Source organism: Eubalaena glacialis, unplaced genomic scaffold, assembly GCF_028564815.1.
Source record: "Eubalaena glacialis isolate mEubGla1 unplaced genomic scaffold, mEubGla1.1.hap2.+ XY scaffold_350, whole genome shotgun sequence".
In the NCBI taxonomy this organism is placed as follows: Eukaryota; Metazoa; Chordata; class Mammalia; order Artiodactyla; family Balaenidae; genus Eubalaena; species Eubalaena glacialis.
In genome coordinates this window covers 10,345-77,281 of record NW_026871305.1, presented here as the reverse complement: position 1 = coordinate 77,281, position 66,937 = coordinate 10,345, and the positions used below count along the sequence as shown (strand labels likewise).

Sequence of the window (66,937 nt, the reverse complement as noted above, 5' to 3'; positions counted from 1 at the left end):
AACGACCAAGAGCAGAAGAGCCACTTGACAGAGGAGAAACCTGGTGGGGAGGCACCGCAAAGGTCAATTCCATTCGCGGTACTGGAGGCCACATGAAACACACTTCAATGGACGTCCGCAGTAAATATCACGTTACGGATATATCAACCATGATGAAGTTCGGGAATTCAGGGGAAAAAAAAAACGCGTATGGAAAACTGATTAAGTGGCTCTTTCCGGAAATAAACCTACGGATAAAAAGAGATACAGCTGTCCGCCAAAGCCTAAAGGTTGTGAAAAACACTGCCACACAAAATGCAGTCTCATTCTTTGATGTTTAGGTGTGCAAAAAGGTGAGAGATAAGGTTCCTTGGATGAGAAATTCTCCAGGAGATCGGAGATCACGTGACCTTAAAGCCCTATAAAAGTCAGCGGGACGAGGAACTCCTTCTCCAGTCCCGTGGGTTCTGCACCGTGTCCAGTGGAGTTTGTCCAGCACTCACGTTTCTTCCCCTTGTTCCTGAGGGAAGTAGAACAATACTCAATGTACGGAGTGAGGTGTGAGGTGTGAGGTTGTCCTCAGGCAATGGAGTAAATGCCCTTTGATTTACAGAGGAATCGCTGGAATAGTAGTCTGGAAGTTTCATTTCTATAACAGCACTGTATTTGAATTTCTCTTTTTCGCACAAAGCCAAAATGAAAGCAAACAAAGAATCAAATGAACAAACTCACACCCAACAACGTTGCTTTGGGTATCATCCTGTCATCCTCCATTTCTCATGGGGCACTTCCTTTGAGAACACTCCCAGTAGGAATGCAGAATTCAGCCCTGTGACTCTTTAAAATTGTTTTTTGGTAATTTGAGTTCTTTCATGAAACGTTCAATCTACTTTTATTTTTTTCAATTTTTCTTGTTTTATGGGCCCCCTACCCTCTAAATAATAGAGATCTCTCTCCCTGCTTCCTGGCTTATCTTGTGAGCCAGAAACAAAGGTACTGAAGAATGGGAAATTTCAGTATACTTAGAAACTATGGAAAAGTAGGGGATGGCATTTGGACTAATGTCAAATTTATTTGATCTTATCGAAAGGGGAGTGAGCTAGAACCCATGAAGTGTAGGGGATGAAGAAAAAAGAAATTAGGGAGTTCGATAGATACATGTATATATACAAAGATAGATAAAGAGGTAAGACATCCATAACCACATACCTATTATATACACATACAAAGATGATGGCTATTATTAGATGGATATTTTAAAATCTGTTTTTTTACAGCAATTCTCCCCTGCCTGCCCCCCCCCCATTTTACAGCCAAGGTCGTGCTCATACAGGGTGCAAAGGCACTGAGCCCAAAGAGGAGTCTCTGCCTCCCGAAGCATGGGGAATAGAAATGAAAATTTACATGTGAGGACTTCCGTGGGGGAAACTGCCCCTTCTGCCTAGGCATTATCATCCATTCTTCATGACGCCCGGATCCACGGGTTGGGAAGGATAGGAAGCATTGTGTATATAGCCTGTCTTTTCCTCTAGAAATAGTACCATGTCTGACTCTGTGTTCCACTCCCGGAGTTTCTTGAGTTGAATTTGGGTGAGCATGCAAGATTGTGATGGGAGAGATCCTTTATATTTCAAGGGAATTCTGAAACAGAGAGGAATTAAGGTACATCTTTCTGCAGGCGATGTAGTTCACGAAGATGGCCGTGCAACTGGACAACGTGACATTGACATCACCACTGGGATTCATGATCAATCGCACACCCACATAAAAGATGAAATACATGAAAGAGTTCGAATACCCAGCCACGAAGCTTCTACCAGTCTAGTGGAGGAGGAATAGAACTCATCTCTTCTCACAGGGGAAAGCCTGTTTTTCAGAAGTGGCCATACGCTCTTTGAGGTTCCAATGCCTGTACGAAAAATATTACATAAAGGAATCCCGTCATCGTATTATGACCCCACCCCCACCCCTCCTTTTCCTTCCCAATTCTATTGCATTCTCTGCTCTCTGTGGAGAGTAGGTGTGGTGCGGACCTCGGTGATGTTGCTGTTTGCAGCAATATACGGAAAGAAGGGAGGCCCCAGGAAATACACCCCAAGGAATGTTTATTAAATAGTAAATATTACTACGTTCTGTATACTTTTCCATATTACGTTCTGTATGCTTTTCCAAGATAAACCTTGTGGAATTCAGAGGAAAAAAAAAATTAAGTTGCTCTTTCCGAAAATAAATATAGTGCTAAAAATATGTCCGCAGAAGGCTGAAATGCTTGAAAACACTACATCACAAGTTGCAGTCGCATCCTTTGATGTAAGGATGTAGGGAGGTGTGGCAAAAAAAGGTGAGAGATAAAATTCCCAGGGTGAGAAAGACTCAGGGAGATCACTTGACCTTAAAGCCCTTTAGAAGTCAGGGGAGTTTTCCAGCACCTGCCTTTTTTAGAACCCAGTAAGCGGTGGGAGAATCAGAGCTGAATTTCAGGTTGGATTCCTACACATTTGCTGTTCACCTTATCCCCTCAATTTATTTCCTGACCTGTGTAGGGTAGGGGGAACGGCCTACTGGATGTCTATACATGTTTGTATAGTCTCACGTAGGCGTACTATTAAAATAGAAGAATGGCTTCACACACACAACAGTCTACCTTTACCTCTCTCTTCCATACACACGCTCCACCCATAATTCGGCCATACCAGCTTGTCGGTGTCCAGGCCTCTTTCCCGGGACACTAGACGTGGTTGCCAAATCTTGACTATTGGCGATCAGTTGTGCTGTGTACATGGCAGAGCTGCAATCACTTCGAGGTGCTACCGCTTTTCAAGTCTTTGGGAGGAAACCCCTGACCTGTGCCCGAGCTGGGTGATCATGCAGTGCTTCCACTCTTCATTTGGTTGCAAAAATCGACCGATTGTTTTGCATTTTCGGTACCTTCCTCCCCTGTTTCAGAGCAGCATCCGCTCCACACCCACCCACCCACGCGCACACACACACACACACACACACACACACACAGCACTCTTCTCACCCCGTGAGCGCACCCCCCCCAATGAAACTTTCTCTCTAGGTTTTTTTCGGGTTTTTTCTTAAAACAAACACTAAAATGTCTATGGAGCCCTTTAACCTTACTAGTTAGCACAGTGGGCTGGGGTGGGCTGGGGGTAGGTTGCGGTGGGGTGAGGGGGTGGTGGTACTGAGATTGCTTTTCTTGATCCCCGCTCCACACAAGCCTACCCTGCCCCATTATCAACATCTCCCACTCCCATCCCCACCGGCTGAACCCACATGGCCACATCCGTAGCCAAAACCATTCTGCACCCTTTGCCTTCAAGGTGTGGACCATTTTAGCCCACTCTCTAATCAAGAGAGTCCTTTTCTCTGCGGCAGAGCGAGGCCCACACACCTGGGGCGGGCCGGTGGAAGGAGCGGTGAAGCTCCGCCCCTTCCCCTCTCAATCCCCGCCCACATCTCCAGCGAAGCTATTTAAAGCCTCACCCAGCAGGTCTCTGTGCACAGCGCCTCAGAGGAGGACAGATCCGTTGGTCTGAACTTCTGCGCGTGCCCGGTGCTGACAGCGTCCTGCGACCTGGAAGCCCAATCCCAAGACAGAAGGACTGAATGCTTTGGTACCTGAAATCTCTGTCTCCTTTGTTCATATCTGCGTCTCTGTGGAGGACGCATTCCCTCCCCACAAGACACCCCTCACCCCCACCCCCGCACACACACACCCCACCACCCAGTCCCCCATTCCTGTTTTCAGAAGAGGGGGCAGGGTGTCCTAAAAGCAGCAGGTTTCTTCACCATGTCTGCATCTGAGGAGACAGGGCCCATGTCCTTCTCGACCCCTGAGGGATCCCCCAGCCTTGATAGCCCAAACGATGGTCTGGAATCCTCCAGCCTCTCAGGCTCAGGAGGGGACTCCTCACTTGGGACTTTCCAGGTGGAATTTCCATCCTTCCCCAGGGCGACCACCCCGGCTTCACCTCTACCTCTACCGCACGACTTCGACTTCCCGTTTCCCCCTAAAGAGCACAGGGGACAGTCACGAGACTCCATGGACTCAACGCCAACTTCTTCCCTCGTGGTTTCCTCACTGTCACCCGGCTTCACAATAATGTACCACATGTTCGTACCGTCATCGCCTAGTCCTTCATGCCCAGCCCTCAGGGATTCCCCCCTGGCCCCAAGCTACTCGCCTCCCACCAACCCTCCGAGACCCCGGCGGGAAAAAGAGGCCAGCCCCCAGGGCAACACTGGTGCCTGCAACACCTCCCAGATCTCTTCGGCGGGGTCTCCCCTGGGCTCGCCCTCGGCCTTGAGCTACTCGCCCATCAGCATCTCTTCCGCGGGGTCTCCCCTGGGCTCTCAAGTGGCCCCCGGCTGCTCGCTCAACACTCCTCCGAGACCCCGGCGGGAGACCGAAGCCAGCCCACGGGGCCCCACTTGTGCCTGGCACACCGCCCTGATCTCTTCCGGGGGGTCTCCCCTAGGCTCGCCCTCGGCCCTGAGCTACTCGCCCATAAGCACCTCGTACGCGGGGTGGTCCCTGGGCTCGCCCTCGGCCCTGAGCTACTCCCCCATCAGTGTCTCTTCCGCGGGGTCTACCCTGGGTTCACACGTGGGCCCCGGTTGCTCGCCCAACACCCCTCCGAGACCACGGCGGGAGACTGAATCCAGCCCCCGGGGCCCCATTGGTGCCTGGCACACCTCCCTGATCTCTTCCGCGGGGTCACCCCTGGGCTCGCCCTCGGCCCTGAGCTACTCGCCCATAAGCATCTCTTCCGCGGGGTCTCCCCTGGGCTCGCCCTCGGCCCTGAGCTACTCCCCCATCAGTGTCTCTTCCGCGGGGTCTACCCTGGGTTCACACGTGGGCCCCGGTTGCTCGCCCAACACCCCTCCGAGGCCACGGCGGGAGACTGAAGCCAGCCCCCGGGGCCCCATTGGTGCCTGGCACACCTCCCTGATCTCTTCCGCGGGGTCTCCCCTGGGCTCGCCCTCGGCCCTGAGCTACTCGCCCATCAGCATCTCTTCCGCGGGGTCTCCCCTGGGCTCGCCCTCGGCCCTGAGCTACTCGCCCATCAGCATCTCTTCCGCGGGCTCTCCCCTGGGTTCACACGTGGGCCCCGGCTGCTCGCCCAACACCCCTCCGAGACCCCGGCGGGAGACCGAAGTCAGCCCCCGGGGCCCCACTGCTGCCTGGCACACTTCCCCGATCTCTTCCGCGGCGTCTCCCCTGGGCTCGGCCTCGGCCCTGAGCTACTCACCCATCAGCATCTCTTCCGCGGAGTCTCCACTGGCTTCCCCCGTGGCCCCCGGCTCCTCGCCCCCGTGGGGGACTGAATCGACCCCCCGGGGCACCACTAATCCTTGGCAGACCTCCCCCATCTCTTCCACTGAGTCTCCCCTGGGCTCACCCACAGCCCCCTGGGACTCTCTCGTGGCCCCCAGCTCTTCTCCCACCACCCACAAATTTCTGCCCGAGTCGGCTCGTCCCAGACCGGAAAGCCCTGTCAGCACACAGACCTCAGAGCTTTACTCCCCTTCGTTTCCCCTTTATCCAGCAGTGACTCCCGGATATTTTCGAGGGTTCCCATACTCACCTGGTTTCACACTGGGATACACCTATGGCCTCACTGACACTCTCCCTTGTGGTTTCTTGACCCCAGCCGTGGGCCAAAGGCCGAGCCCACAGGAGCCTGGGTCTTGCCTGTTTCTCCACGGCGCCAGTCACTGTCAAACACCTCCCCGTGGAAGAGACCTTCGTGCATCCCGAGGGCACACACACCTTTGCCCTTCACCTTGCTATTGTCACCCACTGGCTTTCAAGAGAGAACGGTCTCAAGGCCGTCCTCAGCACCCCTGCGCTTATCGGCGGGACCCTCTCACACTCCCACTCCCAGGCCCATTCGGCCGGCACCCCCAGCCTGCTGGTGTCCTTGTGGGCGACACTGCAGACGGCGGTGACCACGTCCCCAACCCCGCCACCCCACACGGCCACCCGCATGGGCTAGTTTCCTGGCGGGAATCATCTCCTGGCTTCTAGGGGATTTTGTAGGGGTGGGTTGTGTGGTGTGAGCAGAGGAGACAGGACGATTCTTTTTTTTCATAAACCTCTCCCCTGCCTCCCCGCTCCCTAGCCCGCCCTTCCTTCTCATGGTCTCTCATCACCCTTTCCAACCAGCATGAAGCTGTTTGGAGGAACTATGTCTGTCCGAGTGGGCAGCCTGCCCAAGGGGCCATCTTGCAGCCTACACCGCCAGAGACACACTTCTGGCAGCAGCAGGCAACCTCAAGTGAAGAGACATCTCCCCAGCTAGAGCAACAGCCCCAGCATTCAGACGTTGCAGGCTGCTCAAGCCTCCAAGATGAACCCTTGCCAGATGCGAACATTCTGGACAAGGCAGGCAATATTCTGAATGCAGATGCACAGGAAGAGGAACTTGCGGAAACCCTGGAAGCCCCCCTCAGCGAGGAAGAATTCCAGGCCTTGCTCGAAATGCTGCCAGGCTCCACAGTGACACAGGCTTAGGGGGAGGTAGGAAGACCTTCCCCCGAACCCCGTTTAAGCCACCTTTCCTGGGAGGCAGAGCCAAGGGTGAGAGAAAGGACAAGGAACAAGCAACGCTCATGATAGTGTCTGGCAGGGCGACCAAGGCAAGAAGACGGTCGACGGCAACTGCGTTGTGTCTACGAGCAATGCCATGCTCCACACGGACTGTCAGGAAGCATGGGCACCAGGAGGGACACCACCTCTGAAGCCTCAAGGAATTCTAGCTTTCCAATGACAACGAGGAGGACCCAAGGCTGAACTGGATTTCCCCGTTGTATGTGACATTCCATTGATCCAATCAATAAATCTTGGCACTCAGTTCAAGTTCTTGCTTGTGCTTTGGTCGCTTTGTATTCTCCCGCGTTTCCTCGGGGAGGTGAAATCCCTCCCTTGGCCTGGCACAGCATGGGAAGGTGGTCCAGACGCCCCTGTCTAGTCCCGTAGCTTGTAGCCACAAACACACCCTAGTGGAATCACAAAAACAGTCTCTCAGTGACAACCTGCACTTGGTTTCTGGGTGCATGGTGTGGAAGGGTTCCTCAAGGGCATCATCTTTGCACACAAGGACAGACCTATGCAAACACTTTCATTGCCAGAGTTCATAGGAACAACTGTGCCCGGTTTATTATGCAGGCAAATAATCTCTCTCCGTCCCTCTCTCTCTCTCCTTGTCTGTCTAGGGCCACACACTACACGCACACACCTCTCAAAAGATAAGCCGTGTTACAACTAAAGCGATGCACAAAGGAACTGAAAAACCAAATGCCTGTGGCATCTTAACGTCGTGGCAGGTGATCCCTTCCACTGTTTCTTTCAAAAACATTTTCCAACACATGTGCCTCGTACACTCTGTGCTGAGTGATTCTCGACTGGCTCAATCCGTGCTCCCCATGTCCAGCATGGGTGTGTCAGCGGCAGGAAGTAGGAAAATATTCTGAGAGTTGCCACTTGAATGTGTATACACCAATGTATCTGACTCTCTAGCTACAACTGCATCCGGGTCTCTAGCTCTATAGGGTGTATACCTCTGCAGACACATCTAGTCCTCAGCTCCCTCCCAGTCACTCCTCTGTCTTAGGCTCCCCTTTCTCCAGAGCTCTAGAGCAATACACAGCCCTCTCTCTCTGTCTCTCTGTCTCTCTGTCTCTCTGTCTCTCTCTCTCTTTCTCTCCCTATCTCTCTCCTTCTTTTCGTTGGGCAGAAAGGAAATGTCAGTTTCAAGGGCCACACAAGTGGCATAGGGCTTCTGGGAAAGGAATCTGGCCACGGTAGCCTCAGGACAAGTATGACTGGGGATGCGGTAAGAGACAGCTTATGGAAAAGATGGTGCTTTCAAGAGGGCGGGAGGAACACTGGGTCACAGTGTGCCGGGAAACACTGAGATCCTTGTGGGTGGCAGGACTTGCACAGACTCTAGCTAGAGCTAGGAGCTGTGGCTTTACCATCTTGGGGTTCAATGCTGGCTGCTCCAGCAAAACCTCGGAGCCCAGGGACGGGCAGCGGAACGTCCACAGGGAGGCCATTGGTGGACTGCGCATAAACACACCCGCAGGCTCTCAGGATGCCCTGGCTGCCATGCTGATCAAAGCTTCTACTCTCCCAAGCAAGCTTACCCCACCTGGATTGTCCAGGAGGGAGCCGGTCCAAGTCTGGAAGCCAGTGCCTTCTGGGACGAGCCAGCAAATCCCATGTTTCCGTGATTATCTCAGCCAAAACTTCCAGCTTCCCGGGAAAAACCACCCTGATCCAACAAGATGGTCACGCCACCCTCTGATCTCTGGCACTTGAGGACAAGGGACCAGGACGTGCACCTCCTCAGAACATCCTCCTGGGCCTCCTGGGACTTGCTGACACCTAATAGTCCCGGTGGCATCCGTCCACGGGTACCACCTGACAACCGCCATTAGTGGGTGCAGAAAATCAAACACACAGATCACACAAATACACACACCCCAGCCATATTTTCACGAATTGGTGGTGTAATAACTGCAATTCCCAACTGTTTCTAAATAAGCTCACTGTCCTCATGTTAATCCACGTGGTGGCAAAAGAACACATTAGAGATGGTTCTGTGTTTCTGTGTGGTTTTTTTGTTTGTTTGTTTTTAATTTTTCGATTCTCTGCAGCCCAAAGGCCCTGAAGATGTCGGGATGGTTGTATTTGGAATCCAAAGCATTCCTTTCAAACCCAGCTGTGTCATCATCCATCATATAACTTGCTTCATTTCCCTCCTCTTCTTCCTCCTCTTCTTCTTCTTCCTCCTGCTCTTCTTCTGCTTCTGCTTCTTGTTCTTGTTCTTGTTCTTGTTCTTGTTCTTCTTCTTGTTCTTCTTCTTCTTCTTCTTCTTCTTCTTCTTCTTCTTCTTCTTCTTTTTCGTCGTACAGATGCCTGTTGAACAGTGAATGTGAAACCGACTTCGTCTTGTGGACGCCAAGGACAAACACTGAAATTAAGTTCCTTGGCTTGTGAAACCTACAAGTGTGGCGTGCCCCTTTCTCTGGTCTCTCCATGGCATGTGAGCAAGGGGGTGGGTTTCAGGGTACCTCTGAAAAAGTCCCGAACTGTTGAGGACCATGGGTAGACCCGAGATAAGCAGTCAAGCTTAGTATGTGAATTATCGGGAACTCAAACCCCAGCCAAGGAAATGCTTTAAGAGTGGGAGGCAATGTCGTCCTGGTGGTGATGAGCGAAGTGGGAAACGTACTCGAGGAAAGCTAGGCTCCAGGTTCTCTCTCCATTTTGGAAAGTACCGTGACACACCTAAGCGTGAGGGACTCAGAGTTGGGGAATTCCACGGAGAGCAAAAGTATGTGTGGAATGTGAAAAGGTGTGAAAACGAGAGAGCACTGGACCCCAAGCATTCTGGGAAAGGATGACGAGGGCGGCAGCTTCAAAGGGACCTGGGAGCCTCCGAACAGGCCTTCCATTCCAACGCCCACTTGCCTCACGGGATTCCTTCCAGGTTCTCAATTTGCAAGGAAGGGTTCCCCACCATCTGCGGCTATTTACATAAATAGGGGCGGGGCATCCTCATCCATTATAAATCCTGAGCTTCTGAGCACTGAACAGTTGGCCAGCAGTTTCCGTGCCATCCGTGTGGGTCTCCCACCATGGATTCGTCCAGCTCGTCCGGCATACAGCCCCTCCAGAGGTACGTTGCCCTCAGCATCTGGGCTCTGGGGTTGGGTCCTCCAAATACACTCATGCACCTCCCCACCCCAAGGGTTGATCACCACGAAGGTTGAAGTTTCCCAGTGACCACCAATTGGCACGGACAGATATGCTGGGACATGTTTCTGGAATCAGTTGGGCAAAAGGATGCACCTTGGTTTGGGCATTTCATGTACACATTTCTGGTTTGCTGGTTCGTTTGTTTTCCTTCTTGAAATCGACATGGAAGTAGGTAGGCCTGTTGCCCGACAATGGCTTCTCTACCAAAATCCCAGCCTGTGGTTGCAGTGAACGGAACACGAGTGTTTGAAAACGTTCCCAACTAAACTGACACTCTTTTCCAGTTGACCGTGTTTGGGATTTTGAGTTGGTTACCCATGTTCTGTTCTTGCTGTTGTTATGGATTTGCTCTCTTTGGTTTCGTGGTCCATTTGAACTGGTTAACTTCTGTGGTGTCCATGGAAAGAATCCACATCCAGTATGTATTAAGAATAGAAGAAAAAGATAATTTTTCTTTGAGCACAACTGAAAGCTAGAGCCTGGGAAACAGAGATTCCAGGAGCACTCAAACTGTCTCTCATTGGACTCCAAGGTAGCCAGTGCAGGAGCCTCTGGAGAGGCAAAATCCGCAGTGTGACACGTTCGTTCCTTGAGTGCTTTCCAAAGATTTTCCTTGGAGCTGGCAGGAAGGAAGGGCACTTTTAAAGGAAGTCCCCGTTGGGGGTCCGAAACCCTTGCCTTGCCTTGCCTCCTTCCAGCGGGAGACCTGAAGACGACCCTACGTCACCAGCTGCCAGCTGCTAGAGCAGGTGGCCCTTGCAGAAGGGTTGGCGTTGTCCTAGAGCTGGAGAGAGTTCAGGAAACTCAAATGTCAGGGATGTGCCGGACGTGCCTGAAACCACACCCACCCTGGCCATCACACCCGGCTCCCGCCTTAGAAGGCAGGAAACAAACACCCATCTATTCCCTTGCCACCAGAAAGACGCAACCTCAAATAGGACAGGGGTGGGGGGCAGCCCTTCAAGGCTGCCCAACTGAAAGAATAGCACGCACACACGGCGAGTCAGCATGACCTTGGTGCCTGGAAAGGGAAACTCATCTTCCGAGGAGTACCGGGCTGTTGTGGGTGGGTGGGTGGGTGTGTGGGCGCCATCAGACGGGGCCCCACGTTGGTCCTTATCTCAAAAAAGTGGGTCTTCAAAACAATCTCCTAGTGCGTCCTGTGTTGGGGATTGGCTTGTGTGTTTGTCTGGCTTCGTTTGGCTTTCGTCTCGTTTCCTTTCAAATAGTGAAAGCGGATGTGCCCTGTGCGTATGACAGGCCAGAAGCCGGGCTCCTCTCGTTAGCATAGAGTTCGAGGTAAATCTGGTAGAAGCCATCAAGACTTTCTCAGGCCTCCACAGGTGGAAAATCCTTCCACCCATTTTGGTCAGGTTAGCCTGTTTTTCTAGGGCTTTCCCCTTCTGCTTGCATGGCGCCCTGTGGATCCTTGGCGAGTGGTGGGGGGATCCCCATAGCCTTGACCCTCAGCTTAGCTTGAGCCCACAGGGTCCCACTCAGCGTGGCTTTCAGGGTGTACCCACGGTTGTTCCAAATGCAGAGTCTTCCCCTGGCTTAGAGGTTTTTCACGTGGCACAAGGACCAGCGCTGGGCCGGTACCATTGGTTTGCACCTCCATGGATTCGCCCCTGACACATTCCCCCTTTTCTCTCCCACAGGCCGACTCTCAAGACCATCGCGAAGGAGGAGGCTGGTTCTGAGGCTGAGTCAGAAGGACACCCTGCAAGCACTCTTTCAACAGAACCCCTACCCCGGGATAACGACCAGAGAACGGCTGGCGCGAGAACTGGGCATTCCAGAAAGCAGAATTCAGGTACGTCCGAGTCTCTCGATCCATTCTCCCTCTCGGGGTCCATGTCCAGACGCAAGTCGCCCTACGCCAGCTGGAGTCCTTGCCCTTGGGGCTTCCTCTTCGGGGTGCTCCAGACAGCAGGGACTCGAATCTTGGCAAGGAAGGTGGCTCCCTTTGGAAAACGTGGCCAGACTGAGCTGTGTGGCGAGAGGTCCATTCAAATGGGTGGTCAAGCATAAAGGGCGAGGGGCCAAGGAAGCAGGAGGGCCTGGTGGTGCCAGGGAGGTGTTCCCTTGGTGGCTGGCCTCCGAGGAACTAGCCGTGCTGAAGACTTCCCTCTCTGGGCAGGTTGGAGAGGAGTCACCAAAGGTAGGAACACCTCGCCTGCGACCTTACAAAGCGTCGCCAAAGACTGATTGGCTTTCCCTACGAACACGTTTTCTCAGGGTGTCACATTTTCCACACACCACCGTCAGAAACGTCTAAAAACATGCGCACACACACGCACACAAGCACAGGTCCACACTGCAGTTCGGCCTCGGGGAATGAGGTAGCATGCACACTGCTTCACTGTTGAAGACAAGGACACATATTCTGAAGATGGGGAGCGGGTACATAAGAGTCTCCTGACCTAAGAGTGATGGAGGCATGTAGTCCCTGAGAAGTAACTGTCAATGAGTAGTTCCCAGGCAGCATGGGAAGTGTGGTTTTCATGCGGGCACTTGCTAATGGATATGATTGCGTGTTATGAGACAGTACTGCCTGTGGGGACATAAGAGAGGCAGGGAACCATGAATCGGGCATGGACCGTGCCAAAGGGGAGGCAAAGAGAGCAAATGAGGGAAAAGAGATTGAGCCTGAGAGCCTGGGACAGAGACAGAGAGAGGGGAAGGCAGGCAGGCAGTCAGGTGGGCAGGAGGGCGGGTGGCAACAGAGACAGACGTCAACAGGTAGATGCGGAGAATCGTAGACGGAGACCAAAAGACCCACAGAGAAACTGGTAGTTTTGATGAGAAGGGGTGGGGCGGGGGAGAGAGAGAGAGAGAGGTAGCTATCCATCCCATTCTGACTGTGGGAAAGCAAGCATTGTCTCCTCCTGTGTCACAAGTCATTACTCTGGACACCAGTAAGGTGACTCGAAGAGGAAGGATTATTTTCACGGACACAGATTGTGTATCCTGGAATCTGGTGCACTTCTTCAGAGGCGAAAGCGGGAGTCTACATTCTACCTGCTAGTGAGAGTTCAGTCCCTTTGAATCGTAAATATTTCCACTGGGGGCAGATGGGCCATACTGGGTCTCCATTAGTCGGCTTGTTGCTGGCTGGCTGGCTGGTTGGCTGGCTGGCGTGTTTGTGCGTTTGTTCTATGGTGCACCCCTGCAATAGATCTTGGAAGTACGTGCATAAGCATTGAATGACAAGGCTTTCTTTCTTTGTACCCAGGTTTGGTTTCAAAACCAACGAAGAAGACGCCTAAAGCAGAGCCGATTGCTGTCGGAGAATGCCTTCAAAGGAGGGCAGTCGCAGCCGCTGCGGCCACCACCACCTCAGACTTTGACTCGAGGTAAGTAGCCAGCAATCCAAAGGCATTTCCCCAGAGCATCCCCTTGAGACACAATCATCTCTGAACGTGGATGACCGTGGGAGGCCAAGAACGCTTCAGAGAGGAAACCATGATATCTTGGGTTCTTGCCCCATTCCTGTTCCACACAGGAGCATCATGCCCCTGTTGGAGGGTGGGGAGATGCATGGCCAGGAAGGCTTGGAATCTTCGGGTCCGGAACCTGCCCGGATGTGCAGAAATCCCTTCTTCCATCACATGGGGCATTTTCACATAGCACTCAATAAGATGTATCGATGTATCGATCTTGATCTATGACATACCACTTCCTACATACCACACACTGCATCTGCTGTGAATGTGCTGCAATTGGCCTGAATGTCCTCTCTTCTCTGTGTGTTCTTCTTCAGAAAGCTTGGGAAGAGAGGCCAGGCGAAAGAGGACTTTCATCTCTCCTTCTCAAACAAGGGTCCTTGTGCAAGCCTTTGAGAGGGATCGATTTCCATCTATTGCTGCCAGGGAAGAATTGGCTCACCAGACAGGAATTCCCGAACCTCGAATCCAGGTAAGTTCTCCACCAGTGGGTGGGACTTGGCTTCTCCCACGAGGAAGGAGTGTTAAACCTTGTGACGGGTTGCTGCTGGATATATGTAGGCTTGGCGAGGGGGGATTGGGAGGAGGTTCCCTTCGTCCTACGAATACGCTAAGGGGGCTGATCTGAAGGCATCCCTTTCCAGAAGAGGAGAGGGCAACGGAAGTCCTGGGCAGCCAGGGAGGGGCCTGAGGTTGTAGCCGGTCAATGACGGCTCTCCTCAAAGCCAGGGGTGGGGAGGGGTGGGGAGGGGTGGGGAGGAGTGGGGTGGGTCCTGTGTTGCCCTGACGTCCTCCCGCATTTTCAGGAGCCAAGGCGAAAGCTCTAGGTAAAATGGCCCTTAGATGAGGCCCACCAGTACTTGCCATGGACCTGACAGATTGGAGGGCAGGGCAGGGCAGGGCAGGGCAGGGCGGGCCGGGGCGGGGCCGGCCGGGGATGGGGCGGCGGCAAGTAGATCTGGACTGTCGCGCTGCTAATGTTCCTGTCTCCCCATATGGTTCCCTAGATATGGTTCCAGAACCGAAGAGCTCGGCACCCAAAGCAGAGCGCTAGTGGGCCTGTGAATGCCCTGGCTGAAGGCCCAGATGCCACATCAGCCGTGACTGCCCTGTCGGACCAAAGCCCCCCGCCCACTGTCCTTAGCAGCTCTCATCGTTATGCTCCCTCTCATGCACCTGAGAGCACGCAATCCTTTGCTGCGGCCACTCCTGTTTTCTCCCCCACCTTTCTTGTGCCAGGGGCTGCCTCTGGGTGCTGTGTGGGCCACCTGTTGATGTTCATCGTGGTCCAGCCCAGCCTGGCAGCACTTCAGGGATGCCAGAACCCACAGCCTCTTCCGGCCACAGTTCCGTGGGGCGAAGGGACACATGCTGTCATCGCCAGTGGGCAGCCTGCCCAGGGGGCCATCTTGACGCCTGCACCGCCAGAGACACACTTCTGGCAGCAGCAGGCAACCTCAAGTGAAGAGACATCTCCCCAGCTGGAGCAACAGACCCAGCACTCAGCCCTTCTAGGCTCCTCAAGCCTCCTGGACGAACTCTTGTCAGACGCGGACATTCTGGACGAGGCAGGCCCTTTGCCGAATGCGGACGCAGAGGAAGAGGAACTTGCGGCAACCCTGGAAGCCCCCCTCAGCGAGGAAGAATTCCAGGCCTTGCTCGACATGCTGCCAGGCTCCCCAGTGCCACAGGCTTAGGGGGAGGTAGGAAGACCTTCCCCCGAGCCCCGTTCAAGCCTCCTTTCCTGGGAGGCAGAGCCACGGGCGAGAGAAAGGACAAGGAACAAGCAACACTCATGATAGTGTCTGGCAGGGCGGCCAAGGCAAGAAGACTGTCGACGGCAACTGCGTTGTGTCTACGAGCAATGCCATGCTCCACACGGACTGTCAGGAAGCATGGGCACCAGGAGGGACACCACCTCTGAAGCCTCAAGGAATTCTAGCCTTCCAATGACAACGAGGAGGACCCAAGGCTGAACTGGATTTCCCCGTTGTATGTGACATTCCATTGATCCAATCAATAAATCTTGGCACTCAGTTCAAGTTCTTGCTTGTGCTTTGGTCGCTTTGTATTCTCCCGCGTTTCCTCGGGGAGGTGAAATCCCTCCCTTGGCCTGGCACAGCATGGGAAGGTGGTCCAGACGCCCCTGTCTAGTCCCGTAGCTTGTAGCCACAAACACACCCTAGTGGAATCACAAAAACAGTCTCTCAGTGACAACCTGCACTTGGTTTCTGGGTGCATGGTGTGGAAGGGTTCCTCAAGGGCATCGTCTTTGCACACAAGGACAGACCTATGCAAACACTTTCATTGCCAGAGTTCATAGGAACAACTGTGCCCGGTTTATTATGCAGGCAAATAATCTCTCTCCGTCCCTCTCTCTCTCTCCTTGTCTGTCTAGGGCCACACACTACACGCACACACCTCTCAAAAGATAAGCCGTGTTACAACTAAAGCGATGCACAAAGGAACTGAAAAACCAAATGCCTGTGGCATCTTAACGTCGTGGCAGGTGATCCCTTCCACTGTTTCTTTCAAAAACATTTTCCAACACATGTGCCTCGTACACTCTGTGCTGAGTGATTCTCGACTGGCTCAATCCGTGCTCCCCATGTCCAGCATGGGTGTGTCAGCGGCAGGAAGTAGGAAAATATTCTGAGAGTTGCCACTTGAATGTGTATGCACCAATGTATCTGACTCTCTAGCTACAACTGCATCCGGGTCTCTAGCTCTATAGGGTGTATACCTCTGCAGACACATCTAGTCCTCAGCTCCCTCCCAGTCACTCCTCTGTCTTAGGCTCCCCTTTCTCCAGAGCTCTAGAGCAATACACAGCCCTCTCTCTCTGTCTCTCTGTCTCTCTGTCTCTCTGTCTCTCTCTCTCTTTCTCTCCCTATCTCTCTCCTTCTTTTCGTTGGGCAGAAAGGAAATGTCAGTTTCAAGGGCCACACAAGTGGCATAGGGCTTCTGGGAAAGGAATCTGGCCACGGTAGCCTCAGGACAAGTATGACTGGGGATGCGGTAAGAGACAGCTTATGGAAAAGATGGTGCTTTCAAGAGGGCGGGAGGAACACTGGGTCACAGTGTGCCGGGAAACACTGAGATCCTTGTGGGTGGCAGGACTTGCACAGACTCTAGCTAGAGCTAGGAGCTGTGGCTTTACCATCTTGGGGTTCAATGCTGGCTGCTCCAGCGAAACCTCGGAGCCCAGGGACGGGCAGCGGAACGTCCACAGGGAGGCCACTGGTGGACTGTGCATAAACACACCTGCGGGCTCTCAGGATGCCCTGGCTGCCATGCTGATCAAAGCTTCTACTCTCCCAAGCAAGCTTACCCCACCTGGATTGTCCAGGAGGGAGCCGGTCCAAGTCTGGAAGCCAGTGCCTTCTGGGACGAGCCAGCAAATCCCATGATTCCGTGATTATCTCAGCCAAAACTTCCAGCTTCCCGGGAAAAACCACCCTGATCCAACAAGATGGTCACGCCACCCTCTGATCTCTGGCACTTGAGGACAAGGGACCAGGACGTGCACCTCCTCAGAACATCCTCCTGGGCCTCCTGGGACTTGCTGACACCTACTAGTCCCGGTGGCATCCGTCCACGGGTACCACCTGACAACCGCCCTTAGTGGGTGTAGAAAATCAAACACACAGATCACACAAATACACACACCCCAGCCATATTTTCACGAATTGGTGGTGTAATAACTGCAATTCCCAACTGTTTCTAAATAAGCTCACTGTCCTCATGTTAATCCACATGGTGGCAAAAGAACACATTAGAGATGGTTCTGTGTTTCTGTGTGGTTTTTTTGTTTGTTTGTTTTTAATTTTTCAATTCTCTGCAGCCCAAACGCCCCGAAGATGTTGGGATGGTTGTATTTGGAATCCAAAGCATTCCTTTCAAACCCAGCTGTGTCATCATCCATCATATAACTTGCTTCATTTCCCTCCTCTTCTTCCTCCTCTTCTTCTTCTTCCTCCTGCTCTTCTTCTTCTTCTGCTTCTTGTTCTTGTTCTTGTTCTTCTTCTTCTTCTTCTTCTTCTTCTTCTTCTTCTTTTTCGTCGTACAGATGCCTGTTGAACAGTGAATGTGAAACCGACTTAGTCTTGTGGACGCCAAGGACAAGCACTGAAATTAAGTTCCTTGGCTTGTGAAACCTACACGTGTGGCGTGCCCCTTTCTCTGGTCTCTCCATGGCATGTGAGCAAGGAGGTGGGTTTCAGGGTACCTCTGAAAAAGTCCCGAACTGTTGAGGACCATGGGTAGACCCGAGATAAGCAGTCAAGCTTAGTATGTGAATTATCGGGAACTCAAACCCCAGCCAAGGAAATGCTTTAAGAGTGGGAGGCAATGACGTCCTGGTGGTGATGAGCGAAGTGGGAAACGTACTCGAGGAAAGCTAGGCTCCAGGTTCTCTCTCCATTTTGGAAAGTACCGTGACACACCTAAGCGTGAGGGACTCAGAGTTGGGGAATTCCACGGAGAGCAAAAGTATGTGTGGAATGTGAAAAGGTGTGAAAACGAGAGAGCACTGGACCCCAAGCATTCTGGGAAAGGATGACGAGGGCGGCAGCTTCAAAGGGACCTGGGAGCCTCCGAACAGGCCTTCCATTCCAACGCCCACTTGCCTCACGGGATTCCTTCCAGGTTCTCAATTTGCAAGGAAGGGTTCCCCACCATCTGCGGCTATTTACATAAATAGGGGCGGGGCATCCTCATCCATTATAAATCCTGAGCTTCTGAGCACTGAACAGTTGGCCAGCAGTTTCCGTGCCATCCGTGTGGGTCTCCCACCATGGATTCGTCCAGCTCGTCCGGCACATACAGCCCCTCCAGAGCTACGTTGCCCTCAGCATCTGGGCTCTGGGGTTGGGTCCTCCAAATACACTCATGCACCTCCCCACCCCAAGGGTTGATCACCACGAAGGTTGAAGTTTCCCAATGACCACCAATTGGCACGGACAGATATGCTGGGACATGTTTCTGGAATCAGTTGGGCAAAAGGATGCACCTTGGTTTGGGCATTTCACGTACATATTTCTGGTTTGCTGGTTCGTTTGTTTTCCTTCTTGAAATCGACATGGAAGTAGGTAGGCCTGTTGCCCGACAATGGCTTCTCTACCAAAAATCCCAGCCTGTGGTTGCAGTGAACGGAACACGAGTGTTTGAAAACGTTCCCAACTAAACTGACACTCTTTTCCAGTTGACCGTGTTTGGGATTTTGAGTTGGTTACCCATGTTCTGTTCTTGCTGTTGTTATGGATTTGCTCTCTTTGGTTTCGTGGTCCATTTGAACTGGTTAACTTCTGTGGTGTCCATGGAAAGAATCCACATCCAGTATGTATTAAGAATAGAAGAAAAAGATAATTTTTCTTTGAGCACAACTGAAAGCTAGAGCCTGGGAAACAGAGATTCCAGGAGCACTCAAACTGTCTCTCATTGGACTCCAAGGTAGCCAGTGCAGGAGCCTCTGGAGAGGCAAAATCCGCAGTGTGACACGTTCGTTCCTTGAGTGCTTTCCAAAGATTTTCCTTGGAGCTGGCAGGAAGGAAGGGCGCTTTTAAAGGAAGTCCCCGTTGGGGGTCCGAAACCCTTGCCTTGCCTTGCCTCCTTCCAGCGGGAGACCTGAAGACGACCCTACGTCACCAGCTGCCAGCTGCTAGAGCAGGTGGCCCTTGCAGAAGGGTTGGCGTTGTCCTAGAGCTGGAGAGAGTTCAGGAAACTCAAATGTCAGGGATGTGCCGGACGTGCCTGAAACCACACCCACCCTGGCCATCACACCCGGCTCCCGCCTTAGAAGGCAGGAAACAAACACCCATCTATTCCCTTGCCACCAGAAAGACGCAACCTCAAATAGGACAGGGGTGGGGGGCAGCCCTTCAAGGCTGCCCAACTGAAAGAATAGCACGCACACACGGCGAGTCAGCATGACCTTGGTGCCTGGAAAGGGAAACTCATCTTCCGAGGAGTACCGGGCTGTTGTGGGTGGGTGGGTGGGTGTGTGGGCGCCATCAGACGGGGCCCCACGTTGGTCCTTATCTCAAAAAAGTGGGTCTTCAAAACAATCTCCTAGTGCGTCCTGTGTTGGGGATTGGCTTGTGTGTTTGTCTGGCTTCGTTTGGCTTTCGTCTCGTTTCCTTTCAAATAGTGAAAGCGGATGTGCCCTGTGCGTATGACAGGCCAGAAGCCGGGCTCCTCTCGTTAGCATAGAGTTCGAGGTAAATCTGGTAGAAGCCATCAAGACTTTCTCAGGCCTCCACAGGTGGAAAATCCTTCCACCCATTTTGGTCAGGTTAGCCTGTTTTTCTAGGGCTTTCCCCTTCTGCTTGCATGGCGCCCTGTGGATCCTTGGCGAGTGGTGGGGGGATCCCCATAGCCTTGACCCTCAGCTTAGCTTGAGCCCACAGGGTCCCACTCAGCGTGGCTTTCAGGGTGTACCCACGGTTGTTCCAAATGCAGAGTCTTCCCCTGGCTTAGAGGTTTTTCACGTGGCACAAGGACCAGCGCTGGGCCGGTACCATTGGTTTGCACCTCCATGGATTCGCCCCTGACACATTCCCCCTTTTCTCTCCCACAGGCCGACTCTCAAGACCATCGCGAAGGAGGAGGCTGGTTCTGAGGCTGAGTCAGAAGGACACCCTGCAAGCACTCTTTCAACAGAACCCCTACCCCGGGATAACGACCAGAGAACGGCTGGCGCGAGAACTGGGCATTCCAGAAAGCAGAATTCAGGTACGTCCGAGTCTCTCGATCCATTCTCCCTCTCGGGGTCCATGTCCAGACGCAAGTCGCCCTACGCCAGCTGGAGTCCTTGCCCTTGGGGCTTCCTCTTCGGGGTGCTCCAGACAGCAGGGACTCGAATCTTGGCAAGGAAGGTGGCTCCCTTTGGAAAACGTGGCCAGACTGAGCTGTGTGGCGAGAGGTCCATTCAAATGGGTGGTCAAGCATAAAGGGCGAGGGGCCAAGGAAGCAGGAGGGCCTGGTGGTGCCAGGGAGGTGTTCCCTTGGTGGCTGGCCTCCGAGGAACTAGCCGTGCTGAAGACTTCCCTCTCTGGGCAGGTTGGAGAGGAGTCACCAAAGGTAGGAACACCTCGCCTGCGACCTTACAAAGCGTCGCCAAAGACTGATTGGCTTTCCCTACGAACACGTTTTCTCAGGGTGTCACATTTTCCACACACCACCGTCAGAAACGTCTAAAAACATGCGCACACACACGCACACAAGCACAGGTCCACACTGCAGTTCGGCCTCGGGGAATGAGGTAGCATGCACACTGCTTCACTGTTGAAGACAAGGACACATATTCTGAAGATGGGGAGCGGGTACATAAGAGTCTCCTGACCTAAGAGTGATGGAGGCATGTAGTCCCTGAGAAGTAACTGTCAATGAGTAGTTCCCAGGCAGCATGGGAAGTGTGGTTTTCATGCGGGCACTTGCTAATGGATATGATTGCGTGTTATGAGACAGTACTGCCTGTGGGGACATAAGAGAGGCAGGGAACCATGAATCGGGCATGGACCGTGCCAAAGGGGAGGCAAAGAGAGCAAATGAGGGAAAAGAGATTGAGCCTGAGAGCCTGGGACAGAGACAGAGAGAGGGGAAGGCAGGCAGGCAGTCAGGTGGGCAGGAGGGCGGGTGGCAACAGAGACAGACGTCAACAGGTAGATGCGGAGAATCGTAGACGGAGACCAAAAGACCCACAGAGAAACTGGTAGTTTTGATGAGAAGGGGTGGGGCGGGGGAGAGAGAGAGAGAGAGGTAGCTATCCATCCCATTCTGACTGTGGGAAAGCAAGCATTGTCTCCTCCTGTGTCACAAGTCATTACTCTGGACACCAGTAAGGTGACTCGAAGAGGAAGGATTATTTTCACGGACACAGATTGTGTATCCTGGAATCTGGTGCACTTCTTCAGAGGCGAAAGCGGGAGTCTACATTCTACCTGCTAGTGAGAGTTCAGTCCCTTTGAATCGTAAATATTTCCACTGGGGGCAGATGGGCCATACTGGGTCTCCATTAGTCGGCTTGTTGCTGGCTGGCTGGCTGGTTGGCTGGCTGGCGTGTTTGTGTGTTTGTTCTATGGTGCACCCCTGCAATAGATCTTGGAAGTACGTGCATAAGCATTGAATGACAAGGCTTTCTTTCTTTGTACCCAGGTTTGGTTTCAAAACCAACGAAGAAGACGCCTAAAGCAGAGCCGATTGCTGTCGGAGAATGCCTTCAAAGGAGGGCAGTCGCAGCCGCTGCGGCCACCACCACCTCAGACTTTGACTCGAGGTAAGTAGCCAGCAATCCAAAGGCATTTCCCCAGAGCATCCCCTTGAGACACAATCATCTCTGAACGTGGATGACCGTGGGAGGCCAAGAACGCTTCAGAGAGGAAACCATGATATCTTGGGTTCTTGCCCCATTCCTGTTCCACACAGGAGCATCATGCCCCTGTTGGAGGGTGGGGAGATGCATGACCAGGAAGGCTTGGAATCTTCGGGTCTGGAACCTGCCCGGATGTGCAGAAATCCCTTCTTCCATCACATGGGGCATTTTCACATAGCACTCAATAAGATGTATCGATGTATCGATCTTGATCTATGACATACCACTTCCTACATACCACACACTGCATCTGCTGTGAATGTGCTGCAATTGGCCTGAATGTCCTCTCTTCTCTGTGTGTTCTTCTTCAGAAAGCTTGGGAAGAGAGGCCAGGCGAAAGAGGACTCTCATCTCTCCTTCTCAAACAAGGGTCCTTGTGCAAGCCTTTGAGAGGGATCGATTTCCATCTATTGCTGCCAGGGAAGAATTGGCTCACCAGACAGGAATTCCCGAACCTCGAATCCAGGTAAGTTCTCCACCAGTGGGTGGGACTTGGCTTCTCCCACGAGGAAGGAGTGTTAAACCTTGTGACGGGTTGCTGCTGGATATATGTAGGCTTGGCGAGGGGGGATTGGGAGGAGGTTCCCTTCGTCCTACGAATACGCTAAGGGCGCTGATCTGAAGGCATCCCTTTCCAGAAGAGGAGAGGGCAACGGAAGTCCTGGGCAGCCAGGGAGGGGCCTGAGGTTGTAGCCGGTCAATGACGGCTCTCCTCAAAGCCAGGGGTGGGAGGGGTGGGGAGGGGTGGGGAGGAGTGGGGTGGGTCCTGTGTTGCCCTGACGTCCTCCCGCATTTTCAGGAGCCAAGGCGAAAGCTCTAGGTAAAATGGCCCTTAGATGAGGCCCACCAGTACTTGCCATGGACCTGACAGATTGGAGGGCAGGGCAGGGCAGGGCAGGGCGGGCCGGGGCGGGGCGGGGCCGGCCGGGGATGGGGCGGCGGCAAGTAGATCTGGACTGTCGCGCTGCTAATGTTCCTGTCTCCCCATATGGTTCCCTAGATATGGTTCCAGAACCGAAGAGCTCGGCACCCAAAGCAGAGCGCTAGTGGGCCTGTGAATGCCCTGGCTGAAGGCCCAGATGCCACATCAGCCGTGACTGCCCTGTCGGACCAAAGCCCCCCGCCCACTGTCCTTAGCAGCTCTCATCGTTATGCTCCCTCTCATGCACCTGAGAGCACGCAATCCTTTGCTGCGGCCACTCCTGTTTTCTCCCCCACCTTTCTTGTGCCAGGGGCTGCCTCTGGGTGCTGTGTGGGCCACCCGTTGATGTTCATCGTGGTCCAGCCCAGCCTGGCAGCACTTCAGGGATGCCAGAACCCACAGCCTCTTCCGGCCACAGTTCCGTGGGGCGAAGGGACACATGCTGTCATCGCCAGTGGGCAGCCTGCCCAGGGGGCCATCTTGACGCCTGCACCGCCAGAGACACACTTCTGGCAGCAGCAGGCAACCTCAAGTGAAGAGACATCTCCCCAGCTGGAGCAACAGACCCAGCACTCAGCCCTTCTAGGCTCCTCAAGCCTCCTGGACGAACTCTTGTCAGACGCGGACATTCTGGACGAGGCAGGCCCTTTGCCAAATGCGGACGCAGAGGAAGAGGAACTTGCGGCAACCCTGGAAGCCCCCCTCAGCGAGGAAGAATTCCAGGCCTTGCTCGACATGCTGCCAGGCTCCCCAGTGCCACAGGCTTAGGGGGAGGTAGGAAGACCTTCCCCCGAGCCCCGTTCAAGCCTCCTTTCCTGGGAGGCAGAGCCACGGGCGAGAGAAAGGACAAGGAACAAGCAACACTCATGATAGTGTCTGGCAGGGCGGCCAAGGCAAGAAGACTGTCGACGGCAACTGCGTTGTGTCTACGAGCAATGCCATGCTCCACACGGACTGTCAGGAAGCATGGGCACCAGGAGGGACACCACCTCTGAAGCCTCAAGGAATTCTAGCCTTCCAATGACAACGAGGAGGACCCAAGGCTGAACTGGATTTCCCCGTTGTATGTGACATTCCATTGATCCAATCAATAAATCTTGGCACTCAGTTCAAGTTCTTGCTTGTGCTTTGGTCGCTTTGTATTCTCCCGCGTTTCCTCGGGGAGGTGAAATCCCTCCCTTGGCCTGGCACAGCATGGGAAGGTGGTCCAGACGCCCCTGTCTAGTCCCGTAGCTTGTAGCCACAAACACACCCTAGTGGAATCACAAAAACAGTCTCTCAGTGACAACCTGCACTTGGTTTCTGGGTGCATGGTGTGGAAGGGTTCCTCAAGGGCATCGTCTTTGCACACAAGGACAGACCTATGCAAACACTTTCATTGCCAGAGTTCATAGGAACAACTGTGCCCGGTTTATTATGCAGGCAAATAATCTCTCTCCGTCCCTCTCTCTCTCTCCTTGTCTGTCTAGGGCCACACACTACACGCACACACCTCTCAAAAGATAAGCCGTGTTACAACTAAAGCGATGCACAAAGGAACTGAAAAACCAAATGCCTGTGGCATCTTAACGTCGTGGCAGGTGATCCCTTCCACTGTTTCTTTCAAAAACATTTTCCAACACATGTGCCTCGTACACTCTGTGCTGAGTGATTCTCGACTGGCTCAATCCGTGCTCCCCATGTCCAGCATGGGTGTGTCAGCGGCAGGAAGTAGGAAAATATTCTGAGAGTTGCCACTTGAATGTGTATGCACCAATGTATCTGACTCTCTAGCTACAACTGCATCCGGGTCTCTAGCTCTATAGGGTGTATACCTCTGCAGACACATCTAGTCCTCAGCTCCCTCCCAGTCACTCCTCTGTCTTAGGCTCCCCTTTCTCCAGAGCTCTAGAGCAATACACAGCCCTCTCTCTCTGTCTCTCTGTCTCTGTCTCTCTGTCTCTCTCTCTCTTTCTCTCCCTATCTCTCTCCTTCTTTTCGTTGGGCAGAAAGGAAATGTCAGTTTCAAGGGCCACACAAGTGGCATAGGGCTTCTGGGAAAGGAATCTGGCCAGGGTAGCCTCAGGACAAGTATGACTGGGGATGCGGTAAGAGACAGCTTATGGAAAAGATGGTGCTTTCAAGAGGGCGGGAGGAACACTGGGTCACAGTGTGCCGGGAAACACTGAGATCCTTGTGGGTGGCAGGACTTGCACAGACTCTAGCTAGAGCTAGGAGCTGTGGCTTTACCATCTTGGGGTTCAATGCTGGCTGCTCCAGCGAAACCTCGGAGCCCAGGGACGGGCAGCGGAACGTCCACAGGGAGGCCACTGGTGGACTGTGCATAAACACACCTGCGGGCTCTCAGGATGCCCTGGCTGCCATGCTGATCAAAGCTTCTACTCTCCCAAGCAAGCTTACCCCACCTGGATTGTCCAGGAGGGAGCCGGTCCAAGTCTGGAAGCCAGTGCCTTCTGGGACGAGCCAGCAAATCCCATGTTTCCGTGATTATCTCAGCCAAAACTTCCAGCTTCCCGGGAAAAACCACCCTGATCCAACAAGATGGTCACGCCACCCTCTGATCTCTGGCACTTGAGGACAAGGGACTAGGACGTGCACCTCCTCAGAACATCCTCCTGGGCCTCCTGGGCCTCCTGGGACTTGCCGAAACCTACTAGTCCCGGTGGCATCCGTCCACGGGTACCACCTGACAACCACCCTTAGTGGGTGCAGAAAATCAAACACACAGATCACACAAATACACACACTCCAGCCATATTTTCACGAATTGGTGGTGTAATAACTGCAATTCCCAACTGTTTCTAAATAAGCTCACTGTCCTCATGTTAATCCACGTGGTGGCAAAAGAACACATTAGAGATGGTTCTGTGTTTCTGTGTGGTTTTTTTGTTTGTTTGTTTTTAATTTTTCAATTCTCTGCAGCCCAAATGCCCCGAAGATGTTAGGATGGTTGTATTTGGAATCCAAAGCATTCCTTTCAAACCCAGCTGTGTCATCATCCATCATATAACTTGCTTCATATCCCTCCCCTTCTTCCTCCTCTTCTTCTTCTTCCTCCTTCTCCTCCTCCTCCTCTTCTTCTTCTTCTTCTTCTTCTTCTTCTTCTTCCTCTTCTTCTTCTTCTTCTTTTTCTTCTTTTTCATCGTACAGATGCCTGTTGAACAGTGAATGTGAAACCGACTTCATCTTGTGGACGCCAAGGACAAGCACTGAAATTAAGTTCCTTGGCTTGTGAAACCTACACGTGTGGTGTGCCCCTTTCTCTGGTCTCTCCATGGCATGTGAGCAAGGGGGTGGGATTCAGGGTACCTCTGAAAAAGTCCCGAACTGTTGAGGACCATGGGTAGACCCGAGATAAGCAGTCAAGCTTAGTATGTGAATTATCGGGAACTCAAACCCCAGCCAAGGAAATGCTTTAAGAGTGGGAGGCAATGACGTCCTGGTGGTGATGAGCGAAGTGGGAAACGTACTCGAGGAAAGCTAGGCTCCAGGTTCTCTCTCCATTTTGGAAAGTACCGTGACACACCTGAGCGTGAGGGACTCAGAGTTGGGGAATTCCACGGAGAGCAAAAGTATGTGTGGAATGTGAAAAGGTGTGAAAACGAGAGAGCACTGGACCCCAAGCATTCTGGGAAAGGATGACGAGGGCGGCAGCTTCAAAGGGACCTGGGAGCCTCCGAACAGGCCTTCCATTCCAACGCCCACTTGCCTCACGGGATTCCTTCCAGGTTCTCAATTTGCAAGGAAGGGTTCCCCACCATCTGCGGCTATTTACATAAATAGGGGCGGGGCATCCTCATCCATTATAAATCCTGAGCTTCTGAGCACTGAACAGTTGGCCAGCAGTTTCCGTGCCATCCGTGTGGGTCTCCCACCATGGATTCGTCCAGCTCGTCCGGCACATACAGCCCCTCCAGAGGTACGTTGCCCTCAGCATCTGGGCTCTGGGGTTGGGTCCTCCAAATACACTCATGCACCTCCCCACCCCAAGGGTTGATCACCACGAAGGTTGAAGTTTCCCAATGACCACCAATTGGCACGGACAGATATGCTGGGACATGTTTCTGGAATCAGTTGGGCAAAAGGATGCACCTTGGTTTGGGCATTTCACGTACATATTTCTGGTTTGCTGGTTCGTTTGTTTTCCTTCTTGAAATCGACATGGAAGTAGGTAGGCCTGTTGCCCGACAATGGCTTCTCTACCAAAAATCCCAGCCTGTGGTTGCAGTGAACGGAACACGAGTGTTTGAAAACGTTCCCAACTAAACTGACACTCTTTTCCAGTTGACCGTGTTTGGGATTTTGAGTTGGTTACCCATGTTCTGTTCTTGCTGTTGTTATGGATTTGCTCTCTTTGGTTTTGTGGTCCATTTGAACTGGTTAACTTCTGTGGTGTCCATGGAAAGAATCCACATCCAGTATGTATTAAGAATAGAAGAAAAAGATAATTTTTCTTTGAGCACAACTGAAAGCTAGAGCCTGGGAAACAGAGATTCCAGGAGCACTCAAACTGTCTCTCATTGGACTCCAAGGTAGCCAGTGCAGGAGCCTCTGGAGAGGCAAAATCCGCAGTGTGACACGTTCGTTCCTTGAGTGCTTTCCAAAGATTTTCCTTGGAGCTGGCAGGAAGGAAGGGCGCTTTTAAAGGAAGTCCCCGTTGGGGGTCCGAAACCCTTGCCTTGCCTTGCCTCCTTCCAGCGGGAGACCTGAAGACGACCCTACGTCACCAGCTGCCAGCTGCTAGAGCAGGTGGCCCTTGCAGAAGGGTTGGCGTTGTCCTAGAGCTGGAGAGAGTTCAGGAAACTCAAATGTCAGGGATGTGCCGGACGTGCCTGAAACCACACCCACCCTGGCCATCACACCCGGCTCCCGCCTTAGAAGGCAGGAAACAAACACCCATCTATTCCCTTGCCACCAGAAAGACGCAACCTCAAATAGGACAGGGGTGGGGGGCAGCCCTTCAAGGCTGCCCAACTGAAAGAATAGCACGCACACACGGCGAGTCAGCATGACCTTGGTGCCTGGAAAGGGAAACTCATCTTCCGAGGAGTACCGGGCTGTTGTGGGTGGGTGGGTGGGTGTGTGGGCGCCATCAGACGGGGCCCCACGTTGGTCCTTATCTCAAAAAAGTGGGTCTTCAAAACAATCTCCTAGTGCGTCCTGTGTTGGGGATTGGCTTGTGTGTTTGTCTGGCTTCGTTTGGCTTTCGTCTCGTTTCCTTTCAAATAGTGAAAGCGGATGTGCCCTGTGCGTATGACAGGCCAGAAGCCGGGCTCCTCTCGTTAGCATAGAGTTCGAGGTAAATCTGGTAGAAGCCATCAAGACTTTCTCAGGCCTCCACAGGTGGAAAATCCTTCCACCCATTTTGGTCAGGTTAGCCTGTTTTTCTAGGGCTTTCCCCTTCTGCTTGCATGGCGCCCTGTGGATCCTTGGCGAGTGGTGGGGGGATCCCCATAGCCTTGACCCTCAGCTTAGCTTGAGCCCACAGGGTCCCACTCAGCGTGGCTTTCAGGGTGTACCCACGGTTGTTCCAAATGCAGAGTCTTCCCCTGGCTTAGAGGTTTTTCACGTGGCACAAGGACCAGCGCTGGGCCGGTACCATTGGTTTGCACCTCCATGGATTCGCCCCTGACACATTCCCCCTTTTCTCTCCCACAGGCCGACTCTCAAGACCATCGCGAAGGAGGAGGCTGGTTCTGAGGCTGAGTCAGAAGGACACCCTGCAAGCACTCTTTCAACAGAACCCCTACCCCGGGATAACGACCAGAGAACGGCTGGCGCGAGAACTGGGCATTCCAGAAAGCAGAATTCAGGTACGTCCGAGTCTCTCGATCCATTCTCCCTCTCGGGGTCCATGTCCAGACGCAAGTCGCCCTACGCCAGCTGGAGTCCTTGCCCTTGGGGCTTCCTCTTCTGGGTGCTCCAGACAGCAGGGACTCGAATCTTGGCAAGGAAGGTGGCTCCCTTTGGAAAACGTGGCCAGACTGAGCTGTGTGGCGAGAGGTCCATTCAAATGGGTGGTCAAGCATAAAGGGCGAGGGGCCAAGGAAGCAGGAGGGCCTGGTGGTGCCAGGGAGGTGTTCCCTTGGTGGCTGGCCTCCGAGGAACTAGCCGTGCTGAAGACTTCCCTCTCTGGGCAGGTTGGAGAGGAGTCACCAAAGGTAGGAACACCTCGCCTGCGACCTTACAAAGCGTCGCCAAAGACTGATTGGCTTTCCCTACGAACACGTTTTCTCAGGGTGTCACATTTTCCACACACCACCGTCAGAAACGTCTAAAAACATGCGCACACACACGCACACAAGCACAGGTCCACACTGCAGTTCGGCCTCGGGGAATGAGGTAGCATGCACACTGCTTCACTGTTGAAGACAAGGACACATATTCTGAAGATGGGGAGCGGGTACATAAGAGTCTCCTGACCTAAGAGTGATGGAGGCATGTAGTCCCTGAGAAGTAACTGTCAATGAGTAGTTCCCAGGCAGCATGGGAAGTGTGGTTTTCATGCGGGCACTTGCTAATGGATATGATTGCGTGTTATGAGACAGTACTGCCTGTGGGGACATAAGAGAGGCAGGGAACCATGAATCGGGCATGGACCGTGCCAAAGGGGAGGCAAAGAGAGCAAATGAGGGAAAAGAGATTGAGCCTGAGAGCCTGGGACAGAGACAGAGAGAGGGGAAGGCAGGCAGGCAGTCAGGTGGGCAGGAGGGCGGGTGGCAACAGAGACAGACGTCAACAGGTAGATGCGGAGAATCGTAGACGGAGACCAAAAGACCCACAGAGAAACTGGTAGTTTTGATGAGAAGGGGTGGGGCGGGGGAGAGAGAGAGAGAGAGGTAGCTATCCATCCCATTCTGACTGTGGGAAAGCAAGCATTGTCTCCTCCTGTGTCACAAGTCATTACTCTGGACACCAGTAAGGTGACTCGAAGAGGAAGGATTATTTTCACGGACACAGATTGTGTATCCTGGAATCTGGTGCACTTCTTCAGAGGCGAAAGCGGGAGTCTACATTCTACCTGCTAGTGAGAGTTCAGTCCCTTTGAATCGTAAATATTTCCACTGGGGGCAGATGGGCCATACTGGGTCTCCATTAGTCGGCTTGTTGCTGGCTGGCTGGCTGGTTGGCTGGCTGGCGTGTTTGTGCGTTTGTTCTATGGTGCACCCCTGCAATAGATCTTGGAAGTACGTGCATAAGCATTGAATGACAAGGCTTTCTTTCTTTGTACCCAGGTTTGGTTTCAAAACCAACGAAGAAGACGCCTAAAGCAGAGCCGATTGCTGTCGGAGAATGCCTTCAAAGGAGGGCAGTCGCAGCCGCTGCGGCCACCACCACCTCAGACTTTGACTCGAGGTAAGTAGCCAGCAATCCAAAGGCATTTCCCCAGAGCATCCCCTTGAGACACAATCATCTCTGAACGTGGATGACCGTGGGAGGCCAAGAACGCTTCAGAGAGGAAACCATGATATCTTGGGTTCTTGCCCCATTCCTGTTCCACACAGGAGCATCATGCCCCTGTTGGAGGGTGGGGAGATGCATGGCCAGGAAGGCTTGGAATCTTCGGGTCCGGAACCTGCCCGGATGTGCAGAAATCCCTTCTTCCATCACATGGGGCATTTTCACATAGCACTCAATAAGATGTATCGATGTATCGATCTTGATCTATGACATACCACTTCCTACATACCACACACTGCATCTGCTGTGAATGTGCTGCAATTGGCCTGAATGTCCTCTCTTCTCTGTGTGTTCTTCTTCAGAAAGCTTGGGAAGAGAGGCCAGGCGAAAGAGGACTTTCATCTCTCCTTCTCAAACAAGGGTCCTTGTGCAAGCCTTTGAGAGGGATCGATTTCCATCTATTGCTGCCAGGGAAGAATTGGCTCACCAGACAGGAATTCCCGAACCTCGAATCCAGGTAAGTTCTCCACCAGTGGGTGGGACTTGGCTTCTCCCACGAGGAAGGAGTGTTAAACCTTGTGACGGGTTGCTGTTGGATATATGTAGGCTTGGCGAGGGGGGATTGGGAGGAGGTTCCCTTCGTCCTACGAATACGCTAAGGGCGCTGATCTGAAGGCATCCCTTTCCAGAAGAGGAGAGGGCAACGGAAGTCCTGGGCAGCCAGGGAGGGGCCTGAGGTTGTAGCCGGTCAATGACGGCTCTCCTCAAAGCCAGGGGTGGGAGGGGTGGGGAGGGGTGGGGAGGAGTGGGGTGGGTCCTGTGTTGCCCTGACGTCCTCCCGCATTTTCAGGAGCCAAGGCGAAAGCTCTAGGTAAAATGGCCCTTAGATGAGGCCCACCAGTACTTGCCATGGACCTGACAGATTGGAGGGCAGGGCAGGGCAGGGCAGGGCGGGCCGGGGCGGGGCGGGGCCGGCCGGGGATGGGGCGGCGGCAAGTAGATCTGGACTGTCGCGCTGCTAATGTTCCTGTCTCCCCATATGGTTCCCTAGATATGGTTCCAGAACCGAAGAGCTCGGCACCCAAAGCAGAGCGCTAGTGGGCCTGTGAATGCCCTGGCTGAAGGCCCAGATGCCACATCAGCCGTGACTGCCCTGTCGGACCAAAGCCCCCCGCCCACTGTCCTTAGCAGCTCTCATCGTTATGCTCCCTCTCATGCACCTGAGAGCACGCAATCCTTTGCTGCGGCCACTCCTGTTTTCTCCCCCACCTTTCTTGTGCCAGGGGCTGCCTCTGGGTGCTGTGTGGGCCACCCGTTGATGTTCATCGTGGTCCAGCCCAGCCTGGCAGCACTTCAGGGATGCCAGAACCCACAGCCTCTTCCGGCCACAGTTCCGTGGGGCGAAGGGACACATGCTGTCATCGCCAGTGGGCAGCCTGCCCAGGGGGCCATCTTGACGCCTGCACCGCCAGAGACACACTCCTGGCAGCAGCAGGCAACCTCAAGTGAAGAGACATCTCCCCAGCTGGAGCAACAGACCCAGCACTCAGCCCTTCTAGGCTCCTCAAGCCTCCTGGACGAACTCTTGTCAGACGCGGACATTCTGGACAAGGCAGGCCCTTTGCCGAATGCGGACGCAGAGGAAGAGGAACTTGCGGCAACCCTGGAAGCCCCCCTCAGCGAGGAAGAATTCCAGGCCTTGCTCGACATGCTGCCAGGCTCCCCAGTGCCACAGGCTTAGGGGGAGGTAGGAAGACCTTCCCCCGAGCCCCGTTCAAGCCTCCTTTCCTGGGAGGCAGAGCCACGGGCGAGAGAAAGGACAAGGAACAAGCAACACTCATGATAGTGTCTGGCAGGGCGGCCAAGGCAAGAAGACTGTCGACGGCAACTGCGTTGTGTCTACGAGCAATGCCATGCTCCACACGGGCTGTCAGGAAGCATGGGCACCAGGAGGGACACCACCTCTGAAGCCTCAAGGAATTCTAGCCTTCCAATGACAACGAGGAGGACCCAAGGCTGAACTGGATTTCCCCGTTGTATGTGACATTCCATTGATCCAATCCATAAATCTTGGCACTCAGTTCAAGTTCTTGCTTGTGCTTTGGTCGCTTTGTATTCTCCCGCGTTTCCTCGGGGAGGTGAAATCCCTCCCTTGGCCTGGCACAGCATGGGAAGGTGGTCCAGACGCCCCTGTCTAGTCCCGTAGCTTGTAGCCACAAACACACCCTAGTGGAATCACAAAAACAGTCTCTCAGTGACAACCTGCACTTGGTTTCTGGGTGCATGGTGTGGAAGGGTTCCTCAAGGGCATCGTCTTTGCACACAAGGACAGACCTATGCAAACACTTTCATTGCCAGAGTTCATAGGAACAACTGTGCCCGGTTTATTATGCAGGCAAATAATCTCTCTCCGTCCCTCTCTCTCTCTCCTTGTCTGTCTAGGGCCACACACTACACGCACACACCTCTCAAAAGATAAGCCGTGTTACAACTAAAGCGATGCACAAAGGAACTGAAAAACCAAATGCCTGTGGCATCTTAACGTCGTGGCAGGTGATCCCTTCCACTGTTTCTTTCAAAAACATTTTCCAACACATGTGCCTCGTACACTCTGTGCTGAGTGATTCTCGACTGGCTCAATCCGTGCTCCCCATGTCCAGCATGGGTGTGTCAGCGGCAGGAAGTAGGAAAATATTCTGAGAGTTGCCACTTGAATGTGTATACACCAATGTATCTGACTCTCTAGCTACAACTGCATCCGGGTCTCTAGCTCTATAGGGTGTATACCTCTGCAGACACATCTAGTCCTCAGCTCCCTCCCAGTCACTCCTCTGTCTTAGGCTCCCCTTTCTCCAGAGCTCTAGAGCAATACACAGCCCTCTCTCTCTGTCTCTCTGTCTCTCTGTCTCTCTGTCTCTCTCTCTCTTTCTCTCCCTATCTCTCTCCTTCTTTTCGTTGGGCAGAAAGGAAATGTCAGTTTCAAGGGCCACACAAGTGGCATAGGGCTTCTGGGAAAGGAATCTGGCCAGGGTAGCCTCAGGACAAGTATGACTGGGGATGCGGTAAGAGACAGCTTATGGAAAAGATGGTGCTTTCAAGAGGGCGGGAGGAACACTGGGTCACAGTGTGCCGGGAAACACTGAGATCCTTGTGGGTGGCAGGACTTGCACAGACTCTAGCTAGAGCTAGGAGCTGTGGCTTTACCATCTTGGGGTTCAATGCTGGCTGCTCCAGCGAAACCTCGGAGCCCAGGGACGGGCAGCGGAACGTCCACAGGGAGGCCACTGGTGGACTGTGCATAAACACACCTGCGGGCTCTCAGGATGCCCTGGCTGCCATGCTGATCAAAGCTTCTACTCTCCCAAGCAAGCTTACCCCACCTGGATTGTCCAGGAGGGAGCCGGTCCAAGTCTGGAAGCCAGTGCCTTCTGGGACGAGCCAGCAAATCCCATGTTTCCGTGATTATCTCAGCCAAAACTTCCAGCTTCCCGGGAAAAACCACCCTGATCCAACAAGATGGTCACGCAACCCTCTGATCTCTGGCACTTGAGGACAAGGGACCAGGACGTGCACCTCCTCAGAACATCCTCCTGGGCCTCCTGGGCCTCCTGGGACTTGCCGACACCTACTAGTCCCGGTGGCATCCGTCCACGGGTACCACCTGACAACCACCCTTAGTGGGTGCAGAAAATCAAACACACAGATCACACAAATACACACACCCCAGCCATATTTTCACGAATTGGTGGTGTAATAACTGCAATTCCCAACTGTTTCTAAATAAGCTCACTGTCCTCATGTTAATCCACGTGGTGGCAAAAGAACACATTAGAGATGGTTCTGTGTTTCTGTGTGGTTTTTTTGTTTGTTTGTTTTTAATTTTTCAATTCTCTGCAGCCCAAATGCCCCGAAGATGTTAGGATGGTTGTATTTGGAATCCAAAGCATTCCTTTCAAACCCAGCTGTGTCATCATCCATCATATAACTTGCTTCATATCCCTCCCCTTCTTCCTCCTCTTCTTCTTCTTCCTCCTTCTCCTCCTCCTCCTCCTCCTCTTCTTCTTCTTCTTCTTCTTCTTCTTCTTCTTCTTCTTCTTCTTCTTCTTCTTCTTCTTCTTCTTCTTCTTCTTCTTCTTCTTCTTCTTCTTCTTCTTCTTCTTCTTCCTCTTCTTCTTCTTCCTCTTTTTCTTCTTTTTCATCGTACAGATGCCTGTTGAACAGTGAATGTGAAACCGACTTCATCTTGTGGACGCCAAGGACAAGCACTGAAATTAAGTTCCTTGGCTTGTGAAACCTACACGTGTGGCGTGCCCCTTTCTCTGGTCTCTCCATGGCATGTGAGCAAGGGGGTGGGATTCAGGGTACCTCTGAAAAAGTCCCGAACTGTTGAGGACCATGGGTAGACCCGAGATAAGCAGTCAAGCTTAGTATGTGAATTATCGGGAACTCAAACCCCAGCCAAGGAAATGCTTTAAGAGTGGGAGGCAATGACGTCCTGGTGGTGATGAGCGAAGTGGGAAACGTACTCGAGGAAAGCTAGGCTCCAGGTTCTCTCTCCATTTTGGAAAGTACCGTGACACACCTAAGCGTGAGGGACTCAGAGTTGGGGAATTCCACGGAGAGCAAAAGTATGTGTGGAATGTGAAAAGGTGTGAAAACGAGAGAGCACTGGACCCCAAGCATTCTGGGAAAGGATGACGAGGGCGGCAGCTTCAAAGGGACCTGGGAGCCTCCGAACAGGCCTTCCATTCCAACGCCCACTTGCCTCACGGGATTCCTTCCAGGTTCTCAATTTGCAAGGAAGAGTTCCCCACCATCTGCGGCTATTTACATAAATAGGGGCGGGGCATCCTCATCCATTATAAATCCTGAGCTTCTGAGCACTGAACAGTTGGCCAGCAGTTTCCGTGCCATCCGTGTGGGTCTCCCACCATGGATTCGTCCAGCTCGTCCGGCATACAGCCCCTCCAGAGGTACGTTGCCCTCAGCATCTGGGCTCTGGGGTTGGGTCCTCCAAATACACTCATGCACCTCCCCACCCCAAGGGTTGATCACCACGAAGGTTGAAGTTTCCCAATGACCACCAATTGGCACGGACAGATATGCTGGGACATGTTTCTGGAATCAGTTGGGCAAAAGGATGCACCTTGGTTTGGGCATTTCACGTACATATTTCTGGTTTGCTGGTTCGTTTGTTTTCCTTCTTGAAATCGACATGGAAGTAGGTAGGCCTGTTGCCCGACAATGGCTTCTCTACCAAAATCCCAGCCTGTGGTTGCAGTGAACGGAACACGAGTGTTTGAAAACGTTCCCAACTAAACTGACACTCTTTTCCAGTTGACCGTGTTTGGGATTTTGAGTTGGTTACCCATGTTCTGTTCTTGCTGTTGTTATGGATTTGCTCTCTTTGGTTTCGTGGTCCATTTGAACTGGTTAACTTCTGTGGTGTCCATGGAAAGAATCCACATCCAGTATGTATTAAGAATAGAAGAAAAAGATAATTTTTCTTTGAGCACAACTGAAAGCTAGAGCCTGGGAAACAGAGATTCCAGGAGCACTCAAACTGTCTCTCATTGGACTCCAAGGTAGCCAGTGCAGGAGCCTCTGGAGAGGCAAAATCCGCAGTGTGACACGTTCGTTCCTTGAGTGCTTTCCAAAGATTTTCCTTGGAGCTGGCAGGAAGGAAGGGCGCTTTTAAAGGAAGTCCCCGTTGGGGGTCCGAAACCCTTGCCTTGCCTTGCCTCCTTCCAGCGGGAGACCTGAAGACGACCCTACGTCACCAGCTGCCAGCTGCTAGAGCAGGTGGCCCTTGCAGAAGGGTTGGCGTTGTCCTAGAGCTGGAGAGAGTTCAGGAAACTCAAATGTCAGGGATGTGCCGGACGTGCCTGAAACCACACCCACCCTGGCCATCACACCCGGCTCCCGCCTTAGAAGGCAGGAAACAAACACCCATCTATTCCCTTGCCACCAGAAAGACGCAACCTCAAATAGGACAGGGGTGGGGGGCAGCCCTTCAAGGCTGCCCAACTGAAAGAATAGCACGCACACACGGCGAGTCAGCATGACCTTGGTGCCTGGAAAGGGAAACTCATCTTCCGAGGAGTACCGGGCTGTTGTGGGTGGGTGGGTGGGTGTGTGGGCGCCATCAGACGGGGCCCCACGTTGGTCCTTATCTCAAAAAAGTGGGTCTTCAAAACAATCTCCTAGTGCGTCCTGTGTTGGGGATTGGCTTGTGTGTTTGTCTGGCTTCGTTTGGCTTTCGTCTCGTTTCCTTTCAAATAGTGAAAGCGGATGTGCCCTGTGCGTATGACAGGCCAGAAGCCGGGCTCCTCTCGTTAGCATAGAGTTCGAGGTAAATCTGGTAGAAGCCATCAAGACTTTCTCAGGCCTCCACAGGTGGAAAATCCTTCCACCCATTTTGGTCAGGTTAGCCTGTTTTTCTAGGGCTTTCCCCTTCTGCTTGCATGGCGCCCTGTGGATCCTTGGCGAGTGGTGGGGGGATCCCCATAGCCTTGACCCTCAGCTTAGCTTGAGCCCACAGGGTCCCACTCAGCGTGGCTTTCAGGGTGTACCCACGGTTGTTCCAAATGCAGAGTCTTCCCCTGGCTTAGAGGTTTTTCACGTGGCACAAGGACCAGCGCTGGGCCGGTACCATTGGTTTGCACCTCCATGGATTCGCCCCTGACACATTCCCCCTTTTCTCTCCCACAGGCCGACTCTCAAGACCATCGCGAAGGAGGAGGCTGGTTCTGAGGCTGAGTCAGAAGGACACCCTGCAAGCACTCTTTCAACAGAACCCCTACCCCGGGATAACGACCAGAGAACGGCTGGCGCGAGAACTGGGCATTCCAGAAAGCAGAATTCAGGTACGTCCGAGTCTCTCGATCCATTCTCCCTCTCGGGGTCCATGTCCAGACGCAAGTCGCCCTACGCCAGCTGGAGTCCTTGCCCTTGGGGCTTCCTCTTCGGGGTGCTCCAGACAGCAGGGACTCGAATCTTGGCAAGGAAGGTGGCTCCCTTTGGAAAACGTGGCCAGACTGAGCTGTGTGGCGAGAGGTCCATTCAAATGGGTGGTCAAGCATAAAGGGCGAGGGGCCAAGGAAGCAGGAGGGCCTGGTGGTGCCAGGGAGGTGTTCCCTTGGTGGCTGGCCTCCGAGGAACTAGCCGTGCTGAAGACTTCCCTCTCTGGGCAGGTTGGAGAGGAGTCACCAAAGGTAGGAACACCTCGCCTGCGACCTTACAAAGCGTCGCCAAAGACTGATTGGCTTTCCCTACGAACACGTTTTCTCAGGGTGTCACATTTTCCACACACCACCGTCAGAAACGTCTAAAAACATGCGCACACACACGCACACAAGCACAGGTCCACACTGCAGTTCGGCCTCGGGGAATGAGGTAGCATGCACACTGCTTCACTGTTGAAGACAAGGACACATATTCTGAAGATGGGGAGCGGGTACATAAGAGTCTCCTGACCTAAGAGTGATGGAGGCATGTAGTCCCTGAGAAGTAACTGTCAATGAGTAGTTCCCAGGCAGCATGGGAAGTGTGGTTTTCATGCGGGCACTTGCTAATGGATATGATTGCGTGTTATGAGACAGTACTGCCTGTGGGGACATAAGAGAGGCAGGGAACCATGAATCGGGCATGGACCGTGCCAAAGGGGAGGCAAAGAGAGCAAATGAGGGAAAAGAGATTGAGCCTGAGAGCCTGGGACAGAGACAGAGAGAGGGGAAGGCAGGCAGGCAGTCAGGTGGGCAGGAGGGCGGGTGGCAACAGAGACAGACGTCAACAGGTAGATGCGGAGAATCGTAGACGGAGACCAAAAGACCCACAGAGAAACTGGTAGTTTTGATGAGAAGGGGTGGGGCGGGGGAGAGAGAGAGAGAGAGGTAGCTATCCATCCCATTCTGACTGTGGGAAAGCAAGCATTGTCTCCTCCTGTGTCACAAGTCATTACTCTGGACACCAGTAAGGTGACTCGAAGAGGAAGGATTATTTTCACGGACACAGATTGTGTATCCTGGAATCTGGTGCACTTCTTCAGAGGCGAAAGCGGGAGTCTACATTCTACCTGCTAGTGAGAGTTCAGTCCCTTTGAATCGTAAATATTTCCACTGGGGGCAGATGGGCCATACTGGGTCTCCATTAGTCGGCTTGTTGCTGGCTGGCTGGCTGGTTGGCTGGCTGGCGTGTTTGTGCGTTTGTTCTATGGTGCACCCCTGCAATAGATCTTGGAAGTACGTGCATAAGCATTGAATGACAAGGCTTTCTTTCTTTGTACCCAGGTTTGGTTTCAAAACCAACGAAGAAGACGCCTAAAGCAGAGCCGATTGCTGTCGGAGAATGCCTTCAAAGGAGGGCAGTCGCAGCCGCTGCGGCCACCACCACCTCAGACTTTGACTCGAGGTAAGTAGCCAGCAATCCAAAGGCATTTCCCCAGAGCATCCCCTTGAGACACAATCATCTCTGAACGTGGATGACCGTGGGAGGCCAAGAACGCTTCAGAGAGGAAACCATGATATCTTGGGTTCTTGCCCCATTCCTGTTCCACACAGGAGCATCATGCCCCTGTTGGAGGGTGGGGAGATGCATGGCCAGGAAGGCTTGGAATCTTCGGGTCTGGAACCTGCCCGGATGTGCAGAAATCCCTTCTTCCATCACATGGGGCATTTTCACATAGCACTCAATAAGATGTATCGATGTATCGATCTTGATCTATGACATACCACTTCCTACATACCACACACTGCATCTGCTGTGAATGTGCTGCAATTGGCCTGAATGTCCTCTCTTCTCTGTGTGTTCTTCTTCAGAAAGCTTGGGAAGAGAGGCCAGGCGAAAGAGGACTCTCATCTCTCCTTCTCAAACAAGGGTCCTTGTGCAAGCCTTTGAGAGGGATCGATTTCCATCTATTGCTGCCAGGGAAGAATTGGCTCACCAGACAGGAATTCCCGAACCTCGAATCCAGGTAAGTTCTCCACCAGTGGGTGGGACTTGGCTTCTCCCACGAGGAAGGAGTGTTAAACCTTGTGACGGGTTGCTGCTGGATATATGTAGGCTTGGCGAGGGGGGATTGGGAGGAGGTTCCCTTCGTCCTACGAATACGCAAAGGGGGCTGATCTGAAGGCATCCCTTTCCAGAAGAGGAGAGGGCAACTGAAGTCCTGGGCAGCCAGGGAGGGACCTGAGGTTGTAGCCGGTCAATGATGGCTCTCCTCAAAGCCAGGGGTGGGGAGGGGTGGGGAGGGGTGGGGAGGAGTGGGGTGGGTCCTGTGTTGCCCTGACGTCCTCCCGCATTTTCAGGAGCCAAGGCGAAATCTCTAGGTAAAATGGCCCTTAGATGAGGCCCACCAGTACTTGCCATGGACCTGACAGATTGGAGGGCAGGGCAGGGCAGGGCAGGGCAGGGCGGGCCGGGGCGGGGCCGGCCGGGGATGGGGCGGCGGCAAGTAGATCTGGACTGTCGCGCTGCTAATGTTCCTGTCTCCCCATATGGTTCCCTAGATATGGTTCCAGAACTGAAGAGCTCGGCACCCAAAGCAGAGCGCTAGTGGGCCTGTGAATGCCCTGGCTGAAGGCCCAGATGCCACATCAGCCGTGACTGCCCTGTCGGACCAAAGCCCCCCGCCCACTGTCCTTAGCAGCTCTCATCGTTATGCTCCCTCTCATGCACCTGAGAGCACGCAATCCTTTGCTGCGGCCACTCCTGTTTTCTCCCCCACCTTTCTTGTGCCAGGGGCTGCCTCTGGGTGCTGTGTGGGCCACCCGTTGATGTTCATCGTGGTCCAGCCCAGCCTGGCAGCACTTCAGGGATGCCAGAACCCACAGCCTCTTCCGGCCACAGTTCCGTGGGGCGAAGGGACACATGCTGTCATCGCCAGTGGGCAGCCTGCCCAGGGGGCCATCTTGCCGCCTGCACCGCCAGAGACACACTTCTGGCAGCAGCAGGCAACCTCAAGTGAAGAGACATCTCCCCAGCTGGAGCAACAGACCCAGCACTCAGCCCTTCTAGGCTCCTCAAGCCTCCTGGACGAACTCTTGTCAGACGCGGACATTCTGGACAAGGCAGGCCCTTTGCCGAATGCGGACGCAGAGGAAGAGGAACTTGCGGCAACCCTGGAAGCCCCCCTCAGCGAGGAAGAATTCCAGGCCTTGCTCGACATGCTGCCAGGCTCCCCAGTGCCACAGGCTTAGGGGGAGGTAGGAAGACCTTCCCCCGAGCCCCGTTCAAGCCTCCTTTCCTGGGAGGCAGAGCCCCGGGCGAGAGAAAGGACAAGGAACAAGCAACACTCATGATAGTGTCTGGCAGGGCGGCCAAGGCAAGAAGACTGTCGACGGCAACTGCGTTGTGTCTACGAGCAATGCCATGCTCCACACGGACTGTCAGGAAGCATGGGCACCAGGAGGGACACCACCTCTGAAGCCTCAAGGAATTCTAGCCTTCCAATGACAACGAGGAGGACCCAAGGCTGAACTGGATTTCCCCGTTGTATGTGACATTCCATTGATCCAATCAATAAATCTTGGCACTCAGTTCAAGTTCTTGCTTGTGCTTTGGTCGCTTTGTATTCTCCCGCGTTTCCTCGGGGAGGTGAAATCCCTCCCTTGGCCTGGCACAGCATGGGAAGGTGGTCCAGACGCCCCTGTCTAGTCCCGTAGCTTGTAGCCACAAACACACCCTAGTGGAATCACAAAAACAGTCTCTCAGTGACAACCTGCACTTGGTTTCTGGGTGCATGGTGTGGAAGGGTTCCTCAAGGGCATCGTCTTTGCACACAAGGACAGACCTATGCAAACACTTTCATTGCCAGAGTTCATAGGAACAACTGTGCCCGGTTTATTATGCAGGCAAATAATCTCTCTCCGTCCCTCTCTCTCTCTCCTTGTCTGTCTAGGGCCACACACTACACGCACACACCTCTCAAAAGATAAGCCGTGTTACAACTAAAGCGATGCACAAAGGAACTGAAAAACCAAATGCCTGTGGCATCTTAACGTCGTGGCAGGTGATCCCTTCCACTGTTTCTTTCAAAAACATTTTCCAACACATGTGCCTCGTACACTCTGTGCTGAGTGATTCTCGACTGGCTCAATCCGTGCTCCCCATGTCCAGCATGGGTGTGTCAGCGGCAGGAAGTAGGAAAATATTCTGAGAGTTGCCACTTGAATGTGTATGCACCAATGTATCTGACTCTCTAGCTACAACTGCATCCGGGTCTCTAGCTCTATAGGGTGTATACCTCTGCAGACACATCTAGTCCTCAGCTCCCTCCCAGTCACTCCTCTGTCTTAGGCTCCCCTTTCTCCAGAGCTCTAGAGCAATACACAGCCCTCTCTCTCTGTCTCTCTGTCTCTCTGTCTCTCTGTCTCTCTCTCTCTTTCTCTCCCTATCTCTCTCCTTCTTTTCGTTGGGCAGAAAGGAAATGTCAGTTTCAAGGGCCACACAAGTGGCATAGGGCTTCTGGGAAAGGAATCTGGCCACGGTAGCCTCAGGACAAGTATGACTGGGGATGCGGTAAGAGACAGCTTATGGAAAAGATGGTGCTTTCAAGAGGGCGGGAGGAACACTGGGTCACAGTGTGCCGGGAAACACTGAGATCCTTGTGGGTGGCAGGACTTGCACAGACTCTAGCGAGAGCTAGGAGCTGTGGCTTTACCATCTTGGGGTTCAATGCTGGCTGCTCCAGCGAAACCTCGGAGCCCAGGGACGGGCAGCGGAACGTCCACAGGGAGGCCACTGGTGGACTGTGCATAAACACACCTGCGGGCTCTCAGGATGCCCTGGCTGCCATGCTGATCAAAGCTTCTACTCTCCCAAGCAAGCTTACCCCACCTGGATTGTCCAGGTGGGAGCCGGTCCAAGTCTGGAAGCCAGTGCCTTCTGGGACGAGCCAGCAAATCCCATGTTTCCGTGATTATCTCAGCCAAAACTTCCAGCTTCCCGGGAAAAACCACCCTGATCCAACAAGATGGTCACGCCACCCTCTGATCTCTGGCACTTGAGGACAAGGGACCAGGACGTGCACCTCCTCAGAACATCCTCCTGGGCCTCCTGGGCCTCCTGGGACTTGCCGACACCTACTAGTCCCGGTGGCATCCGTCCACGGGTACCACCTGACAACCACCCTTAGTGGGTGCAGAAAATCAAACACACAGATCACACAAATACACACACCCCAGCCATATTTTCACGAATTGGTGGTGTAATAACTGCAATTCCCAACTGTTTCTAAATAAGCTCACTGTCCTCATGTTAATCCACGTGGTGGCAAAAGAACACATTAGAGATGGTTCTGTGTTTCTGTGTGGTTTTTTTGTTTGTTTGTTTTTAATTTTTCAATTCTCTGCAGCCCAAATGCCCCGAAGATGTTAGGATGGTTGTATTTGGAATCCAAAGCATTCCTTTCAAACCCAGCTGTGTCATCATCCATCATATAACTTGCTTCATATCCCTCCCCTTCTTCCTCCTCTTCTTCTTCTTCCTCCTTCTCCTCCTCCTCCTCCTCCTCTTCTTCTTCTTCTTCTGCTTCTTGTTCTTGTTCTTGTTCTTCTTCTTCTTCTTCTTCTTCTTCTTCTTCTTCTTCTTCTTCTTCTTCTTCTTCTTCTTCTTCTTCTTCCTCTTCTTCTTCTTCTTCTTTTTCTTCTTTTTCATCGTACAGATGCCTGTTGAACAGTGAATGTGAAACCGACTTCATCTTGTGGACGCCAAGGACAAGCACTGAAATTAAGTTCCTTGGCTTGTGAAACCTACACGTGTGGCGTGCCCCTTTCTCTGGTCTCTCCATGGCATGTGAGCAAGGGGGTGGGATTCAGGGTACCTCTGAAAAAGTCCCGAACTGTTGAGGACCATGGGTAGACCCGAGATAAGCAGTCAAGCTTAGTATGTGAATTATCGGGAACTCAAACCCCAGCCAAGGAAATGCTTTAAGAGTGGGAGGCAATGACGTCCTGGTGGTGATGAGCGAAGTGGGAAACGTACTCGAGGAAAGCTAGGCTCCAGGTTCTCTCTCCATTTTGGAAAGTACCGTGACACACCTAAGCGTGAGGGACTCAGAGTTGGGGAATTCCACGGAGAGTAAAAGTATGTGTGGAATGTGAAAAGGTGTGAAAACGAGAGAGCACTGGACCCCAAGCATTCTGGGAAAGGATGACGAGGGCGGCAGCTTCAAAGGGACCTGGGAGCCTCCGAACAGGCCTTCCATTCCAACGCCCACTTGCCTCACGGGATTCCTTCCAGGTTCTCAATTTGCAAGGAAGGGTTCCCCACCATCTGCGGCTATTTACATAAATAGGGGCGGGGCATCCTCATCCATTATAAATCCTGAGCTTCTGAGCACTGAACAGTTGGCCAGCAGTTTCCGTGCCATCCGTGTGGGTCTCCCACCATGGATTCGTCCAGCTCGTCCGGCATACAGCCCCTCCAGAGGTACGTTGCCCTCAGCATCTGGGCTCTGGGGTTGGGTCCTCCAAATACACTCATGCACCTCCCCACCCCAAGGGTTGATCACCACGAAGGTTGAAGTTTCCCAATGACCACCAATTGGCACGGACAGATATGCTGGGACATGTTTCTGGAATCAGTTGGGCAAAAGGATGCACCTTGGTTTGGGCATTTCACGTACATATTTCTGGTTTGCTGGTTCGTTTGTTTTCCTTCTTGAAATCGACATGGAAGTAGGTAGGCCTGTTGCCCGACAATGGCTTCTCTACCAAAATCCCAGCCTGTGGTTGCAGTGAACGGAACACGAGTGTTTGAAAACGTTCCCAACTAAACTGACACTCTTTTCCAGTTGACCGTGTTTGGGATTTTGAGTTGGTTACCCATGTTCTGTTCTTGCTGTTGTTATGGATTTGCTCTCTTTGGTTTCGTGGTCCATTTGAACTGGTTAACTTCTGTGGTGTCCATGGAAAGAATCCACATCCAGTATGTATTAAGAATAGAAGAAAAAGATAATTTTTCTTTGAGCACAACTGAAAGCTAGAGCCTGGGAAACAGAGATTCCAGGAGCACTCAAACTGTCTCTCATTGGACTCCAAGGTAGCCAGTGCAGGAGCCTCTGGAAACGCAAAATCCGCAGTGTGACACGTTCGTTCCTTGAGTGCTTTCCAAAGATTTTCCTTGGAGCTGGCAGGAAGGAAGGGCGCTTTTAAAGGAAGTCCCCGTTGGGGGTCCGAAACCCTTGCCTTGCCTTGCCTCCTTCCAGCGGGAGACCTGAAGACGACCCTACGTCACCAGCTGCCAGCTGCTAGAGCAGGTGGCCCTTGCAGAAGGGTTGGCGTTGTCCTAGAGCTGGAGAGAGTTCAGGAAACTCAAATGTCAGGGATGTGCCGGACGTGCCTGAAACCACACCCACCCTGGCCATCACACCCGGCTCCCGCCTTAGAAGGCAGGAAACAAACACCCATCTATTCCCTTGCCACCAGAAAGACGCAACCTCAAATAGGACAGGGGTGGGGGGCAGCCCTTCAAGGCTGCCCAACTGAAAGAATAGCACGCACACACGGCGAGTCAGCATGACCTTGGTGCCTGGAAAGGGAAACTCATCTTCCGAGGAGTACCGGGCTGTTGTGGGTGGGTGGGTGTGTGGGCGCCATCAGACGGGGCCCCACGTTGGTCCTTATCTCAAAAAAGTGGGTCTTCAAAACAATCTCCTAGTGCGTCCTGTGTTGGGGATTGGCTTGTGTGTTTGTCTGGCTTCGTTTGGCTTTCGTCTCGTTTCCTTTCAAATAGTGAAAGCGGATGTGCCCTGTGCGTATGACAGGCCAGAAGCCGGGCTCCTCTCGTTAGCATAGAGTTCGAGGTAAATCTGGTAGAAGCCATCAAGACTTTCTCAGGCCTCCACAGGTGGAAAATCCTTCCACCCATTTTGGTCAGGTTAGCCTGTTTTTCTAGGGCTTTCCCCTTCTGCTTGCATGGCGCCCTGTGGATCCTTGGCGAGTGGTGGGGGGATCCCCATAGCCTTGACCCTCAGCTTAGCTTGAGCCCACAGGGTCCCACTCAGCGTGGCTTTCAGGGTGTACCCACGGTTGTTCCAAATGCAGAGTCTTCCCCTGGCTTAGAGGTTTTTCACGTGGCACAAGGACCAGCGCTGGGCCGGTACCATTGGTTTGCACCTCCATGGATTCGCCCCTGACACATTCCCCCTTTTCTCTCCCACAGGCCGACTCTCAAGACCATCGCGAAGGAGGAGGCTGGTTCTGAGGCTGAGTCAGAAGGACACCCTGCAAGCACTCTTTCAACAGAACCCCTACCCCGGGATAACGACCAGAGAACGGCTGGCGCGAGAACTGGGCATTCCAGAAAGCAGAATTCAGGTACGTCCGAGTCTCTCGATCCATTCTCCCTCTCGGGGTCCATGTCCAGACGCAAGTCGCCCTACGCCAGCTGGAGTCCTTGCCCTTGGGGCTTCCTCTTCGGGGTGCTCCAGACAGCAGGGACTCGAATCTTGGCAAGGAAGGTGGCTCCCTTTGGAAAACGTGGCCAGACTGAGCTGTGTGGCGAGAGGTCCATTCAAATGGGTGGTCAAACATAAAGGGCGAGGGGCCAAGGAAGCAGGAGGGCCTGGTGGTGCCAGGGAGGTGTTCCCTTGGTGGCTGGCCTCCGAGGAACTAGCCGTGCTGAAGACTTCCCTCTCTGGGCAGGTTGGAGAGGAGTCACCAAAGGTAGGAACACCTCGCCTGCGACCTTACAAAGCGTCGCCAAAGACTGATTGGCTTTCCCTACGAACACGTTTTCTCAGGGTGTCACATTTTCCACACACCACCGTCAGAAACGTCTAAAAACATGCGCACACACACGCACACAAGCACAGGTCCACACTGCAGTTCGGCCTCGGGGAATGAGGTAGCATGCACACTGCTTCACTGTTGAAGACAAGGACACATATTCTGAAGATGGGGAGCGGGTACATAAGAGTCTCCTGACCTAAGAGTGATGGAGGCATGTAGTCCCTGAGAAGTAACTGTCAATGAGTAGTTCCCAGGCAGCATGGGAAGTGTGGTTTTCATGCGGGCACTTGCTAATGGATATGATTGCGTGTTATGAGACAGTACTGCCTGTGGGGACATAAGAGAGGCAGGGAACCATGAATCGGGCATGGACCGTGCCAAAGGGGAGGCAAAGAGAGCAAATGAGGGAAAAGAGATTGAGCCTGAGAGCCTGGGACAGAGACAGAGAGAGGGGAAGGCAGGCAGGCAGTCAGGTGGGCAGGAGGGCGGGTGGCAACAGAGACAGACGTCAACAGGTAGATGCGGAGAATCGTAGACGGAGACCAAAAGACCCACAGAGAAACTGGTAGTTTTGATGAGAAGGGGTGGGGCGGGGGAGAGAGAGAGAGAGAGAGGTAGCTATCCATCCCATTCTGACTGTGGGAAAGCAAGCATTGTCTCCTCCTGTGTCACAAGTCATTACTCTGGACACCAGTAAGGTGACTCGAAGAGGAAGGATTATTTTCACGGACACAGATTGTGTATCCTGGAATCTGGTGCACTTCTTCAGAGGCGAAAGCGGGAGTCTACATTCTACCTGCTAGTGAGAGTTCAGTCCCTTTGAATCGTAAATATTTCCACTGGGGGCAGATGGGCCATACTGGGTCTCCATTAGTCGGCTTGTTGCTGGCTGGCTGGCTGGTTGGCTGGCTGGCGTGTTTGTGCGTTTGTTCTATGGTGCACCCCTGCAATAGATCTTGGAAGTACGTGCATAAGCATTGAATGACAAGGCTTTCTTTCTTTGTACCCAGGTTTGGTTTCAAAACCAACGAAGAAGACGCCTAAAGCAGAGCCGATTGCTGTCGGAGAATGCCTTCAAAGGAGGGCAGTCGCAGCCGCTGCGGCCACCACCACCTCAGACTTTGACTCGAGGTAAGTAGCCAGCAATCCAAAGGCATTTCCCCAGAGCATCCCCTTGAGACACAATCATCTCTGAACGTGGATGACCGTGGGAGGCCAAGAACGCTTCAGAGAGGAAACCATGATATCTTGGGTTCTTGCCCCATTCCTGTTCCACACAGGAGCATCATGCCCCTGTTGGAGGGTGGGGAGATGCATGGCCAGGAAGGCTTGGAATCTTCGGGTCTGGAACCTGCCCGGATGTGCAGAAATCCCTTCTTCCATCACATGGGGCATTTTCACATAGCACTCAATAAGATGTATCGATGTATCGATCTTGATCTATGACATACCACTTCCTACATACCACACACTGCATCTGCTGTGAATGTGCTGCAATTGGCCTGAATGTCCTCTCTTCTCTGTGTGTTCTTCTTCAGAAAGCTTGGGAAGAGAGGCCAGGCGAAAGAGGACTCTCATCTCTCCTTCTCAAACAAGGGTCCTTGTGCAAGCCTTTGAGAGGGATCGATTTCCATCTATTGCTGCCAGGGAAGAATTGGCTCACCAGACAGGAATTCCCGAACCTCGAATCCAGGTAAGTTCTCCACCAGTGGGTGGGACTTGGCTTCTCCCACGAGGAAGGAGTGTTAAACCTTGTGACGGGTTGCTGCTGGATATATGTAGGCTTGGCGAGGGGGGATTGGGAGGAGGTTCCCTTCGTCCTACGAATACGCAAAGGGGGCTGATCTGAAGGCATCCCTTTCCAGAAGAGGAGAGGGCAACAGAAGTCCTGGGCAGCCAGGGAGGGACCTGAGGTTGTAGCCGGTCAATGACGGCTCTCCTCAAAGCCAGGGGTGGGGAGGGGTGGGGAGGGGTGGGGAGGAGTGGGGTGGGTCCTGTGTTGCCCTGACGTCCTCCCTCATTTTCAGGAGCCAAGGCGAAATCTCTAGGTAAAATGGCCCTTAGATGAGGCCCACCAGTACTTGCCATGGACCTGACAGATTGGAGGGCAGGGCAGGGCAGGGCAGGGCAGGGCGGGCCGGGGCGGGGCCGGCCGGGGATGGGGCGGCGGCAAGTAGATCTGGACTGTCGCGCTGCTAATGTTCCTGTCTCCCCATATGGTTCCCTAGATATGGTTCCAGAACTGAAGAGCTCGGCACCCAAAGCAGAGCGCTAGTGGGCCTGTGAATGCCCTGGCTGAAGGCCCAGATGCCACATCAGCCGTGACTGCCCTGTCGGACCAAAGCCCCCTGCCCACTGTCCTTAGCAGCTCTCATCGTTATGCTCCCTCTCATGCACCTGAGAGCACGCAATCCTTTGCTGCGGCCACTCCTGTTTTCTCCCCCACCTTTCTTGTGCCAGGGGCTGCCTCTGGGTGCTGTGTGGGCCACCCGTTGATGTTCATCGTGGTCCAGCCCAGCCTGGCAGCACTTCAGGGATGCCAGAACCCACAGCCTCTTCCGGCCACAGTTCCGTGGGGCGAAGGGACACATGCTGTCATCGCCAGTGGGCAGCCTGCCCAGGGGGCCATCTTGCCGCCTGCACCGCCAGAGACACACTTCTGGCAGCAGCAGGCAACCTCAAGTGAAGAGACATCTCCCCAGCTGGAGCAACAGACCCAGCACTCAGCCCTTCTAGGCTCCTCAAGCCTCCTGGACGAACTCTTGTCAGACGCGGACATTCTGGACAAGGCAGGCCCTTTGCCGAATGCGGACGCAGAGGAAGAGGAACTTGCGGCAACCCTGGAAGCCCCCCTCAGCGAGGAAGAATTCCAGGCCTTGCTCGACATGCTGCCAGGCTCCCCAGTGCCACAGGCTTAGGGGGAGGTAGGAAGACCTTCCCCCGAGCCCCGTTCAAGCCTCCTTTCCTGGGAGGCAGAGCCACGGGCGAGAGAAAGGACAAGGAACAAGCAACACTCATGATAGTGTCTGGCAGGGCGGCCAAGGCAAGAAGACTGTCGACGGCAACTGCGTTGTGTCTACGAGCAATGCCATGCTCCACACGGGCTGTCAGGAAGCATGGGCACCAGGAGGGACACCACCTCTGAAGCCTCAAGGAATTCTAGCCTTCCAATGACAACGAGGAGGACCCAAGGCTGAACTGGATTTCCCCGTTGTATGTGACATTCCATTGATCCAATCAATAAATCTTGGCACTCAGTTCAAGTTCTTGCTTGTGCTTTGGTCGCTTTGTATTCTCCCGCGTTTCCTCGGGGAGGTGAAATCCCTCCCTTGGCCTGGCACAGCATGGGAAGGTGGTCCAGACGCCCCTGTCTAGTCCCGTAGCTTGTAGCCACAAACACACCCTAGTGGAATCACAAAAACAGTCTCTCAGTGACAACCTGCACTTGGTTTCTGGGTGCATGGTGTGGAAGGGTTCCTCAAGGGCATCGTCTTTGCACACAAGGACAGACCTATGCAAACACTTTCATTGCCAGAGTTCATAGGAACAACTGTGCCCGGTTTATTATGCAGGCAAATAATCTCTCTCCGTCCCTCTCTCTCTCTCCTTGTCTGTCTAGGGCCACACACTACACGCACACACCTCTCAAAAGATAAGCCGTGTTACAACTAAAGCGATGCACAAAGGAACTGAAAAACCAAATGCCTGTGGCATCTTAACGTCGTGGCAGGTGATCCCTTCCACTGTTTCTTTCAAAAACATTTTCCAACACATGTGCCTCGTACACTCTGTGCTGAGTGATTCTCGACTGGCTCAATCCGTGCTCCCCATGTCCAGCATGGGTGTGTCAGCGGCAGGAAGTAGGAAAATATTCTGAGAGTTGCCACTTGAATGTGTATACACCAATGTATCTGACTCTCTAGCTACAACTGCATCCGGGTCTCTAGCTCTATAGGGTGTATACCTCTGCAGACACATCTAGTCCTCAGCTCCCTCCCAGTCACTCCTCTGTCTTAGGCTCCCCTTTCTCCAGAGCTCTAGAGCAATACACAGCCCTCTCTGTCTCTCTGTCTCTCTGTCTCTCTGTCTCTCTCTCTCTTTCTCTCCCTATCTCTCTCCTTCTTTTCGTTGGGCAGAAAGGAAATGTCAGTTTCAAGGGCCACACAAGTGGCATAGGGCTTCTGGGAAAGGAATCTGGCCAGGGTAGCCTCAGGACAAGTATGACTGGGGATGCGGTAAGAGACAGCTTATGGAAAAGATGGTGCTTTCAAGAGGGCGGGAGGAACACTGGGTCACAGTGTGCCGGGAAACACTGAGATCCTTGTGGGTGGCAGGACTTGCACAGACTCTAGCTAGAGCTAGGAGCTGTGGCTTTACCATCTTGGGGTTCAATGCTGGCTGCTCCAGCGAAACCTCAGAGCCCAGGGACGGGCAGCGGAACGTCCACAGGGAGGCCACTGGTGGACTGTGCATAAACACACCTGCGGGCTCTCAGGATGCCCTGGCTGCCATGCTGATCAAAGCTTCTACTCTCCCAAGCAAGCTTACCCCACCTGGATTGTCCAGGAGGGAGCCGGTCCAAGTCTGGAAGCCAGTGCCTTCTGGGACGAGCCAGCAAATCCCATGTTTCCGTGATTATCTCAGCCAAAACTTCCAGCTTCCCGGGAAAAACCACCCTGATCCAACAAGATGGTCACGCCACCCTCTGATCTCTGGCACTTGAGGACAAGGGACCAGGACGTGCACCTCCTCAGAACATCCTCCTGGGCCTCCTGGGACTTGCCGACACCTACTAGTCCCGGTGGCATCCGTCCACGGGTACCACCTGACAACCGCCCTTAGTGGGTGCAGAAAATCAAACACACAGATCACACAAATACACACACCCCAGCCATATTTTCACGAATTGGTGGTGTAATAACTGCAATTCCCAACTCTTTCTAAATAAGCTCACTGTCCTCATGTTAATCCACGTGGTGGCAAAAGAACACATTAGAGATGGTTCTGTGTTTCTGTGTGGTTTTTTTGTTTGTTTGTTTTTAATTTTTCAATTCTCTGCAGCCCAAACGCCCTGAAGATTTTGGGATGGTTGTATTTGGAATCCAAAGCATTCCTTTCAAACCCAGCTGTGTCATCATCCATCATATAACTTGCTTCATATCCCTCCCCTTCTTCCTCCTCTTCTTCTTCTTCCTCCTTCTCCTCCTCCTCCTCCTCTTCTTCTTCTTCTTCTTCTTCTTCCTCTTCTTCTTCTTCTTCTTTTTCTTCTTTTTCATCGTACAGATGCCTGTTGAACAGTGAATGTGAAACCGACTTCATCTTGTGGACGCCAAGGACAAGCACTGAAATTAAGTTCCTTGGCTTGTGAAACCTACACGTGTGGCGTGCCCCTTTCTCTGGTCTCTCCATGGCATGTGAGCAAGGGGGTGGGATTCAGGGTACCTCTGAAAAAGTCCCGAACTGTTGAGGACCATGGGTAGACCCGAGATAAGCAGTCAAGCTTAGTATGTGAATTATCGGGAACTCAAACCCCAGCCAAGGAAATGCTTTAAGAGTGGGAGGCAATGACGTCCTGGTGGTGATGAGCGAAGTGGGAAACGTACTCGAGGAAAGCTAGGCTCCAGGTTCTCTCTCCATTTTGGAAAGTACCGTGACACACCTAAGCGTGAGGGACTCAGAGTTGGGGAATTCCACGGAGAGCAAAAGTATGTGTGGAATGTGAAAAGGTGTGAAAACGAGAGAGCACTGGACCCCAAGCATTCTGGGAAAGGATGACGAGGGCGGCAGCTTCAAAGGGACCTGGGAGCCTCCGAACAGGCCTTCCATTCCAACGCCCACTTGCCTCACGGGATTCCTTCCAGGTTCTCAATTTGCAAGGAAGGGTTCCCCACCATCTGCGGCTATTTACATAAATAGGGGCGGGGCATCCTCATCCATTATAAATCCTGAGCTTCTGAGCACTGAACAGTTGGCCAGCAGTTTCTGTGCCATCCGTGTGGGTCTCCCACCATGGATTCGTCCAGCTCGTCCAGCATACAGCCCCTCCAGAGGTACGTTGCCCTCAGCATCTGGGCTCTGGGGTTGGGTCCTCCAAATACACTCATGCACCTCCCCACCCCAAGGGTTGATCACCACGAAGGTTGAAGTTTCCCAATGACCACCAATTGGCACGGACAGATATGCTGGGACATGTTTCTGGAATCAGTTGGGCAAAAGGATGCACCTTGGTTTGGGCATTTCACGTACATATTTCTGGTTTGCTGGTTCGTTTGTTTTCCTTCTTGAAATCGGCATGGAAGTAGGTAGGCCTGTTGCCCGACAATGGCTTCTCTACCAAAATCCCAGCCTGTGGTTGCAGTGAACGGAACACGAGTGTTTGAAAACGTTCCCAACTAAACTGACACTCTTTTCCAGTTGACCGTGTTTGGGATTTTGAGTTGGTTACCCATGTTCTGTTCTTGCTGTTGTTATGGATTTGCTCTCTTTGGTTTCGTGGTCCATTTGAACTGGTTAACTTCTGTGGTGTCCATGGAAAGAATCCACATCCAGTATGTATTAAGAATAGAAGAAAAAGATAATTTTTCTTTGAGCACAACTGAAAGCTAGAGCCTGGGAAACAGAGATTCCAGGAGCACTCAAACTGTCTCTCATTGGACTCCAAGGTAGCCAGTGCAGGAGCCTCTGGAGAGGCAAAATCCGCAGTGTGACACGTTCGTTCCTTGAGTGCTTTCCAAAGATTTTCCTTGGAGCTGGCAGGAAGGAAGGGCGCTTTTAAAGGAAGTCCCCGTTGGGGGTCCGAAACCCTTGCCTTGCCTTGCCTCCTTCCAGCGGGAGACCTGAAGACGACCCTACGTCACCAGCTGCCAGCTGCTAGAGCAGGTGGCCCTTGCAGAAGGGTTGGCGTTGTCCTAGAGCTGGAGAGAGTTCAGGAAACTCAAATGTCAGGGATGTGCCGGACGTGCCTGAAACCACACCCACCCTGGCCATCACACCCGGCTCCCGCCTTAGAAGGCAGGAAACAAACACCCATCTATTCCCTTGCCACCAGAAAGACGCAACCTCAAATAGGACAGGGGTGGGGGGCAGCCCTTCAAGGCTGCCCAACTGAAAGAATAGCACGCACACACGGCGAGTCAGCATGACCTTGGTGCCTGGAAAGGGAAACTCATCTTCCGAGGAGTACCGGGCTGTTGTGGGTGGGTGGGTGGGTGTGTGGGCGCCATCAGACGGGGCCCCACGTTGGTCCTTATCTCAAAAAAGTGGGTCTTCAAAACAATCTCCTAGTGCGTCCTGTGTTGGGGATTGGCTTGTGTGTTTGTCTGGCTTCGTTTGGCTTTCGTCTCGTTTCCTTTCAAATAGTGAAAGCGGATGTGCCCTGTGCGTATGACAGGCCAGAAGCCGGGCTCCTCTCGTTAGCATAGAGTTCGAGGTAAATCTGGTAGAAGCCATCAAGACTTTCTCAGGCCTCCACAGGTGGAAAATCCTTCCACCCATTTTGGTCAGGTTAGCCTGTTTTTCTAGGGCTTTCCCCTTCTGCTTGCATGGCGCCCTGTGGATCCTTGGCGAGTGGTGGGGGGATCCCCATAGCCTTGACCCTCAGCTTAGCTTGAGCCCACAGGGTCCCACTCAGCGTGGCTTTCAGGGTGTACCCACGGTTGTTCCAAATGCAGAGTCTTCCCCTGGCTTAGAGGTTTTTCACGTGGCACAAGGACCAGCGCTGGGCCGGTACCATTGGTTTGCACCTCCATGGATTCGCCCCTGACACATTCCCCCTTTTCTCTCCCACAGGCCGACTCTCAAGACCATCGCGAAGGAGGAGGCTGGTTCTGAGGCTGAGTCAGAAGGACACCCTGCAAGCACTCTTTCAACAGAACCCCTACCCCGGGATAACGACCAGAGAACGGCTGGCGCGAGAACTGGGCATTCCAGAAAGCAGAATTCAGGTACGTCCGAGTCTCTCGATCCATTCTCCCTCTCGGGGTCCATGTCCAGACGCAAGTCGCCCTACGCCAGCTGGAGTCCTTGCCCTTGGGGCTTCCTCTTCGGGGTGCTCCAGACAGCAGGGACTCGAATCTTGGCAAGGAAGGTGGCTCCCTTTGGAAAACGTGGCCAGACTGAGCTGTGTGGCGAGAGGTCCATTCAAATGGGTGGTCAAGCATAAAGGGCGAGGGGCCAAGGAAGCAGGAGGGCCTGGTGGTGCCAGGGAGGTGTTCCCTTGGTGGCTGGCCTCCGAGGAACTAGCCGTGCTGAAGACTTCCCTCTCTGGGCAGGTTGGAGAGGAGTCACCAAAGGTAGGAACACCTCGCCTGCGACCTTACAAAGCGTCGCCAAAGACTGATTGGCTTTCCCTACGAACACGTTTTCTCAGGGTGTCACATTTTCCACACACCACCGTCAGAAACGTCTAAAAACATGCGCACACACACGCACACAAGCACAGGTCCACACTGCAGTTCGGCCTCGGGGAATGAGGTAGCATGCACACTGCTTCACTGTTGAAGACAAGGACACATATTCTGAAGATGGGGAGCGGGTACATAAGAGTCTCCTGACCTAAGAGTGATGGAGGCATGTAGTCCCTGAGAAGTAACTGTCAATGAGTAGTTCCCAGGCAGCATGGGAAGTGTGGTTTTCATGCGGGCACTTGCTAATGGATATGATTGCGTGTTATGAGACAGTACTGCCTGTGGGGACATAAGAGAGGCAGGGAACCATGAATCGGGCATGGACCGTGCCAAAGGGGAGGCAAAGAGAGCAAATGAGGGAAAAGAGATTGAGCCTGAGAGCCTGGGACAGAGACAGAGAGAGGGGAAGGCAGGCAGGCAGTCAGGTGGGCAGGAGGGCGGGTGGCAACAGAGACAGACGTCAACAGGTAGATGCGGAGAATCGTAGACGGAGACCAAAAGACCCACAGAGAAACTGGTAGTTTTGATGAGAAGGGGTGGGGCGGGGGAGAGAGAGAGAGAGAGGTAGCTATCCATCCCATTCTGACTGTGGGAAAGCAAGCATTGTCTCCTCCTGTGTCACAAGTCATTACTCTGGACACCAGTAAGGTGACTCGAAGAGGAAGGATTATTTTCACGGACACAGATTGTGTATCCTGGAATCTGGTGCACTTCTTCAGAGGCGAAAGCGGGAGTCTACATTCTACCTGCTAGTGAGAGTTCAGTCCCTTTGAATCGTAAATATTTCCACTGGGGGCAGATGGGCCATACTGGGTCTCCATTAGTCGGCTTGTTGCTGGCTGGCTGGCTGGTTGGCTGGCTGGCGTGTTTGTGTGTTTGTTCTATGGTGCACCCCTGCAATAGATCTTGGAAGTACGTGCATAAGCATTGAATGACAAGGCTTTCTTTCTTTGTACCCAGGTTTGGTTTCAAAACCAACGAAGAAGACGCCTAAAGCAGAGCCGATTGCTGTCGGAGAATGCCTTCAAAGGAGGGCAGTCGCAGCCGCTGCGGCCACCACCACCTCAGACTTTGACTCGAGGTAAGTAGCCAGCAATCCAAAGGCATTTCCCCAGAGCATCCCCTTGAGACACAATCATCTCTGAACGTGGATGACCGTGGGAGGCCAAGAACGCTTCAGAGAGGAAACCATGATATCTTGGGTTCTTGCCCCATTCCTGTTCCACACAGGAGCATCATGCCCCTGTTGGAGGGTGGGGAGATGCATGACCAGGAAGGCTTGGAATCTTCGGGTCTGGAACCTGCCCGGATGTGCAGAAATCCCTTCTTCCATCACATGGGGCATTTTCACATAGCACTCAATAAGATGTATCGATGTATCGATCTTGATCTATGACATACCACTTCCTACATACCACACACTGCATCTGCTGTGAATGTGCTGCAATTGGCCTGAATGTCCTCTCTTCTCTGTGTGTTCTTCTTCAGAAAGCTTGGGAAGAGAGGCCAGGCGAAAGAGGACTCTCATCTCTCCTTCTCAAACAAGGGTCCTTGTGCAAGCCTTTGAGAGGGATCGATTTCCATCTATTGCTGCCAGGGAAGAATTGGCTCACCAGACAGTAATTCCCGAACCTCGAATCCAGGTAAGTTCTCCACCAGTGGGTGGGACTTGGCTTCTCCCACGAGGAAGGAGTGTTAAACCTTGTGACGGGTTGCTGCTGGATATATGTAGGCTTGGCGAGGGGGGATTGGGAGGAGGTTCCCTTCGTCCTACGAATACGCTAAGGGGGCTGATCTGAAGGCATCCCTTTCCAGAAGAGGAGAGGGCAACGGAAGTCCTGGGCAGCCAGGGAGGGGCCTGAGGTTGTAGCCGGTCAATGACGGCTCTCCTCAAAGCCAGGGGTGGGGAGGGGTGGGGAGGGGTGGGGAGGGGTGGGGAGGGTTGGGGAGGAGTGGGGTGGGTCCTGTGTTGCCCTGACGTCCTCCCACATTTTCAGGAGCCAAGGCGAAAGCTCTAGGTAAAATGGCCCTTAGATGAGGCCCACCAGTACTTGCCATGGACCTGACAGATTGGAGGGCAGGGCAGGGCAGGGCAGGGCAGGGCGGGCCGGGGCGGGGCCGGCCGGGGATGGGGCGGCGGCAAGTAGATCTGGACTGTCGCGCTGCTAATGTTCCTGTCTCCCCATATGGTTCCCTAGATATGGTTCCAGAACTGAAGAGCTCGGCACCCAAAGCAGAGCGCTAGTGGGCCTGTGAATGCCCTGGCTGAAGGCCCAGATGCCACATCAGCCGTGACTGCCCTGTCGGACCAAAGCCCCCCGCCCACTGTCCTTAGCAGCTCTCATCGTTATGCTCCCTCTCATGCACCTGAGAGCACGCAATCCTTTGCTGCGGCCACTCCTGTTTTCTCCCCCACCTTTCTTGTGCCAGGGGCTGCCTCTGGGTGCTGTGTGGGCCACCCGTTGATGTTCATCGTGGTCCAGCCCAGCCTGGCAGCACTTCAGGGATGCCAGAACCCACAGCCTCTTCCGGCCACAGTTCCGTGGGGCGAAGGGACACATGCTGTCATCGCCAGTGGGCAGCCTGCCCAGGGGGCCATCTTGCCGCCTGCACCGCCAGAGACACACTTCTGGCAGCAGCAGGCAACCTCAAGTGAAGAGACATCTCCCCAGCTGGAGCAACAGACCCAGCACTCAGCCCTTCTAGGCTCCTCAAGCCTCCTGGACGAACTCTTGTCAGACGCGGACATTCTGGACAAGGCAGGCCCTTTGCCGAATGCGGACGCAGAGGAAGAGGAACTTGCGGCAACCCTGGAAGCCCCCCTCAGCGAGGAAGAATTCCAGGCCTTGCTCGACATGCTGCCAGGCTCCCCAGTGCCACAGGCTTAGGGGGAGGTAGGAAGACCTTCCCCCGAGCCCCGTTCAAGCCTCCTTTCCTGGGAGGCAGAGCCACGGGCGAGAGAAAGGACAAGGAACAAGCAACACTCATGATAGTGTCTGGCAGGGCGGCCAAGGCAAGAAGACTGTCGACGGCAACTGCGTTGTGTCTACGAGCAATGCCATGCTCCACACGGACTGTCAGGAAGCATGGGCACCAGGAGGGACACCACCTCTGAAGCCTCAAGGAATTCTAGCCTTCCAATGACAACGAGGAGGACCCAAGGCTGAACTGGATTTCCCCGTTGTATGTGACATTCCATTGATCCAATCAATAAATCTTGGCACTCAGTTCAAGTTCTTGCTTGTGCTTTGGTCGCTTTGTATTCTCCCGCGTTTCCTCGGGGAGGTGAAATCCCTCCCTTGGCCTGGCACAGCATGGGAAGGTGGTCCAGACGCCCCTGTCTAGTCCCGTAGCTTGTAGCCACAAACACACCCTAGTGGAATCACAAAAACAGTCTCTCAGTGACAACCTGCACTTGGTTTCTGGGTGCATGGTGTGGAAGGGTTCCTCAAGGGCATCGTCTTTGCACACAAGGACAGACCTATGCAAACACTTTCATTGCCAGAGTTCATAGGAACAACTGTGCCCGGTTTATTATGCAGGCAAATAATCTCTCTCCGTCCCTCTCTCTCTCTCCTTGTCTGTCTAGGGCCACACACTACACGCACACACCTCTCAAAAGATAAGCCGTGTTACAACTAAAGCGATGCACAAAGGAACTGAAAAACCAAATGCCTGTGGCATCTTAACGTCGTGGCAGGTGATCCCTTCCACTGTTTCTTTCAAAAACATTTTCCAACACATGTGCCTCGTACACTCTGTGCTGAGTGATTCTCGACTGGCTCAATCCGTGCTCCCCATGTCCAGCATGGGTGTGTCAGCGGCAGGAAGTAGGAAAATATTCTGAGAGTTGCCACTTGAATGTGTATGCACCAATGTATCTGACTCTCTAGCTACAACTGCATCCGGGTCTCTAGCTCTATAGGGTGTATACCTCTGCAGACACATCTAGTCCTCAGCTCCCTCCCAGTCACTCCTCTGTCTTAGGCTCCCCTTTCTCCAGAGCTCTAGAGCAATACACAGCCCTCTCTCTCTGTCTCTCTGTCTCTCTGTCTCTCTGTCTCTCTCTCTCTTTCTCTCCCTATCTCTCTCCTTCTTTTCGTTGGGCAGAAAGGAAATGTCAGTTTCAAGGGCCACACAAGTGGCATAGGGCTTCTGGGAAAGGAATCTGGCCACGGTAGCCTCAGGACAAGTATGACTGGGGATGCGGTAAGAGACAGCTTATGGAAAAGATGGTGCTTTCAAGAGGGCGGGAGGAACACTGGGTCACAGTGTGCCGGGAAACACTGAGATCCTTGTGGGTGGCAGGACTTGCACAGACTCTAGCGAGAGCTAGGAGCTGTGGCTTTACCATCTTGGGGTTCAATGCTGGCTGCTCCAGCGAAACCTCGGAGCCCAGGGACGGGCAGCGGAACGTCCACAGGGAGGCCACTGGTGGACTGTGCATAAACACACCTGCGGGCTCTCAGGATGCCCTGGCTGCCATGCTGATCAAAGCTTCTACTCTCCCAAGCAAGCTTACCCCACCTGGATTGTCCAGGTGGGAGCCGGTCCAAGTCTGGAAGCCAGTGCCTTCTGGGACGAGCCAGCAAATCCCATGTTTCCGTGATTATCTCAGCCAAAACTTCCAGCTTCCCGGGAAAAACCACCCTGATCCAACAAGATGGTCACGCCACCCTCTGATCTCTGGCACTTGAGGACAAGGGACCAGGACGTGCACCTCCTCAGAACATCCTCCTGGGCCTCCTGGGCCTCCTGGGACTTGCCGACACCTACTAGTCCTGGTGGCATCCGTCCACGGGTACCACCTGACAACCACCCTTAGTGGGTGCAGAAAATCAAACACACAGATCACACAAATACACACACCCCAGCCATATTTTCACGAATTGGTGGTGTAATAACTGCAATTCCCAACTGTTTCTAAATAAGCTCACTGTCCTCATGTTAATCCACGTGGTGGCAAAAGAACACATTAGAGATGGTTCTGTGTTTCTGTGTGGTTTTTTTGTTTGTTTGTTTTTAATTTTTCAATTCTCTGCAGCCCAAATGCCCCGAAGATGTTAGGATGGTTGTATTTGGAATCCAAAGCATTCCTTTCAAACCCAGCTGTGTCATCATCCATCATATAACTTGCTTCATATCCCTCCCCTTCTTCCTCCTCTTCTTCTTCTTCCTCCTTCTCCTCCTCCTCCTCCTCCTCTTCTTCTTCTTCTTCTTCTTCTTCTTCTTCTTCTTCTTCTTCTTCCTCTTCTTCTTCTTCTTCTTTTTCTTCTTTTTCATCGTACAGATGCCTGTTGAACAGTGAATGTGAAACCGACTTCATCTTGTGGACGCCAAGGACAAGCACTGAAATTAAGTTCCTTGGCTTGTGAAACCTACACGTGTGGCGTGCCCCTTTCTCTGGTCTCTCCATGGCATGTGAGCAAGGGGGTGGGATTCAGGGTACCTCTGAAAAAGTCCCGAACTGTTGAGGACCATGGGTAGATCCGAGATAAGCAGTCAAGCTTAGTATGTGAATTATCGGGAACTCAAACCCAGCCAAGGAAATGCTTTAAGAGTGGGAGGCAATGACGTCCTGGTGGTGATGAGCGAAGTGGGAAACGTACTCGAGGAAGCTAGGCTCCAGGTTCTCTCTCCATTTTGGAAAGTACCGTGACACACCTGAGCGTGAGGGACTCAGAGTTGGGGAATTCCACGGAGAGCAAAAGTATGTGTGGAATGTGAAAAGGTGTGAAAACGAGAGAGCACTGGACCCCAAGCATTCTGGGAAAGGATGACGAGGGCGGCAGCTTCAAAGGGACCTGGGAGCCTCCGAACAGGCCTTCCATTCCAACGCCCACTTGCCTCACGGGATTCCTTCCAGGTTCTCAATTTGCAAGGAAGGGTTCCCCACCATCTGCGGCTATTTACATAAATAGGGGCGGGGCATCCTCATCCATTATAAATCCTGAGCTTCTGAGCACTGAACAGTTGGCCAGCAGTTTCCGTGCCATCCGTGTGGGTCTCCCACCATGGATTCGTCCAGCTCGTCCGGCATACAGCCCCTCCAGAGGTACGTTGCCCTCAGCATCTGGGCTCTGGGGTTGGGTCCTCCAAATACACTCATGCACCTCCCCACCCCAAGGGTTGATCACCACGAAGGTTGAAGTTTCCCAATGACCACCAATTGGCACGGACAGATATGCTGGGACATGTTTCTGGAATCAGTTGGGCAAAAGGATGCACCTTGGTTTGGGCATTTCACGTACATATTTCTGGTTTGCTGGTTCGTTTGTTTTCCTTCTTGAAATCGACATGGAAGTAGGTAGGCCTGTTGCCCGACAATGGCTTCTCTACCAAAATCCCAGCCTGTGGTTGCAGTGAACGGAACACGAGTGTTTGAAAACGTTCCCAACTAAACTGACACTCTTTTCCAGTTGACCGTGTTTGGGATTTTGAGTTGGTTACCCATGTTCTGTTCTTGCTGTTGTTATGGATTTGCTCTCTTTGGTTTCGTGGTCCATTTGAACTGGTTAACTTCTGTGGTGTCCATGGAAAGAATCCACATCCAGTATGTATTAAGAATAGAAGAAAAAGATAATTTTTCTTTGAGCACAACTGAAAGCTAGAGCCTGGGAAACAGAGATTCCAGGAGCACTCAAACTGTCTCTCATTGGACTCCAAGGTAGCCAGTGCAGGAGCCTCTGGAAACGCAAAATCCGCAGTGTGACACGTTCGTTCCTTGAGTGCTTTCCAAAGATTTTCCTTGGAGCTGGCAGGAAGGAAGGGCGCTTTTAAAGGAAGTCCCCGTTGGGGGTCCGAAACCCTTGCCTTGCCTTGCCTCCTTCCAGCGGGAGACCTGAAGACGACCCTACGTCACCAGCTGCCAGCTGCTAGAGCAGGTGGCCCTTGCAGAAGGGTTGGCGTTGTCCTAGAGCTGGAGAGAGTTCAGGAAACTCAAATGTCAGGGATGTGCCGGACGTGCCTGAAACCACACCCACCCTGGCCATCACACCCGGCTCCCGCCTTAGAAGGCAGGAAACAAACACCCATCTATTCCCTTGCCACCAGAAAGACGCAACCTCAAATAGGACAGGGGTGGGGGGCAGCCCTTCAAGGCTGCCCAACTGAAAGAATAGCACGCACACACGGCGAGTCAGCATGACCTTGGTGCCTGGAAAGGGAAACTCATCTTCCGAGGAGTACCGGGCTGTTGTGGGTGGGTGGGTGGGTGTGTGGGCACCATCAGACGGGGCCCCACGTTGGTCCTTATCTCAAAAAAGTGGGTCTTCAAAACAATCTCCTAGTGCGTCCTGTGTTGGGGATTGGCTTGTGTGTTTGTCTGGCTTCGTTTGGCTTTCGTCTCGTTTCCTTTCAAATAGTGAAAGCGGATGTGCCCTGTGCGTATGACAGGCCAGAAGCCGGGCTCCTCTCGTTAGCATAGAGTTCGAGGTAAATCTGGTAGAAGCCATCAAGACTTTCTCAGGCCTCCACAGGTGGAAAATCCTTCCACCCATTTTGGTCAGGTTAGCCTGTTTTTCTAGGGCTTTCCCCTTCTGCTTGCATGGCGCCCTGTGGATCCTTGGCGAGTGGTGGGGGGATCCCCATAGCCTTGACCCTCAGCTTAGCTTGAGCCCACAGGGTCCCACTCAGCGTGGCTTTCAGGGTGTACCCACGGTTGTTCCAAATGCAGAGTCTTCCCCTGGCTTAGAGGTTTTTCACGTGGCACAAGGACCAGCGCTGGGCCGGTACCATTGGTTTGCACCTCCATGGATTCGCCCCTGACACATTCCCCCTTTTCTCTCCCACAGGCCGACTCTCAAGACCATCGCGAAGGAGGAGGCTGGTTCTGAGGCTGAGTCAGAAGGACACCCTGCAAGCACTCTTTCAACAGAACCCCTACCCCGGGATAACGACCAGAGAACGGCTGGCGCGAGAACTGGGCATTCCAGAAAGCAGAATTCAGGTACGTCCGAGTCTCTCGATCCATTCTCCCTCTCGGGGTCCATGTCCAGACGCAAGTCGCCCTACGCCAGCTGGAGTCCTTGCCCTTGGGGCTTCCTCTTCGGGGTGCTCCAGACAGCAGGGACTCGAATCTTGGCAAGGAAGGTGGCTCCCTTTGGAAAACGTGGCCAGACTGAGCTGTGTGGCGAGAGGTCCATTCAAATGGGTGGTCAAGCATAAAGGGCGAGGGGCCAAGGAAGCAGGAGGGCCTGGTGGTGCCAGGGAGGTGTTCCCTTGGTGGCTGGCCTCCGAGGAACTAGCCGTGCTGAAGACTTCCCTCTCTGGGCAGGTTGGAGAGGAGTCACCAAAGGTAGGAACACCTCGCCTGCGACCTTACAAAGCGTCGCCAAAGACTGATTGGCTTTCCCTACGAACACGTTTTCTCAGGGTGTCACATTTTCCACACACCACCGTCAGAAACGTCTAAAAACATGCGCACACACACGCACACAAGCACAGGTCCACACTGCAGTTCGGCCTCGGGGAATGAGGTAGCATGCACACTGCTTCACTGTTGAAGACAAGGACACATATTCTGAAGATGGGGAGCGGGTACATAAGAGTCTCCTGACCTAAGAGTGATGGAGGCATGTAGTCCCTGAGAAGTAACTGTCAATGAGTAGTTCCCAGGCAGCATGGGAAGTGTGGTTTTCATGCGGGCACTTGCTAATGGATATGATTGCGTGTTATGAGACAGTACTGCCTGTGGGGACATAAGAGAGGCAGGGAACCATGAATCGGGCATGGACCGTGCCAAAGGGGAGGCAAAGAGAGCAAATGAGGGAAAAGAGATTGAGCCTGAGAGCCTGGGACAGAGACAGAGAGAGGGGAAGGCAGGCAGGCAGTCAGGTGGGCAGGAGGGCGGGTGGCAACAGAGACAGACGTCAACAGGTAGATGCGGAGAATCGTAGACGGAGACCAAAAGACCCACAGAGAAACTGGTAGTTTTGATGAGAAGGGGTGGGGCGGGGGAGAGAGAGAGAGAGAGGTAGCTATCCATCCCATTCTGACTGTGGGAAAGCAAGCATTGTCTCCTCCTGTGTCACAAGTCATTACTCTGGACACCAGTAAGGTGACTCGAAGAGGAAGGATTATTTTCACGGACACAGATTGTGTATCCTGGAATCTGGTGCACTTCTTCAGAGGCGAAAGCGGGAGTCTACATTCTACCTGCTAGTGAGAGTTCAGTCCCTTTGAATCGTAAATATTTCCACTGGGGGCAGATGGGCCATACTGGGTCTCCATTAGTCGGCTTGTTGCTGGCTGGCTGGCTGGTTGGCTGGCTGGCGTGTTTGTGCGTTTGTTCTATGGTGCACCCCTGCAATAGATCTTGGAAGTACGTGCATAAGCATTGAATGACAAGGCTTTCTTTCTTTGTACCCAGGTTTGGTTTCAAAACCAACGAAGAAGACGCCTAAAGCAGAGCCGATTGCTGTCGGAGAATGCCTTCAAAGGAGGGCAGTCGCAGCCGCTGCGGCCACCACCACCTCAGACTTTGACTCGAGGTAAGTAGCCAGCAATCCAAAGGCATTTCCCCAGAGCATCCCCTTGAGACACAATCATCTCTGAACGTGGATGACCGTGGGAGGCCAAGAACGCTTCAGAGAGGAAACCATGATATCTTGGGTTCTTGCCCCATTCCTGTTCCACACAGGAGCATCATGCCCCTGTTGGAGGGTGGGGAGATGCATGGCCAGGAAGGCTTGGAATCTTCGGGTCTGGAACCTGCCCGGATGTGCAGAAATCCCTTCTTCCATCACATGGGGCATTTTCACATAGCACTCAATAAGATGTATCGATGTATCGATCTTGATCTATGACATACCACTTCCTACATACCACACACTGCATCTGCTGTGAATGTGCTGCAATTGGCCTGAATGTCCTCTCTTCTCTGTGTGTTCTTCTTCAGAAAGCTTGGGAAGAGAGGCCAGGCGAAAGAGGACTCTCATCTCTCCTTCTCAAACAAGGGTCCTTGTGCAAGCCTTTGAGAGGGATCGATTTCCATCTATTGCTGCCAGGGAAGAATTGGCTCACCAGACAGGAATTCCCGAACCTCGAATCCAGGTAAGTTCTCCACCAGTGGGTGGGACTTGGCTTCTCCCACGAGGAAGGAGTGTTAAACCTTGTGACGGGTTGCTGCTGGATATATGTAGGCTTGGCGAGGGGGGATTGGGAGGAGGTTCCCTTCGTCCTACGAATACGCAAAGGGGGCTGATCTGAAGGCATCCCTTTCCAGAAGAGGAGAGGGCAACGGAAGTCCTGGGCAGCCAGGGAGGGACCTGAGGTTGTAGCCGGTCAATGACGGCTCTCCTCAAAGCCAGGGGTGGGGAGGGGTGGGGAGGGGTGGGGAGGGGTGGGGAGGAGTGGGGTGGGTCCTGTGTTGCCCTGACGTCCTCCCGCATTTTCAGGAGCCAAGGCGAAATCTCTAGGTAAAATGGCCCTTAGATGAGGCCCACCAGTACTTGCCATGGACCTGACAGATTGGAGGGCAGGGCAGGGCAGGGCAGGGCAGGGCGGGCCGGGGCGGGGCCGGCCGGGGATGGGGCGGCGGCAAGTAGATCTGGACTGTCGCGCTGCTAGTGTTCCTGTCTCCCCATATGGTTCCCTAGATATGGTTCCAGAACCGAAGAGCTCGGCACCCAAAGCAGAGCGCTAGTGGGCCTGTGAATGCCCTGGCTGAAGGCCCAGATGCCACATCAGCCGTGACTGCCCTGTCGGACCAAAGCCCCCCGCCCACTGTCCTTAGCAGCTCTCATCGTTATGCTCCCTCTCATGCACCTGAGAGCACGCAATCCTTTGCTGCGGCCACTCCTGTTTTCTCCCCCACCTTTCTTGTGCCAGGGGCTGCCTCTGGGTGCTGTGTGGGCCACCCGTTGATGTTCATCGTGGTCCAGCCCAGCCTGGCAGCACTTCAGGGATGCCAGAACCCACAGCCTCTTCCGGCCACAGTTCCGTGGGGCGAAGGGACACATGCTGTCATCGCCAGTGGGCAGCCTGCCCAGGGGGCCATCTTGCCGCCTGCACCGCCAGAGACACACTTCTGGCAGCAGCAGGCAACCTCAAGTGAAGAGACATCTCCCCAGCTGGAGCAACAGACCCAGCACTCAGCCCTTCTAGGCTCCTCAAGCCGCCTGGACGAACTCTTGTCAGACGCGGACATTCTGGACAAGGCAGGCCCTTTGCCGAATGCGGACGCAGAGGAAGAGGAACTTGCGGCAACCCTGGAAGCCCCCCTCAGCGAGGAAGAATTCCAGGCCTTGCTCGACATGCTGCCAGGCTCCCCAGTGCCACAGGCTTAGGGGGAGGTAGGAAGACCTTCCCCCGAGCCCCGTTCAAGCCTCCTTTCCTGGGAGGCAGAGCCACGGGCGAGAGAAAGGACAAGGAACAAGCAACACTCATGATAGTGTCTGGCAGGGCGGCCAAGGCAAGAAGACTGTCGACGGCAACTGCGTTGTGTCTACGAGCAATGCCATGCTCCACACGGACTGTCAGGAAGCATGGGCACCAGGAGGGACACCACCTCTGAAGCCTCAAGGAATTCTAGCCTTCCAATGACAACGAGGAGGACCCAAGGCTGAACTGGATTTCCCCGTTGTATGTGACATTCCATTGATCCAATCAATAAATCTTGGCACTCAGTTCAAGTTCTTGCTTGTGCTTTGGTCGCTTTGTATTCTCCCGCGTCTCCTCGGGGAGGTGAAATCCCTCCCTTGGCCTGGCACAGCATGGGAAGGTGGTCCAGACGCCCCTGTCTAGTCCCGTAGCTTGTAGCCACAAACACACCCTAGTGGAATCACAAAAACAGTCTCTCAGTGACAACCTTCACTTGGTTTCTGGGTGCATGGTGTGGAAGGGTTCCTCAAGGGCATCGTCTTTGCACACAAGGACAGACCTATGCAAACACTTTCATTGCCAGAGTTCATAGGAACAACTGTGCCCGGTTTATTATGCAGGCAAATAATCTCTCTCCGTCCCTCTCTCTCTCTCCTTGTCTGTCTAGGGCCACACACTACACGCACACACCTCTCAAAAGATAAGCCGTGTTACAACTAAAGCGATGCACAAAGGAACTGAAAAACCAAATGCCTGTGGCATCTTAACGTCGTGGCAGGTGATCCCTTCCACTGTTTCTTTCAAAAACATTTTCCAACACATGTGCCTCGTACACTCTGTGCTGAGTGATTCTCGACTGGCTCAATCCGTGCTCCCCATGTCCAGCATGAGTGTGTCAGCGGCAGGAAGTAGGAAAATATTCTGAGAGTTGCCACTTGAATGTGTATACACCAATGTATCTGACTCTCTAGCTACAACTGCATCCGGGTCTCTAGCTCTATAGGGTGTATACCTCTGCAGACACATCTAGTCCTCAGCTCCCTCCCAGTCACTCCTCTGTCTTAGGCTCCCCTTTCTCCAGAGCTCTAGAGCAATACACAGCCCTCTCTGTCTCTCTGTCTCTCTGTCTCTCTGTCTCTCTCTCTCTTTCTCTCCCTATCTCTCTCCTTCTTTTAGTTGGGCAGAAAGGAAATGTCAGTTTCAAGGGCCACACAAGTGGCATAGGGCTTCTGGGAAAGGAATCTGGCCAGGGTAGCCTCAGGACAAGTATGACTGGGGATGCGGTAAGAGACAGCTTATGGAAAAGATGGTGCTTTCAAGAGGGCGGGAGGAACACTGGGTCACAGTGTGCCGGGAAACACTGAGATCCTTGTGGGTGGCAGGACTTGCACAGACTCTAGCGAGAGCTAGGAGCTGTGGCTTTACCATCTTGGGGTTCAATGCTGGCTGCTCCAGCGAAACCTCGGAGCCCAGGGACGGGCAGCGGAACGTCCACAGGGAGGCCACTGGTGGACTGTGCATAAACACACCCGCGGGCTCTCAGGATGCCCTGGCTGCCATGCTGATCAAAGCTTCTACTCTC

The 66,937-nt window shown here is 53.3% G+C and overlaps 7 protein-coding genes across 7 annotated transcripts; all 7 read left to right on the top strand.

Moving 5' to 3' along the window:
- Positions 1 to 10,765: 10,765 nt before the first annotated feature.
- LOC133083308 (double homeobox protein 4-like protein 4) lies at positions 10,766 to 14,900 on the top strand. The gene is made up of 4 exons (XM_061179726.1): positions 10,766 to 10,823; positions 11,416 to 11,570; positions 12,993 to 13,113; positions 14,443 to 14,900. Exons 1-4 carry the CDS (start codon positions 10,766 to 10,768, stop codon positions 14,898 to 14,900), a joined length of 792 nt encoding a protein of 263 aa, XP_061035709.1.
- Positions 14,901 to 19,130: 4,230 nt separating this feature from the next.
- LOC133083307 (double homeobox protein 4-like protein 4) lies at positions 19,131 to 23,264 on the top strand. The gene is made up of 4 exons (XM_061179725.1): positions 19,131 to 19,188; positions 19,781 to 19,935; positions 21,358 to 21,478; positions 22,807 to 23,264. The coding sequence occupies exons 1-4, from the start codon at positions 19,131 to 19,133 to the stop codon at positions 23,262 to 23,264; spliced, it is 792 nt and encodes a 263-aa protein (XP_061035708.1).
- Positions 23,265 to 26,372: 3,108 nt separating this feature from the next.
- On the top strand, positions 26,373 to 31,638 carry LOC133083306 (double homeobox protein 4-like protein 4). The gene is made up of 4 exons (XM_061179724.1): positions 26,373 to 26,415; positions 28,155 to 28,309; positions 29,732 to 29,852; positions 31,181 to 31,638. The coding sequence occupies exons 1-4, from the start codon at positions 26,373 to 26,375 to the stop codon at positions 31,636 to 31,638; spliced, it is 777 nt and encodes a 258-aa protein (XP_061035707.1).
- Positions 31,639 to 35,958: 4,320 nt separating this feature from the next.
- On the top strand, positions 35,959 to 40,093 carry LOC133083304 (double homeobox protein 4-like protein 4). Its single transcript, XM_061179722.1, has 4 exons — positions 35,959 to 36,016; positions 36,609 to 36,763; positions 38,186 to 38,306; positions 39,636 to 40,093. The coding sequence occupies exons 1-4, from the start codon at positions 35,959 to 35,961 to the stop codon at positions 40,091 to 40,093; spliced, it is 792 nt and encodes a 263-aa protein (XP_061035705.1).
- Positions 40,094 to 44,413: 4,320 nt separating this feature from the next.
- Positions 44,414 to 48,546, top strand: LOC133083303 (double homeobox protein 4-like protein 4). The gene is made up of 4 exons (XM_061179721.1): positions 44,414 to 44,471; positions 45,060 to 45,214; positions 46,639 to 46,759; positions 48,089 to 48,546. The coding sequence occupies exons 1-4, from the start codon at positions 44,414 to 44,416 to the stop codon at positions 48,544 to 48,546; spliced, it is 792 nt and encodes a 263-aa protein (XP_061035704.1).
- Positions 48,547 to 52,766: 4,220 nt separating this feature from the next.
- LOC133083302 (double homeobox protein 4-like protein 4) lies at positions 52,767 to 56,921 on the top strand. Its single transcript, XM_061179720.1, has 4 exons — positions 52,767 to 52,824; positions 53,417 to 53,571; positions 54,994 to 55,114; positions 56,464 to 56,921. The coding sequence occupies exons 1-4, from the start codon at positions 52,767 to 52,769 to the stop codon at positions 56,919 to 56,921; spliced, it is 792 nt and encodes a 263-aa protein (XP_061035703.1).
- A 4,255-nt stretch (positions 56,922 to 61,176) lies between these two features.
- On the top strand, positions 61,177 to 65,321 carry LOC133083301 (double homeobox protein 4-like protein 4). Its single transcript, XM_061179718.1, has 4 exons — positions 61,177 to 61,234; positions 61,827 to 61,981; positions 63,404 to 63,524; positions 64,864 to 65,321. The coding sequence occupies exons 1-4, from the start codon at positions 61,177 to 61,179 to the stop codon at positions 65,319 to 65,321; spliced, it is 792 nt and encodes a 263-aa protein (XP_061035701.1).
- Positions 65,322 to 66,937: the final 1,616 nt, after the last annotated feature.

What these genes read in the sequence shown, in the direction of transcription:
- LOC133083308 (XM_061179726.1), top strand. Translation starts at nt 10,766, where the DNA reads ATGACCTTGGTGCCTGGAAAGGGAAACTCATCTTCCGAGGAGTACCGG. An exon ending in GGAGTACCGGGCTGTTGTGG is followed by an intron (nt 10,824 to 11,415) that starts GTGGGTGGGTGG and finishes TCTCTCCCACAG; the next exon opens with GCCGACTCTCAAGACCATCG. An exon ending in ACCTCAGACTTTGACTCGAG is followed by an intron (nt 13,114 to 14,442) that starts GTAAGTAGCCAG and finishes TTCTTGTGCCAG; the next exon opens with GGGCTGCCTCTGGGTGCTGT.
- LOC133083307 (XM_061179725.1), top strand. Translation starts at nt 19,131, where the DNA reads ATGACCTTGGTGCCTGGAAAGGGAAACTCATCTTCCGAGGAGTACCGG. An exon ending in GGAGTACCGGGCTGTTGTGG is followed by an intron (nt 19,189 to 19,780) that starts GTGGGTGGGTGG and finishes TCTCTCCCACAG; the next exon opens with GCCGACTCTCAAGACCATCG. An exon ending in TTCCAGAAAGCAGAATTCAG is followed by an intron (nt 19,936 to 21,357) that starts GTACGTCCGAGT and finishes CTTTGTACCCAG; the next exon opens with GTTTGGTTTCAAAACCAACG.
- LOC133083306 (XM_061179724.1), top strand. Translation starts at nt 26,373, where the DNA reads ATGGATTCGTCCAGCTCGTCCGGCACATACAGCCCCTCCAGAG. An exon ending in CACATACAGCCCCTCCAGAG is followed by an intron (nt 26,416 to 28,154) that starts GTACGTTGCCCT and finishes TCTCTCCCACAG; the next exon opens with GCCGACTCTCAAGACCATCG. An exon ending in ACCTCAGACTTTGACTCGAG is followed by an intron (nt 29,853 to 31,180) that starts GTAAGTAGCCAG and finishes TTCTTGTGCCAG; the next exon opens with GGGCTGCCTCTGGGTGCTGT.
- LOC133083304 (XM_061179722.1), top strand. Translation starts at nt 35,959, where the DNA reads ATGACCTTGGTGCCTGGAAAGGGAAACTCATCTTCCGAGGAGTACCGG. An exon ending in TTCCAGAAAGCAGAATTCAG is followed by an intron (nt 36,764 to 38,185) that starts GTACGTCCGAGT and finishes CTTTGTACCCAG; the next exon opens with GTTTGGTTTCAAAACCAACG. An exon ending in ACCTCAGACTTTGACTCGAG is followed by an intron (nt 38,307 to 39,635) that starts GTAAGTAGCCAG and finishes TTCTTGTGCCAG; the next exon opens with GGGCTGCCTCTGGGTGCTGT.
- LOC133083303 (XM_061179721.1), top strand. Translation starts at nt 44,414, where the DNA reads ATGACCTTGGTGCCTGGAAAGGGAAACTCATCTTCCGAGGAGTACCGG. An exon ending in GGAGTACCGGGCTGTTGTGG is followed by an intron (nt 44,472 to 45,059) that starts GTGGGTGGGTGT and finishes TCTCTCCCACAG; the next exon opens with GCCGACTCTCAAGACCATCG. An exon ending in TTCCAGAAAGCAGAATTCAG is followed by an intron (nt 45,215 to 46,638) that starts GTACGTCCGAGT and finishes CTTTGTACCCAG; the next exon opens with GTTTGGTTTCAAAACCAACG.
- LOC133083302 (XM_061179720.1), top strand. Translation starts at nt 52,767, where the DNA reads ATGACCTTGGTGCCTGGAAAGGGAAACTCATCTTCCGAGGAGTACCGG. An exon ending in GGAGTACCGGGCTGTTGTGG is followed by an intron (nt 52,825 to 53,416) that starts GTGGGTGGGTGG and finishes TCTCTCCCACAG; the next exon opens with GCCGACTCTCAAGACCATCG. An exon ending in ACCTCAGACTTTGACTCGAG is followed by an intron (nt 55,115 to 56,463) that starts GTAAGTAGCCAG and finishes TTCTTGTGCCAG; the next exon opens with GGGCTGCCTCTGGGTGCTGT.
- LOC133083301 (XM_061179718.1), top strand. Translation starts at nt 61,177, where the DNA reads ATGACCTTGGTGCCTGGAAAGGGAAACTCATCTTCCGAGGAGTACCGG. An exon ending in TTCCAGAAAGCAGAATTCAG is followed by an intron (nt 61,982 to 63,403) that starts GTACGTCCGAGT and finishes CTTTGTACCCAG; the next exon opens with GTTTGGTTTCAAAACCAACG. An exon ending in ACCTCAGACTTTGACTCGAG is followed by an intron (nt 63,525 to 64,863) that starts GTAAGTAGCCAG and finishes TTCTTGTGCCAG; the next exon opens with GGGCTGCCTCTGGGTGCTGT.